The 72,089-nt window shown below is 43.2% G+C and overlaps 3 protein-coding genes, 1 long non-coding RNA gene and 1 pseudogene across 6 annotated transcripts; 1 reads left to right on the top strand and 4 right to left on the bottom strand.

Moving 5' to 3' along the window:
• Window positions 1–3,523: 3,523 nt before the first annotated feature.
• LOC127780603 (uncharacterized) lies at window positions 3,524–18,940 on the bottom strand. Of its 3 annotated transcripts, none has more exons than XM_052307530.1 (3): window positions 18,732–18,909; window positions 5,034–5,106; window positions 3,524–3,786 (listed from the first exon to the last, which is right to left on the bottom strand). In XM_052307530.1, the coding sequence occupies exons 1-3, from the start codon at window positions 18,823–18,825 to the stop codon at window positions 3,720–3,722; spliced, it is 234 nt and encodes a 77-aa protein (XP_052163490.1). In that variant the 5' UTR covers window positions 18,826–18,909; the 3' UTR covers window positions 3,524–3,719. The 3 variants fall into 3 exon arrangements, with proteins under 3 accessions (XP_052163490.1, XP_052163489.1, XP_052163491.1); XM_052307529.1 differs by lacking the exon at window positions 18,732–18,909 and adding an exon at window positions 5,429–5,659; XM_052307531.1 differs by lacking the exons at window positions 3,524–3,786; window positions 5,034–5,106 and adding exons at window positions 17,717–18,022; window positions 18,353–18,425 and having other exon boundaries at window positions 18,732–18,940.
• On the top strand, window positions 15,799–17,318 carry LOC127780602 (hexokinase-1). Its single transcript, XM_052307528.1, has one exon. The coding sequence runs from the start codon at window positions 15,822–15,824 to the stop codon at window positions 17,316–17,318; it is 1,497 nt and encodes a 498-aa protein (XP_052163488.1). The 5' UTR covers window positions 15,799–15,821.
• A 1,259-nt stretch (window positions 18,941–20,199) lies between the features above and the next one.
• Window positions 20,200–42,335, bottom strand: LOC127780203 (uncharacterized). Its single transcript, XM_052307143.1, has 9 exons — window positions 41,976–42,335; window positions 41,619–41,831; window positions 41,108–41,377; window positions 40,860–41,021; window positions 40,178–40,602; window positions 39,930–40,100; window positions 39,567–39,849; window positions 27,807–27,958; window positions 20,200–22,519 (listed from the first exon to the last, which is right to left on the bottom strand). The coding sequence occupies exons 1-9, from the start codon at window positions 42,333–42,335 to the stop codon at window positions 20,458–20,460; spliced, it is 4,098 nt and encodes a 1,365-aa protein (XP_052163103.1). The 3' UTR covers window positions 20,200–20,457.
• A 20,754-nt stretch (window positions 42,336–63,089) lies between these two features.
• LOC127780634 (uncharacterized) lies at window positions 63,090–64,020 on the bottom strand. Its single transcript, XR_008018798.1, has 3 exons — window positions 63,902–64,020; window positions 63,695–63,820; window positions 63,090–63,144 (listed from the first exon to the last, which is right to left on the bottom strand). It is a non-coding gene; the product is annotated as an uncharacterized LOC127780634 (long non-coding RNA).
• An 811-nt stretch (window positions 64,021–64,831) lies between these two features.
• LOC127780205 (uncharacterized) overlaps window positions 64,832–72,089 on the bottom strand; it is an 8,757-nt pseudogene continuing 1,499 nt past the window's right edge.

The raw sequence follows: 72,089 nt of genomic DNA on the forward strand, positions 1-72,089 counted from the left end.
GTTGCTACTAACAGAATTATGGGTGTTGCTCAAAAGGTAATTAGTCCCACTCAAACTGCTTTCATTCCTGGGAGAAACATTATGGAAGGGGTAGTCACTTTACATGAGACAATTGCATGAATTACATCATAAAGATAAAAGTGGGGTAATCTTAAAGATTGATTTTGAAAAGGCTTATGACAAAGTAAAATGTTCTTTTGTACAACAAACATTAAGAATGAAAGGCTTCTCTCCTAAATGGTGTGAGTGGATAGTGTCTTTTATTCAAGGTGGCCATGTTGGTATAAAAGTTAATGATTAAATTGGTAACAATTTTCAAACTTACAAAGGTCTTAGGCAATGTGATCCTTTATCCCCTATTCTTTTTAATATAGTAGCTGATATGCTTGCTTTATTAATTAAGAGGGCTAAAGAGACTGGACTTCTGAATGGGGTAATTCCTCATCTGGTTGATAATGGTTTGTCCATCTTGCAATATGCGGATGATACTATTATCTTTCTAGAGCATGATTTGCAGCAGGCAAAGAATCTAAAAGTGATTCTATCTGTTTTTGAAAAGTTATCTGGCTTGAAAATAAATTTTCACAAAAGTGAATTATTTTGTTTTGGTCAAGCAAAGGAATTTTATGATCAATATTCTAATATCTTTGGTTGCAAGTTGGTTCTTTTCCTGTTAAATACCTAGGAATTCCAATGCATTTTAGGAAGCTTTCTAATAAAGATTGGAAAGGTATTGAAGAAAGAATTAAGAAAAAGCTTAGTAGTTGGAAAGGCAAGCATTTGTCTGTTGGAATTAGATTGGTTTTGATCAATTCTGTACTTTCAAGTTTAGCCATGTTTATGATATCTTTTTTCGAGATAACGAAAGGGGTTCTTCGAAAAATTGATTATTATAGATCACGCTTCTTTTGGCAAGGGGATGATCATAAGAAAATGTACAGGCTTTCTAGGTGGGATATTGTTTGCCAACCTAAGGACCAGGGGGATCTTGGGATTCATAATTTGGAAATTTAGAATAAATGTCTCTTAAGTAAATGGTTGTTTAAGCTAATCAATGAGGAAGGGGTTTGGCAAGACCTATTGACAAGAAACAGGGGGTTCCCATTTTTGGTCTGGTCTTATGAATGTTAAAATTACTTTCCTAAATATGGGATCTTGGATTATCAATGATGGGAAACAAATTAGATTTTGGGAAGATAAATGGTTAGGTAACTTGGCCTTCAAGGATAAATATCCATCTTTATACGCTATTGTCCGAAGGAAATCATCTTCGATTGCCACTGTTATGGGTTCTATTCCGCTTAATGTCTCTTTTAGAAGAGTCTTAGTTGGCTAGAATCTTGTTTTTTTTGCATGAATTGTTTGCTTCCATTGTACATATCTAGTTGAATTCTTCTTCTGACATCTTTAGATAGAATTTTCATCAAAATGGTATGTTTTCAGTAAGGTCAATGTACTTAGCTTTAATTAATAATGTCTATATTGAGAGGAATAAGTGCATTTGGAAGCTTAAGATGCCACTTAAGATTAAGATTTTCACGTGGTATTTGCTTAAAGGGGTTGTGTTAACTAAGGATAATTTGGTGAGGCGGAATTGGAATGGTAGCTTGAGATGTTGTTTTTTGCAGGAAGAATGAGACTATTCAACATCTCTTTATGGACTGCCATTTTTTGAAATTCATATCGAGAGCAGTTCAATTCTCTTTTGGTTTCAATCTTCCTTCTAGTATATGTATCACATATTTTTGATGGGTGGCTTTTGGGAGTTGATAAGAAAAAGAGTAAACTGATACTTGTTGGATCTGCTGCCATTTGTTAGGTGATATGGCTGAGTAGGAATGATATGGTTTTCAATAAATCACCATCAATTTCTTACATGCAGGTCATTTTCAGGGCAACCCACTGGCTCCGAACGTGAGCACAGCTACAAAGGTGTGATGAAGACAAGGAGTGCTTGAAAGTTGCATGTCGCAAGCTGGAGGCTAAGGTTATGCAACTTTTTGCCAATTATGGATGGAGATTCACAAATAGACTACAATAAATGTGTTCTCCATTGTTAGTTTGGTTTATCCGTTTTCTTTTATAGTGTGTTCTATTTTTTTAGATTCACACCTTTTCTCAAATTTTATTATGTAATAATTGTCTGTAGCTTTTTTTAGCAAAAGCCGGGATACTATATTCCATTATAAAAAAAAAACCTGATGATGACATCATGACAATGGCATAGACAGCTCGCTAGCCTCTGTTAATCACCACGGCTTCATATGTGCCAATCAGTATTGCAGATCAAGTTGTGCTTGTGTGCATCATATATAGAGGCAACGTAGCTACCCTAATGAGAGCCTGAAGGGCAGGGCGTCCTTGGGCCCGGCGGGCTATGCGACCGAACAGGGCCCCCAAATTTTAAGTATGTCCTATATATAATAATATTAGAGGCTTTAATTTTGTTAATTTGCAGTCCAAATAGTAGTAAAACAAGGCCCAAAACGCTGCAGAAGGAAAACCGATACATCTTCCATCATACTCCCGTTCACGTGTCCGTGTTGTCGCGTATCGCCAAAGTCCCGACGCCGCAGCCGCTTCGTCTCCTCTCCCCAGTCCCCTCCGGTCTCCGCTTCTACTTCATCGCTGATGATCGGCTGATCGTCACGCCCGTTTTTAATTTTACTATAAAAGATTTACTAGGCTACTAGATGCCTATTTTAATATTTTGCACGGGGACCCGATTTAGCCGGGACGCCCCTACTGAAGGGTATGATTTGTCGAAGATGTTTTCCTGACACCCCTCATTTCCGAGGCCACAACAATTCTTTTATAGAGAAGAGTATTCCATGACTTTATGTATACACGTTGCATTGGCACCGAGTGATTCTTCGTCACTGATGGCTAAACTTTTGATCCCCATAGGAGTGAATCGTATCATATCAAGAGGGCAGGTCCGTGAAGTGAGCAAGTGTGGATACAAACACTGATATATATACACTCACATGTGTAAATGAAAGTGGGGTTATAAGCTGGTGGTTGATATAAATTCAAACAAAAATGCTTCGGTCCATGTCCCGCTGTCCAACTGTCCATTTATATATCCACCTGATCGATAAACATTATACGCATGAAGCTGAACAACTGCTCCACTCCTGCAGTAACTTAACGTTGTTTAGTGCAGAGCTAGTGAAAGGTGAAATAATTTGCAGAAGGTATGACAATACTAGCAATGTTAGTTGTTCAATAATTTGAATGGAGGATCCACCTTCGTGCCTTGTATTGCATTATCAAACCAAGTCGACATGGACTTGACGATGACAGTGAATCTAACAGAACAATAGTATTTAGCAAAATAAACCAGTAACACAAGAACAATGAGAGATAAATAATGATAGGTTGACAACTTTGAGGAATCAGTGCAGATAGAAATGGGTGCGTGGTTTACAAGATCCTGTTCTATGTTTTTAAGTGAATGTTCCGATTGTGATATTGGAGACGAGAGAACTCACTTTGCACAAAAGGGCAGATCACACAGTAATTGATGGGGAAAAGGTGATCATTATGCTCATAAACAAAATTTAACGAAGAATTACACACAATGCAGGAAGAACAAATTAATCATGAGCAGGTTTCATTTTGGAACTATTTCATACACAAAAATACAGTTCTAAGTTATCATAGCCACTTCCATAATTTCATAACCTTCCTCCTTATTTTTACTTGTCAATGCAGACTTAGGTTGATGGCATGCCTACACCCATGCCATAGTTTCCACCGGGCATAATCCGAGCCTTCAGATGACTGAAAGAGGTTCATTCGAAAGTAATTAGGGATCAATATATGACCGAAATAGTTCATTAGAAATATATAACTTAGAATTACAAACAATTTAAATGGGACAATTCAAAGCAGCAACAGAATGATCCAAATCAAATATATTTTTAACTGCTAACCAGCTACTTTTGGTGTAGAGCATGATGTATTATAGTGTACAAACACAACTACGTCTATAGCCAAGGTTGGATGGTCTTGTCACTAGTCAGAACTCAGAACCATCTGATTAAAAGTTTCAAACCCACAAAACCAAAATTTGTCGTTTTCCATTCAGTTTTCTGAAAGTAATTCTATTGTTGATTTTGTGTGTTTTGATATGCATTTGGCAAGATATATTTTTGGAGTTGAAATTTTTTTGAAAATTTCACAGTTATAGCAAATTGGAGTCGCTACCAGTTGCGTTCATGGTGGGGTGGTGTTTCAGACTTCAGACCATGGACATCACAAATAAAAAGGCACAGGGGAAAAATATCAGAGTTTTAGCTGTCCATTCTACGCAAGCCCATTAGCAGAGATCACCGTGAGTTTGAGAACATTTAGCGGTGAACTGCACAGCAGCCACCTCTGATAAGGAAATAGTTGATTTCTGATCCAAAGAGAAATACTGTACTCAACAACCAAAGGTCAAAAAACATGCTAAACTTCTCTTTGCTCTATATCAAATGAAAATACAATCATTGAGTATAATGAATTCATCTTTCAAAAAAAAACATTGTGATACCGTGCCGTTGTTGCATTAATCTCCAAATATATTTTACTCGTTGGTAATCATGTGTCCAAGAGCATATGCAAGGCTTTTGAATTTTATCTTTTAGTTTCCTCCTCTTTTTTCTTTATATAATTCTCATCATTTTCACGGCAGATAATTCCTTATCCCTTTACTTCTAATTCATTTACAACAAGCTCCAGGACATCCACTATTTTTATATTTAGAAGGGTTTCACTTTGCCAGGAACCTACTGTAATTGCGAAAGATGGACTAAAAGCACAAAACAAAATGAGACAGCACATAGCACACCAAGCCATGAGTCCCCACTCCCCAGGTCATGACAGGGTAAAAAATTCAGAGTTTTCATGATTCTGAATGTTTATTAGCTTGTGTTCCTCCATTTTCATACAAAAACATACAGATTGGAAAAGAAACTAATTATGGTCCGGCAGGTCCAAACTGGATTGAAACATTCCACAGTATTTGATGAGAATAGGATGTGTACCTCTCGAAGACGTCACTGGCAAAGCGAGAGCCATTGAAGCAGATGAACCAGAGCAGAATCAGCACCATTATGTCTACTCCAGTTAAAGGGAAACAACTGAACAATAGTAATACAATACAATCGTGCAAGCAAATTTCCCCATGCTGATTATTTTTTCAAGAAAAGAAAAAAAATGATGAAATACGCCTAATCAATGACCACGCGCGACCAATTGGATGGCCGTTTTCCCCCTTGTCCTTCAGTAATTCTGTCATCCCCAACAACGAATTGGACTAAAAATCAACTCCAGCCAAAGCGGATCGAGTCCAACCAAAACCCCGAGGACAAAATTAGCAAGAAAATAGCAATAATAATAATTTGAAGTAAACAGTAAGGAGTAAGGTGGAAAAGGATACTGAAGAGGCAGCGCTCCCACCAATCGAGCATGTAGAGGCCCATGGTGACGTTGTAGAGATGGATCTTCCTGCTCACCCAGTTCATCTCCCCCATCTCCTCCGCTGCTGCCTCTCTTCCTCCCGCGATCGATCTGACTGGGACGGGAAGGAGATCCTCGGGCCTTGGTTGCTGCCTCTGAAATGGAATCTATTTTTTTTTTCCTCCGATGAATGCTGTTGCTTGATTTCTTGGGCTGTTTATATAGGGGAAACCGATATAGGGCGAGGGGGGATTACACGACCAGTTTTTTTTTTTTTTTTAGCACCTCAAGTTTGACGTCAACGCCAGCCGGGTCCATCCTGGCCGTCGCCTACAGCTCGAATCCGCGGACTTGTCTTCGTCTTGTGACTCTTCTACTGGTACATGGGGCCCACATGGAAGCGACTGAAACTTGACCTCGCCCTCTGCCTTTTGAGGTTTTTATTTAAAAAAAAATGGGTGAGGAGGAGTCTGAATATTTGTTGATTGAATCCCGTCAGTTTTGCTCGTCGGAAGAAATTAAGCCATGCCTTTCTGGACCGTACGCGTGCATGCAGAGACTCCTTGATTTGACATGAATTTTCTTCTTGAAATGGCGTCTGTCCGTCCTCGGAACATCCGTCATGTTTATTGTATATAGTATCCTGTATATATTTGACATCAACTAGGTTGAATTGAAGCATTGAACCAATTAGATTTTAGATTTTGTTATTTGATGATGACTATCGAATAATTAACTTTCAGGGTAAATTTACTTATCACTCACTACCACATACTAGAAGATTTTCCCGGATAACCAGACTTGCTTTTCGCGCGCAGGTGGAGCACCCACGTGAAACCAAAATGTCCTTGAAAATCCCCATTTTCACACATGGCTATGTAACAGTATGCGAAAATCGATTTTTTAAGTTTAGTATGCTAAAATGTCCAACTGCAATATACACCTGTATGGGGCACCATGGTATCAAATACACAAATTCACTCAAATTTTTCAAAATTTACGAATTGTGAGTATATACCTAGTTATAAGAATTCGATTCATACCTATACCTATCAACAAAACAACTCAAATTTAACTTTATTTCATAATCCATGATTATATATCTAACTAATTATATATTTAGAGGTTATATACATAGAATCAAAATCTAACAAAAACAAGTTCAAATTCAGTTCAACTTGCTTTGAAGTAAAGAACTTGACGTTAATACCTAAACATTTTAAAAAGTTTCATACTCATTTGAAATGGGTATATACTCAATTTCAAACAAATTTAATATATATATATAGAGAAAAAAGAGAATATTAATAAAAAATTCCATAAATCCTAGTAAACGAGAAGTGAGCTATTTTTCCGGTACCAAACCTACGTGATAGGCTAATAGCTATTCCAAAGAATATTTTCTAGTAGAACCTGCATTGCTAGTTGTCACCAAAGAAAATGATGTCGCTGCTGGTGTGCCATAAAGTGAAAGTCTCGTACGTTATTTTATAGTGGACACACAGTAAACATCGATACAAATCCCTACACTGGAAAGAGAGGACATATCCGAGGCCCGACAGCCCAGCCCAAGGCACGGCGTTTTGAAGGGGTGGGCATTTGGTCTGACCGAAATTTTCGGTCTCGGTATTCGGTCTATCGGTTATCTTGGTCTTTGAAAAGTGAAGGCCGAATTTCAATGCAAAAATGTAAGGACCGACAAATTCGGTCTCGGTCTTGGTCCTGACCGAAATTCAGCAACATTTTCATACATGCAAAGAAATAATGGAAATTTACGAAACAAAAATCACAAAAAAAAATCCGTAAGCACGGATGAGTAATGACTCTTATTAGGTTGCATGCCTAGAAGAAGTAGGGACGTGAAAATTAGAGTTTAATCCTATTAAACTTAGTGGATTTAGGTTGCATTTAGACTTTTTTTTTTGTTAATTCGGTCTTTTCGGTCTATTCGGTTAACCGAGGAGACTAACCGAATTGATCGAACAAAATTCGGTCTTTCACTGCCTAGAACCGAATTGATGACCGAATTTCTTAGTCTCGATTTTTCGATTCGGTCTTTTTCTGCCCACCCCTAGCGTTTTGGCCCGGCCCAAGCACGGCATGGCCCGACTGGGGTTCGTGCCCGTGCCATCCTGGCCCGACTGTCGGGCCGTGCCTGGGCTTCCCCACCGCACGCTGGGCCGGCACGGCACGAGCGGGCCAGCATGGCTAAGCTCGGTATGAAGTTCAAGGATGCATAGCAGACTTATTTCAACCATATATAACACACGACACAAAGAATAGGGAGCAACAATAGACATTATATGGCACGACCAAAAGAATAGGGACATAAAATAGACTTATTTAGCTATATATATGTCACAGCCCAAAGAAGAAGGAGGGGAAATAGACTTATTTCAAATAAGGCACGATGTGCCACCAGTTCCTTCGGGCCGGCATGGACTGACCCGACTGCTGGTGGGCCGTGCCTGGGCCTGAGGCGTGGCACGTGGGCCAGCACAAGCCGGCATGAAGAGCCGACCGTGCCGTACTAGCCAGATTCTTCTTGGGCCGTGCCTAGCCCGTGCCAGGCGGGCCGAATGGCCATCTATACCTACCCCAATCTAAAATTTCTTGGGTTTGCAAAATTTTTCAATTTCTTTTCTATTTCTATTATGATAATTTAAAATAGGTGATTTTCTATTTCCATGTTGTCAAGAAAAATAGGTGATTTTCTCCGTTTCCATTGACAGAACACAGATCCAACAAAGAATATGTTTTACAATTGAACGATGGTTTTATCCTACGTATCATTAAGTCAGCATTAAAAAAATTAAAAGATATGTTGATCTGGTTTGATCTAACATGACGCTTAAATGGCATTACATTAGTAAGAAAGTTTTAAAAACTTGAAAAAATAAATAGCGGGCTCATGCCAAGGAACACCACCCCTCTTTCTCTCTCCCTCATGTCTATTCTCTTTCTCCCGGCGAGCGAGCTCGACTACGACAGAAGCGGCTACACTACACCCCAGCCAACCCCCCCCCCCCCCCCGCCCCTCCCCCCGGTCTCCTCCTTCCCATCACTGCAATGGATGCCAGCTAGATGGCCTCGACGTGGTTAGGCAGCCGGAATAAATGGAAGAGGATTTTTGATATCACATTCATATTGAATTAAAGGGCAATAACGGTGTGGCACAACAATTTACCAAACCTCAACACTTAGACCAAGACGTTCTTAGCCACATACTCCAAGGTACAGGTCACTTTATAGAGGGTCCCACATCTCTCTCCTCTCACTTTTATCTCCCCCCTCTCTCTCCTCTCTTGGTTTCACATCAGCGGAGGAAACAAAGCAGCACAGAGAGGCGTGGCCCCAACAGCACCGAATGGTGCAACGGTCGCTGTCCCAGCCACCGCCGTTGCCCCACGGGTGGCCTTCTCCTACAACAAAACCACGGACGGCGGCGCCACCGAGTTGCTTATCGAGCTCCGGCTTTGAATCGACCTCGGCAGTGCTACCTTGACCTCAAGCTCCTCTCTCTCTCCTCCCTCTCCCACCCCCCCCCCTTCCTTCCACCGCAGTGGGGCACCCCAGGTGGAGAGGCAGCCAAAGAGGCGATGGCGACCAGGCGGAGAGGCGGCTGAAGCGGTGGTGGCGTGGATTGGAGGACGACGATAGGCTCGACGACTTGGAGCGGGCACGACGACAAGCGGCGGCATGGCTCGTGGACGTCAACAAGGCAGGCACTAGATCTGCCATCTCCTCTTCCTCCACCACTGTCTCTTCCTCTTCCTTCACCACTGGCTTGGGGATGGGGAGGGGAACACGCGCGCGGAGGCACAAAGCAGTGAGGCCACGACCTCCACAATGCGGTGCTCCTCGGCCTCAGTGTGTTAGAAGAACACGTGTCCAAATTTGGCTCCGCGGATCTCATTTGGTCACACCCGATGGCTAGTTGGCCGCAAATCTCCGACGAGTCGAGGGTAGGCTGAACGACACATCGGAGCACTGTGAACGCCTAACAGGGAACTGGCCGGGCAGCAGTTCCTTCATCCACTGTGCCCGAAGCATCGATCCAACGTTCCTCTTGATTTTGCTTCATTACAGAGTGAATATTTCTATTCTCAGACCTACGCACAATGAATAGCAGCTGAGGAACGGCGTAATGCGGTCCTCTCGCGTCGCTATCTATCGTTCCCTCATGAACGGAAAATATTTGCGCCACCGCCCACCGCCCACCGCTATCTCGTTCTTTGGCGAAGGGAAAATATTCGCACCGGCCACCATTCGCAGCGCCTCGCTCGCCATTTTGCCGTCCATCGCATCGACAGGTGCTGTTCCTCGTTCGCCGACACCGTCTGGGCACTGCCAAAGGAGTGCTCTCACGAGTCGCATCCGACGACCTGGAAACAACAACCCATCTGCCCATACAAACATGATCGAACAACCTTTCAATCTCTCGCAAAGACGCAAACACATGAGATCGTTTGATCGAGATGCTATGGTGAGGAAGCGGTCACGTTCACCGTCGTCCGATGCCGAGTTCCCGACTACTACTCTAGTAGTGCTGGTAGGCGGTAGCCACCGTTTGCCGGCAGTGACTGTCACCGCGTCGAGTTTCGCAGTGAGCGCACTCCAATTCGTCGTTGTCGGAGTATATCCAAGGAGTAGCAGTACTTGGGAACAACTAAAATCCGTCGGATGTCACCTAAGAAACAGAGTTTCTCACTTTATTGGAATCACGGTGTTAACCTCTTCTTCCATCTCAGTAGCGTATATAGAATTTAACTTGATAGTAGCCGGGAATTTGATCTTCAATTAGTCAACCACTTCTTCTTTGGCGCCTCTGCATCTTCCTGTTCTTGTTTTCCTCTGAAACTGATAGCGAAAAGGATCGGAATACTGTATTTTTCAGGCAACTGATCTGGCAGTACGCAGACGACGGCGGCGAGGAAAGCACCCGTCGGCATGATAGACGGCGGCGAGCGAGGTGCGGCACCCAACAGCGCAAATATTTCCATTCGCGAGCGAAAGAGATAGCTACTGCGAGTCTGCGAGTGAGGACCTCATTGGGCTTGTACCTCGGCTGCTATTCATTAGGCTTAGGCCTAATAATTTCTTTTTATTTTTTTAGATAAGGGTATTGTTTTACCCAGGATTTGCAGTCATTTTATATTAAGAACTTAGAATTCCAAACAGGAACTTAGCCATCGAATAACCTAATTTAAAATTCGCTCCTACGAAAATTTAAACTTAGGACTAATAATGGAAACAGCTTGAAATGAAGCAAAAGCAAGAGGCACATTAGATGCTTTAAGGACGGTGGATGAAGGAACTACCACTATAAAAAAGGCACATTGAGGTTGGCACTATAGGTACCTAAATAGTTAAAACCGGCATGTATCCCACCTCCGTGAACCGAATACATACTATAAGTACCGGTTTTAAATAAAAACCGACAACGTATACTATAAGTATCGGTCTTTTAAAAAAACGAAACCTTTAATATGTTATAGGTGCCGATTTATTAAAAATCAACACCCGTAAAAACTGAGCTGAGCCAGGAGCCTGATAACTAATCTTTTTAGCGCAAAGGGGGCTTATCCACTCGTAGCCCCCTCTCGCCCCCTTAGACTCTCCTCACCTCCTCCCCCCACCCCCTCCCCTCCACCTCCCCTTTTTGCGGCTCCCTCTCCTCCCCTCTTCCTCCCCACTCCACGGGCAAAGACGACAGAGACAGCGGGAGGAACCACATCCGGTGTCGACGGCTCCCGCGGCGGATCCAACATCGGCGGCAACTCCCGCTATGGATCCGGCATTGTTAGTGGGCGAGGCGGTTTCGACGGCGGATCCAACATTGGTGGTGGGCGGGGAGGTGTCAGTGGCTATCAGAGTGGCATCACTTATTTGGTTTTTTTTTTTCTGGATCGATTTGTGCATGTGATTTGTGGATTTTTTTTTATTGATTTGTGCTATATGATTTAGGGATTCACCGATTTAGGGATTTTTTTTTTCTGGATTGATTTGTGCTATGTGATTTGGGGATTTTTGATCAATGCTGGTGTGAGTGTAATCAGGAGCAGCTAGATGCATCGTCTCGACTGTATTTCTTTTATTTCTGGAACTTGAAAGGTACCTGTTCCTAAACCGACACGTTTGAGACCACCGCAAAGGTGCCACCTGCTGGGTGCCAGTTGGGAAATCTAAGGGTTTCCCAACCGGCACCAATGGCTCTTTCTGTAGTAGTGTACTACCCTCTAACGTTGTAAAACCAACGTGAGGATATTGAAGCCGGATTAATGAAAACCTATTATGTAAAAAAAAAAACACTGTAAGAGGATCTGGTTCTGAATTAACCGGGTGTCTCCTAGTATAATATTGAGAGTAAAATGAATGGAGGGTCATTCAACTTATTTAAATATGTTATATAGATCACTCTAATTTTAAAATACACATTTGGATCACTACTGTGGATTAATTTAGTCATATGCCTGGGGTTTGAATCTCCTGAATATGAAGATGAAGATAAAGATTAAGTGTTTCACGCAAAACGAAATGGTAATAACGTCTGATTAATTGTGTTTTAATTATTACAAACTTAAAGAATAGATTAATATGATATTTTAGAGCAACTTTCATATAGAAAGTTTTCACACAAAACACACCATTTAGTAGTTTGAAAAGCGTGCCACAAGTATTAAAATTTAATCCTCCGCTTTCAGAAGAAACGAACAGGCATGTGACATGTGTTACATATGTCATGCCATGTATGATTGAAAAAATTATTATTGGAAATGTGCAAACCTAGCAATGTAACTGCAAGATCCAACAATGTAATCGACTAGAACAGAAACATGGAGAAAATGAAAGCTGCTATGGTTGGATGGCAAGCGAGAGAGAACTGAGACTACAACTCATCAAAACAGGCACCTGTGAAATGATTTGGTTCCACTAATTTTGTGTATTGCCAATTAGAGTAGTGTTGTGAGAAAGGGGAAAATACACTATGGATTTTTTTCATATTTCTATATGCTACTTTTTTCAATCCTAGTATACACGATACTTGTGTGGATAGTTAGATAGGAAAATGACTTGCTTAATTCCCATTAGTGATCCAAATATGCATTTTCCATGTAGAGTGATATATATGACACACCTAGATAAGTTAGGGCATGTTTAGTTCGCGAAAAGGGAATTTTTGGATGTCACGTCGGACGTTTGATCGGATGTCGGAAGGGGTTTTCGGACACGAATGAAAAAACTAATTTCATAACTCGCCTGGAAACCGCGAGATGAATCTTTTGAGCCTAATTAATCCATCATTAGCACATGTGGGTTACTGTAGCACTTATGGCTAATCATGGACTAACTAGGCTCAAAAGATTCATCTCGCAATTTCGCCCCTAACTGTGCAATTAGTTTTTTAATTTATCTCTATTTAATACTTCATACATGTGTCTAAAGATTCGATGTGATATTTTTTAGAAAAAGTTTTTGGGAACTAAACTGGGCCTTAGATAAGTTAGAGTAAAAAAACCAAAGAACCTTAGAGGGCATTAGAGAAGAAAATGAAGTGCCAAATACACTGCGCTACATAGAAAGAGCACAAGAAATGGAGCGAGGGTACTCTATTGTACTGCATGTACAGTACTACTCATTAACACGTGGCTCCATAAACCCTCAGACCCACATATCAGGGTCTAGACTGCAAGAAATGTGCTATTTTTGCACGCACCAAACCTACGTGATAGCTAGAGAATTTTTTCTAGTGTAAGCTTGCATCATGACCAAGGAAAATGATGTTGGTGTGCACACAGTAGAAGTCTCATGTGCTATTTTATAGTGCACCCATAGTATAACACGCTCGCCTGGCCATTTGTGGCTTGTAGGTGGATCCAATTCCCTTGCTGATCTGGGCCTTGGACAAACCTAGGTGCGGTAATGGACCACGGACCTTTTACACCTCAACCCTAGCTCATACCCTACTGGTAAAAGTCCATTTCCTCCATCGAGTTTGATTTGCATTCTCCAACTGTAAAATTGGGTGGGTGTAGAAGCTCCCTCAATTATTAAAAAGTCTGATATACCTTCCTGTGAAGTTTTGATGGTGGTTTTATTTTAAGTGGCATCTACCTAGCACCTTGACCTGATCTAACGTGGCATCTATATGGCATATACATGGTATTCCTATGATTGAGTATAAGCACCTTTTCATGCAATGTGCAGAGGCACACCGCAAAGTCCACCGATGATGGAGGTGGTAGGCGTGATGACAAAACCCATGAGGAACATGATTGCCATGGTCGTCCTCGTTGACCTCCACCTCTACCTTCGGCTTCGTATCGCTGTTGCCCCTGCCATTGAAACGAGCCACTAGGGGAGACACCACCAAAACGACAATGACAAGCGTCCATTACTGACACTGCCCCCTCTCTCTTTCTCTCCATAGCATTTATGTGCCTTGAGGTCGGCTCGCTAGGGAGGATGAGGATATCTAGATGAGAGGGAGAGAGGAAGGGGTGCCCTCACAAATATGTAGGCCACTTTTTTTTGGTGGAATTGCCACATAAATGCTATATCAACACATGTGTACCAAGTTAATGTACCACGTCAGATAAAACCACTTACTGTAATGCCACATAATTATCATGTAGAACAAAACCATCGAATGCGAATTAGACTCGTCCCATAGTTGAGGGAGGTAAAATGATGGTTCAGTCATATTTTTAGCTTACAAATAGGTGTACAAAATTGACTCCACCACTTTTTAGGCTAAGAGAAAAGTGGATCCATGACCAGGCCTACCTAAACCAGGTTCTACCCTAAGTACACATGATATATACCAATACGAGGGTTACTTTGAAATATTATAATTCTTACAGGATTTTTATATTAGAACAATTTGGTATAAACATGTAAAAATACAAGAACATTTACTGATAAAACAAGTCAGGTTTGTGATATGATATATAGAATCAAAACATTTGAACGAGCGCAAAATATCGGACGCCTCCTTCTTATCCACAACTCTCAGCTATCTTCCTCCACCACACGTTCCCTTTCATTTCTTTCTCTTCTCATACTCTCTCTCCTCAAAGTCTCTCTCTTCTCAAAGTCTCTACAACAGGGGAGTCGCGAGAGATGGCGAGACATCATCGCCGACGGCCACACGACGGCATTGGTGACTGGGGCAAGGCTGCACGTGGTAGGGAGGAGGTGTTCGATCTCACCGGCGGCGCATGGTAGGGAGGAGTCGCTGGACCTCGCCGGCGGCCACACGACAGCGGCTAAGGCGGCATGGCAGGGGTGTAGGGTGATGTGGGATAGGGTGGAGGCGTTGAACATCGCCGGCAGCGACGGTGGCTAGGCACGGCGACGCGGGATGGGGAGGAGGTGTCTGATCTGGGCGCTGACACGGCTAGCCTTGGCCATGGCCGGAGGCCGCTTACCTCGCGGTGCATCTTTGCTACGTTGTCACCTTCCTCCGCCGCATTGGTGGTTGTGGTGGCCGGAGTAGAAGAAAAGGATGGAGGTGGGTTTATTTTGTCATAGTTTTTAGCGATGTTGCACCCTATTATTTTTCTGTTGCAGTTTTTTCGCATAATGTTTCATTCTATTTTGATTCGATGTTGCATGTGTTGATTCTTCTTGTTGTCATTGGTATGTGTTTAAATGTTGTATTTGCACTCGTTCTTGTCTAACATCACCACCTCATGTCTCTCTCCTGTGTCGGTTGCTTGTTTCTGGTGGCCGGAATAGAAGAAGATAGAGGTCGGTTTTGTTGGGAATTTTTAGTTATGTTATAGCTTATTTGTATTTTTTGTTGCACTTTATTGTATTAATATATTTCATTCCATTTTGACTTGATGTTGCATGAATTAATTTCTTGGTGTTGTAATCAGTATTTTTGAATATTGCATTTTAATTGAAATAAATTTGCTCAAAGCGCTGAAACATTTTTCTCTCATAGTGGAACATCTGGAAAATTTTCATTGAAACAATTTTTACCGAGAGGTGAAACATGTGAAATATTTCTCGATAATACGGTGCAACAATGTCCGACGATTTACATCAAATTGAATGTCCGACCTGTAGCAGTCTCCTGTTGCCTTATCCTTGGGCTTTCAAAATGTCAACGTACAGTACGCTCCATCGGACTGGAGCGCGCGCGCGCGCGTCTTCCGACTCGGAATTCGAAGTTTGGATCCGACTCGGAAATCCGAATCCATGGCTGATCCCACCACCGCCGCCATAAATATGGCGCGTCGCGCATCTCCTCCTCCGGCATCGATCGAGCACCGCGCGCGCCTTCTTGACATCTTGTTCCCGGTGCGGATCGCCAAGAAACCTTCGTGCGGTCCAAAGCTTGTTCGATTCGTTCGCGCGGGACCATGGCGGCGGCGGCGGTGGCGGCAGATCAGAAGGTGGTGACGATGACGAGCCTCCGGGAGGGCTGCGCTTGCGCGGCGCCTCCTGCTGCAGCTGCGCCGCCGATGCCGAAGATGGCGGCGGCGCAGAGGGTGGTGGCGGAGCTGAGAGAGGCGTGCGCGACGCCGGCGGCGAGGCTGGCGGAGGTGGCCGCGGCGATGGCCGGCGAGATGGAGGCCGGGCTGGCGGTGGAGGGCGGAAGCAGCGAGATGAAGATGATCGTGTCATACGTCGACACCCTCCCCACCGGCGGCGTGGAGGGGTCGTTCTACGCGCTCGACCTCGGCGGCACCAACTTCCGCGTCCTCCGCGTGCGGCTTGCCGGCGGCGGCGTCGCCGAGCGCGTGGCGAGGGAGGTCCCGATCCCTCCCGGCCTCATGTCCGGCGGCGGCGCCACCTCGGAGTGCCTCTTCGGCTTCATCGCCTCCGCGCTAGCCGAGTTCGTCGGCGAGGAGGAAGAAGAAGGCGGCCTCGACGGCGGCGAGAGGGAGCTTGGGTTCACCTTCTCCTTCCCAGTGCACCAAACCTCCATCGCGTCGGGGACGCTCATCCGGTGGACGAAGGCGTTCGCCGTCGACGACGCGATCGGCGAGGACGTCGTGGCGGCGCTGCAGGCGGCCATGTCGGAGCGGGGGCTCGACATGCGCGTGTCGGCGCTCATCAACGACACCGTCGGGACGCTCGCCGCGGGCAGCTACTACGACGAGGACGTCGTGGCCGCCGTCATCCTCGGCACCGGCACGAACGCCGCCTACGTCGAGGACGCCACCGCCATCGCCAAGCTACACCCATCGCAGCTTCCAGCATCGAACACCATGGTGATCAACACCGAGTGGGGCAGCTTCGCCTCGCCGTGCCTCCCATTGACGGAGTTCGACGAAGCACTCGATCAGGAGAGCCTCAACCCCGGCGAGCAGACCTACGAGAAGCTCATCTCCGGGATGTACCTCGGCGAGATCGTCAGGAGGGTCCTCCTCAAGATCTCCTCCCGGTGCCCCTCCCTCCTCGGCGGCGCCGGCGAGCTCGCGACGCCGTTCGTCCTCAGGACACCCGACGTGTCCGCGATGCACCACGACGAGACGCCCGACCTGAGCATCGTCGGCGAGAAGCTGGAACGCACGCTGGGCATCCGCGGCACGTCGCCGGAGGCGAGGAGGATGGTCGTCGAGGTGTGCGACATCGTCGCCACGAGGGCCGCCCGGCTGGCCGCTGCGGGGATCGTCGGGATCCTGAAGAAGATCGGGAGGGTCGACGGCGGCGAGGGGCGGAGGAGGAGGTCGGTGGTCGCCGTGGACGGCGGGCTGTTCGAGCACTACGGCAAGTTCCGGCGGTGCATGGAGAGCGCGGTGAGGGAGCTGCTCGGAGAGGCGGCGGCGGAGAGGGTGGTCGTCAAGCTCGCCAGCGACGGCTCCGGGCTCGGCGCCGCCCTGGTTGCAGCTGCTCACTCGCAGAGAGCATAATATTGAATTGTGGTGAAATATGCGTGTGCTTGAAACAAGCTTGAATGATTTGAATATTTGATGCGATTTGCAAAACTACATATGAAATAGAAGCATTATGTATATTCTGAAACCAGGGCTCAATTTTTAGTTTTTGCTATTTCCATCGGGGGTACCGATATGCCCGGAATTTCTGAAATGTTAGTCCGAAAATAATTTGATTTCTTGAAATTTCGTCCGGAATTTGGTCAAATTCGAACAATTTTTACCAAATTCGAAAAATAAATCCAAAAAATTCAGCCGAGACCATTTCGTATCGAGGGGTCCGATAGACCTGGAATTTTCGAAATTAAATTTCAGCCCGAAATTTTCGACCAATTCAGAAACTGAACTCCGAATCTGCAGAAAAAAGAAGGTACTTTTGTACGTACATCTTTGGAGACATGAACCATCCCTCTGAGTGCAATATTTAAAAAATCAGGCTCGATCAATTGAAGATCAGAACGAAAAATCTTACAATTCAATTTATGATTCTATAACTGCACATAATATCGGTATAAAAATAATCATAAACAGATTTCATTTTGGAACTATTTCGTACACCAAAATACAGTCCGATGTTATTTGAGCCGCTTCCATAATTTCATAACCTGCTTCCTCCTTACTTTTACTTCTCAATGCCCAAGCCATAGTTTCCACCAGGTATAATCCGAGCCTTTAGATGGCTGAAAGAGGTTTGATGGAAAATAATTAAGGATCAATATGACCGAAATAGTTTTAGAAAAATAGAAAATAGAATTAATACATATGAACAATTAAGTGAAACAATTCAAAGCAGCAACAGATCGAATGATCCAAATCAAATACTAGTAGATCTTTAATTAAGACTTCAAATGGTCCAAATGGTATAAATTAAATTCCTCCATTTTAGTGCAGGAACTTGTAGGTTTGCAATGAAATTAATCATGGTCCGGTATAGGCCTAAACTGGATTGACTCATAGTACTAAGATGATAGTAGGAAATTAGTAGGAGTATTAGGGAGCGGGATGTGTACCTGTCGAAGACGTCGCTGGCAAAGCGAGAGCCATTGAAGCAGACGAACCAAAGCAGAATCAGTACCATCATGTCTTCTCCAGTTAAAGAGGAACGACTGAATAATAATGCCAATACAATCATGCAAGCAGATTCCTCATATTAAAAATTGCAAAGTGAAATTGATGAGATGTGCCTAATCAATGGCCATGCGCGACCAGTTTTCCATTGTTCACATTGATCTTCTATCCCCCAAAACAAAATCCAACTCCAACCAAAACCAGAGATAATGAAGATGGTAATCCCCCCCCCCCCCCCCCCCCCCCCAAAAAAAAAGCACGAACGAAATCAGCAAGAAAAGAGCAATAATTTCTAGTAAATAAATAGATGGAGAAGGATACTGAAGAGGCAGCGCTCCCACCAATCGAGCATGTAGAGACCCATGGTGACGTTGTAGAGGTGGATCTTCCTGCTCACCCAGTTCATCTCCCCCATCTCCTCCTTCTCGTCCTCCTCTGCTGCTGCTGCTGCTCTTTTCTTCCTCTAGCGATTGATCTGATGAGGGCTCGTCGGCTCGGCTCCACGCGTCTTGGTTGTGGTGCTCTTCGTCGTCACGGATGGCTGTTTATATAGTACTGTAGGTTTAAACCGGAAAAGGGTGTTGCAATTTCTTTGTTCGTCCGGGAGCAGGCTTTACCCGACCGGCTTAATTGTTTACTTGAATTTTAGCCCCTCGAGTTTGACGTCAACGGTTGCCGTACCGTACGTGGCTGGCCTGATCCATGTTGGCCGTCGCCTCGCCTGCAGCTCAGATCAACTAACTGCCTCAAATCCGCGGACGGACTTGTCTTCGTCTCGTGCTTGCGTTGCTTCTTCCGTCGCGCGTCGCGAGCCCACAGCATGCAACTCGAGACCGCGGTCAAGCACTACGCCAAGCTCAACTGCTCAGTTGCAGAGAGCAAGCCTAAGGCTCTGTTTCTTTCACCTTGAGATTATTATAATCCAGATTATTAGAAGTAAGTTGAAAAAAACAAATAACTTATTGAAGTAGCTTATTATAATCTGGAGCACAGCTTATTATAATCTAATAAGCTCATTTAGGTGAGCTTTTTCTAGATTATTGGGTGAAAAATTACCCACCATGCCACCCCACCTCCTCTTTAGACTTGCAAACCCAATAATCTAGGATCTAATAATATAGGAAAAAAACAACTAACCGCTTATTCTACCACATATTATAACATCTGACTCAATAATCTAGATTATAATAATTCCAAGCTAAAAGAAACAGGGCCTAAACTGATAGTACGCGGAATTTGTGTGTATTTCAAACAAGCTCGAATGATTTGATTTTATTTACAAGAAAATTTTCAAACGCAAGCCGGCCTTGTGTTATTATTCTGCTAGCTGCTGCTGCAATATAGTTTAACGTCGTTTTTTTCGAAAACTGAACCCGCAATCTGCATGCTGCACTAAAAATATTTCGGGGACATGAACAACCAAGTGAACCAACAACGCGACTGCTGCCACAGTGCCACTGTACTTTGTTTGTCGATTTGCTTCTTCTCCGATTAAGATCAGAATAATAACCCCCCTCCCTTTTCCACATAGCCCTCAAAGAAATATATATGCCTGTCTCACCAATTGATCTATTTAGACTATTTACATAGATATTAGCCATTTCGAATATAGATTACCATCTATTCATAACATTGAAAGTAATGCCCACACAATATAATCCAATAAATATGTTGTAGTAATTTTATCGAAACATATTTCTATGAAAAAATTGAAAAAAAAGAGAGGAGAAAATGCCATAAGTCTATGGAACATTATGCTCTTAATGCACCCAGCAAATCAAAACTTTAATTTACAGATAAAGACAAACAAATAGGTTGGTTACAAGGTGTTTCAGCTCACAGCCTCATACTCCCTATGTACAAATACAATTTAATTGATCCCCAAAAATTATGATACAGGAAGAAGTATTTCATAGTTCATTGCAAGAAAACAGCCTAGAAGTACTGTAGCTGCCAACACATAACCGAAAACTTAACACCACAAACCAAACAAACGAAGCTTGTTGGATCAAGCTGAAGAAAGGAAAACTGAAAAGTTTCCAGCACCTTATGAATAGAGGTTCCCAGCCCTGTAGAACAACGGTTCCTTCACATCCCTCAGAAAAGGCACCCCGAGCATAAACAGGAGCATCTTGACATGCGTGACGAACTCCCCACCTGTCGTCAGCTGCTTGGCGTGGAACCCAGCCCCGCAGTTGTATGAAATGTGGCAAAGCATCTCCATCCACACCGCAGCAATGAGCTCCCATCGATCGCCGGGTTCTTCAAGCACAAGCAAGTCCGACGATACCCGGCGAGCTCGATCGAGCACAGGGTAATAGTTATCAGCGAAGAAGGAGCTGTCCTCATTGCGAATATCCTCAATCACCTTCCTCCGGTCACCTCCAGATTCACCCTTCTCCCGCAGCCAGCTTAACACCTCATGGCAGCCCTTCCTGAGCACGAAATGTCCTTCGCTGCCAGCCATGACGCCGCAATCTGCAATTAGGTACATGGTGTACTCCGACAGGTTTCTGGTAGGGCCTCTCAGCTCAGCACCGCCGTCTTCATCCTCATCGACAAGCAAACATATATCTGTGATGATGTGCCAAAGAAGGACGCTCGACACAAATTCCAGGCCTTGGATGTTACTAACCTGAAGCACTTGCTGAGCTGCGCTACAGAGATGGTCTTCCTTCGCATCAACCACCCACTGAGCCCATTGGCCACGAAACCTGCCGACACCAAGGTCCCATTCCAGAACGCGCGAAGTGGATGCTATCTCCAACAGTTTGTCAAGGACCAGCTTCTTGACCTCAGGAGAGACACCAATACGCTTGATGGCCTTGTTGTCATCGATGCCGATGTAGCGCCTTGCCCGTCGTAGCAAGCCAGCGCCTGCCTGTTTCTCCCGGATGCATCCCTCAATCATGTTGTTCTGAGCCAGCTTTCCTGACCACTCTCCTCGGCTGTCAGGGTGGAGATGCCTGACCAAGCTGAGCAATGCTGCAATTACACCAGGGAACTTTTGGCACAGTGGGCATGTTAGGGGAAGAGTGATGATCGTCTTGTATGCCCAGCATGATGAGATGAATGACATGAAGACCGAGCATATCTCCAGAACAATGGCACCAACAAGCAGTATGTAAGATATGATAACATCAACTACATCATGTGCCTTTTGTCCAGCTCTGGCCCTCATGAACAACGCGAGCGCCACAGAGATTAGAGCAATTTTGATGATCAAGTGGAAGATATTACAAACTGGGACGATGTGGAAATGGCGCGTCCCAAACTTGGTGTACAAGTAGTCATAAATCAGGGAGAGATTGATCTCGGCCAGCTTGTATGCCATGTGGACAATATCCTCTGAAGATTTAAAAACCTCCACACTATTTTTTATCTCACTGATATCCTGCGGAAGCAGAGAAATTGAAGGTGTCATATCCATGAAAAAGCTAAGGCTTAGTCTGAAGCCCTCATTTGCTACAGCCAGGATGAACTCGAAATTTCTCTCCAGCTTCCTTTCAATAACATAGCACAGCTGACTATAATACCCCTGTGTGTCCCAGACGGCGTTGCTGGAGGCACGAGAAACAAGATTTGCAGTAGAGCTACTTGTTCCAGGTGCCACAGAGCCAGCTCTCCTGAGCACCCAAATTCTCTCGGCGTACTTAGCTGTCCCGAAGACAAACACAAGCACCATGGGAGCCACAAGCCGGCTGTTTCCTTGCAGTTGTTTGCTGACAACGTAGATAGCCGTCACCATCTGGGTGGTGAGGCTCAGCAGGTGGCGCTTCCAGAGCATGTTGTCCTCCATGGAGAAGGCCGTCATGGTCTCTTGCCCACCGAGGTGGAGCAGAAGGAAGGGTGCCCAGAAGAGGACTAGCTGCTGCTGGTTCCGTGGGTCAGAGGAGCCACTGGCACGTAGTGAGAGGCGGCCGAGGACATAAACCGCGACAGGGTCAGCTGAGAGGTAGGCAAGCCACAACAGCACACTGAGCACACAGGAGCTGTGGCGCTTGCGGAAGCCAGAGGAGAACAAGAGGAAGATTTGCAAGGAGAAGCTCGCCAGCAGCATGCACTGCAGCTCCCACTTGTTGATGAATTGTTGGGCCCGTGATAGTGAGCTGATGTAGTGTACCGGTAATTTAAAGGATTGAAAGAAAAATGAGAGTGAGAATGATTGGATATATGTTGTGTCCGATTTGATACTTCCTCCGTCCTATATGTAAGGGATTCTGGTTATGAATATGGACGATTCATAGTTAGAATCTCTTAGGGATGGGGGGAGTATGTTCCACAAGAAAGACAAGGGTGAATTTTTTTACATAAGTAAGGCATTCTATTCCAGAACATAGGAAAATTTTATTTTAATCATGTTCAACATATTGAATCAAGTCACCATATTTAGAAATGTTTTCCAACCAAACCAAACCTAACACTTAAATTTATGTCTCGTAGCAAATTCTTTCCCTATCTTTATATACTATCTTAAGTCGAATCCCAAAATATATTGCACACTAGTTACAATAAAGAAGTATTTTTAAATAAATTATCCATTGCATGAATATAAAGATTAAAGAACATAGATAAATACACAAGCATATGCTTTTTTTTATAAGCATAGTAGCCTTATAGCACTATACAGAATGAAGAAAGCCAAAAACACTATCTCGTTTGACTATAAAGTGTTAATAAGTGGAAGCCTCTAGTTTTGCTTTTAAGAAAAGACAAGTTCATATATTGAAAAAGAAAAAAAAACAGGACACAAATATCAGCCATGTAGCAGTGCTCATTTTGCGTTCCATTTACTATCTGGTTTAATAAATAAACTCAGCGGACGCCCTCCTATTTAATCAGGATATTAATTTTCAATTAAAATCCTTGATTATGGAATGTAATCCTTGCCATGTACAGATGTACTTAGCCAGTCAAACTGCTCGGTACTGATGCATGATGTTTCAGAGTACACGAGAGAGTAATCCCCCTGCAGAAAACTTAGAATGCCAATCGTTTCCTCTACGAATGTGGCTAAATCAACAAATTAGGGTGTGGGAGTATGAAATCCAGCAACCACCGATCATCAGGTGGTAATTTTACCCAAGCGGGGGATGAATTTGGGGGAGAAAGGGAGCAGGGCTCACCGATTGAGGATGGATCCATCGCAGGGTGTGATGCGACGTAGTGGAGGATAAGGAGTAGGAGGTAGGAGGAGATCCCCATGGTGGAAGAAGATAGCCTAGGCGCGCTTGTCATCGGCCCCCGTACCCGCCGGCGGCGGCGGCGGCGGCAGTGGCGGCGAGGGGTGAACTTGATCGACGGAGAATTTAACTATTTGTCACTTTTACGTTTTTCAGTTAGTTAAATACCTTTTTTAGTTTTAAATTTAAGAATTTGTCTTTAAAAGGAGAAGTTTTTGTGTTTTTTTTGTCACTTTTTTACTGTGGAGCGCCACATGTGCATGCCAGCGTGGACATGGTGCCCGAAATGACCAATCTAACCTTGCTAGCAATTGACTGAAATGTAGTAACAAAATCAATTGCTGTTCATTGCCACTTTGTTTATATGGACTCTTGGCTACAATATGTATAAAGCTCCAGTTCATCATCAAACTTCTCTTTAGGAAAATGTTTTTTAAAGCAACCCATATAAGAAAGTGCAAAGTTTCGTATTGATATAGTAGGAAAAAATTACAAGATTACAACCCTGAAAAATTATAACAAGTAAAAACAAAAACAAACACACCACTACCAGTCCATCACAAGATGGCAACTCCTCGCGCAACCCTGGAGAGAGTAATAGCACCAAACCAATCGTTGCTATTTGTGGCCCATTGCCACTAGACCAATAGTGGGGTTCCAAATGTCCCGCCAAACACAGACTCCGCACATAAGAAAGTCTACGAACTCCCAGATATCCTCATGTAGAGAGGTTGAGGAGAGTGAGAGGGCGAGAGACTAGGAGATCCACTCGTCCCTCACTCCAACCTGATGACAATAACCAAGAGGAAGCCGACGATTAAACTGAGTAAAGACAATCAAGGTGAGAAACGAAAAATCTCCTAAGCAACACCTCTAAGGAGAGGACATGATGGCAGATACACCATCTGCGCCCACCCAATGGATTAGGTTTTCACTTGGAGAGTCCTACCAAGGGTGGCATGGTGGCCGCTCAACAATGTCCTAAAGGGGCCAGGGGCGAAGCTTCAGTTATATCATTGGGGTCAGATGACCCCGATGGCATTCAATTGATCAAGTGTATTGTTCTGTATTTTGCAGCTAATGACCCCATGACCCCGGCTAGCCCACGCTGGAGCTCATGAAAACTGAAACAATACCGCTTCTTTCTTTGGAAGCACAATTTGTTAGCTGTGTTATGCTACTTTCAATCCACTATTAATGCTGCAATTAAACGTATTTGATATATTAATTAACTATTTATTTTAGCTATGTGCCATGTATATCAATGCATTAGGCCTATAGTTTTGCTAATCAACTACTAGATGTTACCTGTGTGTTTTATGCTACTCACTCCATCTCAAAATATGTTACGTCTAAATTCAATTTTATCTTAAAATACAGCTAAATTCCTATATATCATCTCATCTCAACCAATCATAATATTCCCCAATTTAATTTGTTCACCTACTTTCTTTTTTCAACCAATCATAACTATTTGATACCCTAGCATTAATCTCTTGAAAAAAGAGACGTAGATAGTTGTATTTTGAGACTGAGGGAGTAATAAACAACTTTTGGAACATACATGTCTCAGAAAACACATGGTTGTTATGCCCGGTTTTATATAGTCTTACCTTTCAAATTTTTGGATCTTAAAAACCTCATAAATTCTTATAGAATTTAGACTTTAAACATTTATTTTTTGCAAAGTGAAACAATCCAACTTACTCATAGCTCTATCTCTAATAGAGTTTTGAGCTAAAGATATCTAGCTACGAGAATAATTAGAGTTTCAAATACTACATTGTTACAAATAAAAGCCATGACCCCAGTGGCTCAAAATCCTGCGCCCCTACAAAGGGGGGTCACAGTGGCAGAAGGCATCGCCGCTGCCGATGGAGATCCCAAGCTAGGTTTTCATTTGCAGCACCCTTTCCCATATCTATCGTCGCCACCCCAAGCTCCATCACCCAGTCAAACCTCTGCCAAGTCATATCTCCGCCACAGTGGCGCCCCACCGGCAGCCAACTCCTGTCGTCGCCACCACGACCACTAGTCTCTTCACTCGCACCGGTCGCCTGCTGGCACCGGACACGTCGGCCTCTTGCTATGCCCATGCTAGCCTCCCTGCCCTGCCATCGCCAGCCCCGTAGGCCTTCCCGACGTAGCGCGTGTCGCCCACCCGCGCTCCACGCTGGATCCCTCCATGCGGACACCAGGTCTGCCTGGTCTGGTCATGGCGACGCCCCTCGCCGCGCCACCGCCCCACACCACGCCTCCACTAGGGCCCATGTCGGGAACCCCATATCCTGTCACGGTAGCGCCAGATCCAATGCCTCTCGCCGCACACGCGCCACAATGCCACCCTTTCTTCCCGCTGCACACCACGCCATCTTTGCTCGCGCCATGGTGCCGCCTTCTCTGCTCGCACACTGCTACATTGTCTTTCCCGTGCCAAAGGCAGGCTTTGCTAGGGTTTGGCCCCACCACCGCCATCCTGGCTCGCTGCAAGGCTTTCCGATGGTGAGCTCCGGCAGCAGCGAGGTGGAGTAGAGGGGGGAGGGGGCGGTGGCGGCAGCAGCTAGGGTTTTCCCCTAAGCCGCCTGCGTGCGGGAGACGCAGTGGACGTGAGAATTACTATCTGGATCTCGAAATTTAATTATTTTTCTTCAGAAAAATCATGCTGTGATTGGAGACTGCTTCCATTGCATTCACAAAATCAGTTGCAATGGTATGGTTGATGTTTATTGTTATGAGGTGGCCATTGATGATTCGAGAGACAACCTACTCAGTTGATGGTCCTTCATATTCAACACAATAAATTCTCTGAGAATATGAAATTGTAACAATAGCAGCAAGCAAGCACAAACCAACAAGAGCACTATCAATAGCAAAGATGGTGATGAGAATACTAGCCGCAGTACACTTGCCACCAATCAATTTCTCTCTTCCTTTTCTATTTCTTGAAGTTTATGTTGAGGCTATTTGACGAGGACATCACTAGCTCGGATATGACCATGTCTATCTTATGTATCCATCATGCAAAAGTGTATGTCTTATATGTGATATTTACATGTTATATATTTGAATACACGTTATTGCACTACGAATTTTGTGTGTTATCATTTGCAAAGGTACTGGCTTGGGTAAAGGGAAAGAGACTGAATGCAAGGAATACATGGATGATCAGATAAGTTGATTAGGGACAAAAGCAATACCTTCCACAAGTCTACTCCAAGAAGACAAGATATGAAGTTATACACGTTTCGGATTCAGTTTCAAGCTTTCTAACAGCATCAACTTCAAAAGGACCTAGACGTTGATCTCGAAGGAATCTCAAGGCATCAACTTCAAATAAGTTGATTCGGTTTTGACCATATAGTTTGTGTTGCGGCCAATATTGCTAGCACTTTCTCGGAATTTAGTTTTTGCTCACAAAATATTTTGCGTGAATTATATTTTTGATGTTTTAAAGCAATTCCTTGGTGTTTTTTTTTCAAACGAATGATACCTGATTACCAGTTTACTATGCATATGAAAGGAATTAAGGAAACATACGTGTACTTTGGAAGAAAGCATTTTAGAATGAAGTTGAAAATTGTTCTTTTTTGTTTTGAGGAAAGAAGGTGAAATTTTCACTAAATCATGTTGTCAGCTAATTGATTACTCAAGTTTATTTGATCAACCAGCAGGAGGACGACGGGCTGACAGCTTGACTTTGGTCGGTCTTCGCTTTGACGCTTTCCCCTCCTCGAATTCATGACTCTTATTCATTTCTCCCTGCCCCTTTCATCTCCAAATTTTATCCAAAACTCAAATTTTGAAAATTTGTGTCAGATTTGAAAGGCCTGAGCTAAAATTTTCGAACTTTTGAGTTTAAATGCTTCGGGATCTTTCTTTCTCACTGTGTTAAAGCACCTGATTCCCAGCCAGAGTTTGAAATTGTTTCTGTTCAGCTAGAAATCCCTGTAACCCTAGCTGTAAAAGTTTTGGACTTCAGAGTTCAGAAACTATGAACCGACGTCCAACCACCCTTCTACATTGCGCGAAAACCTGTTCACAACATCTAACCGACAAATGTTTTCAAATGAAAGATGACAACCATGGGCAACTTAAAAATTTGGCAAAGCTGGCAGTAACTCCAAATTAAATTAACCCATCTTCTTCACAATAAACTACCACTTGAACAACAGGATTAATAGATTAATTGCTTCGGTTTGTGTGGATTAGTTACCTGTTCTCAGCTGTAGGAGGCGGTTGGTAGCTTCCAAGGACGCCATCTTCTGCAAGCTCTCTGAACAGCCTCATCAATCTCACGTCTTCGGAGCAGAGACCTCTCGTAGAGAGCAAGGGATCAAGGAGAAGGGGGTTACCAGCATTCAGCAGCTGATGTGGTTTTCATTAAAGGTTGGAATGTCAGGTCGCTTGGCCGCTGGGTTATTCCTATTTCCTTGACTAACGTATTGCCAGTAAGTCGATGAGAAGTTTTAAAAAGCAAAGTCTTAGGCCGGGTTTAGCTCTCAACTTTTTCTTTAAACTTTCAACTTTTCTATATCACATCAAAACTTTCCAACACACATAAACTTCCAACTTTTTTCTTCAAACTTCCAATTTTAGTCAAACTTCTAATTTTTGCGTGGAACTAAACACACCCTTAATCTTTTTTAAGACTCATGTATTCATTTAATATAAAGTTTAGATACATGGTACATGAGTATGGATGAAAACGGAGCGGATACGAATGGATAATGCTCATACCATATTCATTTTCATATTTTTTGCCGGATACGGAAATGAATATGGATAGCTCGAATATGGAAATAAATACAAACTATCTCGATTACGAATAAGAGTCGAATATGATCGGACACGAATACGGAAACAATTTTTTCTCATAACACGAAAACCAACTCAACTTCTAATAGAAACAAATATCAACATATATAATTAACTCATTTTATATAAAATGTAGTATAATTTATAAATATTTTTAAAATTTTAAATGATATTAATAGTGTGGACCAATGTTAAGAGGTGAACTACTATTAAAAATATAGAAAGGTATATTGAAGGTCATAGAGTTATAAAGAAATAGGGTATGTCTTATGGCTTCTGCGGATATCCGAATAGCACTGTTCACCGGATATCCGAATTATTATCCGTATCCGCTGAAAACCCTGATACCATATTCGTATCTGTATCCGAGAGAAAATATCCGTATTTGTATCCATATCCGAACTATCCGAGAATTATCTGAGCCGAAAGGTATCTGTATTCGTTTTTATCTGGAGCAGACGGAAACTATCCGCTCCGCTTTCATCCCTACACATGAGCATAAACGGCCAAATTGAGCATACATTGGAAATTTTGGATGAAAGGACTTAAAAAGAACGAAAAATAAGCAATAGGTGTTTACACCCAAATTTGGCACCTAGACTCAAAATAAGGAAAATTGCCAACATTTGGGAAAGTCTCTGGTTTCTTCCACGGGGCCGGTCTGACCGGCGGCATGTGGCCGATCAGACCGCGGCCTGAGGGCCCGAGTCTGTTTTCATCGGGTCTCAGGATTTCTTACTCGGGAGGTTATGTTTCGGTTTCCTTTGGTTTCTACCCCGAATTGGACGTGGAGGAGGGCCTGTAGGAGGCAAGACCAATCCCTATAAGGGACAAGGCCGGTTCAATTGTAACATACAACACACAATCTACATACAAGCCTATTGAATCGCTTTTTCAATATTTTCAATCTATTTCTAGTTTAGTTCATCCATATTTGTCGATTTCTGCCGTAAATCGTTCGCGTTCGTTGCGAGAGTGCGAGATCCTTTGTAGGTTTATCCAGTCTTCCGTTTGCCTACGAGACAGGTAGTTATCCATCGTTCTATCTAAATCGGCCCCGCTAGCCTGTTTAATATATCAAAACCCATCTTGATCTAGCTTTTTGCTAGATTGGGGTGGTTGGCGACTTCATATCACCGCAAGGCATTTAGGTATTCGATCGTGATTATCTTCTTGCCAAAAAAGTTGCCAACACGATTTTTAGCGATTCCATATCACCGCAAGGTGTTTAGGTGTCCGATCATGATTATTGTCTTCTTGTCAAAAAAAAAAGTTGCCAACAATAAGCTCCTTCGTCTGCTTGTTTCACACGACCGGCGATCCTGTTTGTGTCAACGATGATGGTGAAGATGATAGTATGGCAAGCTTCAAAAGATAGAGCCGAGGAGCGATCCCAGTCGGGGCCTCCGCTATGGAGGTTGAAGCTACCATGGCCAAACCAACAAATCAAAGCTGCCCTTTGCAGATCCGACAGCGACTCTGAAGAAAAAGAATGCCGCTCTTGTGGAGTGGTTGCTGCGAGAAAGTTGAACAACCAACACAACCTCTTTGCAAGAGAAACTATTGAACTTCGAGCTGTATACGCAGAAAAGTAGTAGGGCGTCTAGAGCTCACTGGTGGTCGCCAGCAGCCAGAGAACATATGCCAAAGCAAGCTTCAGTAGGTCCATTCATGGCCAAAGAACTTCGGGACGAAGGAGGTAGACGCCACCATCTGCTTCGATCTGCAGAAGAAAAGGAAAAAAGCAAGACCCACAACAGGATTTACCCGACTACGAGACAAGCTCGACATGCCACCGGAACCCTCCCCCCCCCCTTTCCCGGCGACCAACGGCCACCGGAGATGGAGAGGAGAGGGGATCCGGCAAGGCGAGAAGTAGCGCTGGAGAGAGCCCTTCAGGGGAAGCACCGAGAGAGAGACTTCGAGAGAAAGGTTAGTCTTAATCCATTTTTATTAGTTTCTTTCAAACGTAAGCAGAGACAAATATCACAGTAACTTTCAAATAAGCCTAGAATATGAAGGATATGATGGCATGATCTTGCATACCTATTATAAATACAATGTAACGGCAGTGTGAGTGTAGCTCAAGTAGTTAGGTTTCTTGCGGTGGAAACTGCCTGCCTAGATTTAAGTCCTAGACTTGACATGGGTGCTCGCATTTATCGTTATTTATTCTTTCGGTGTAGGTGTTCAGTGGTAGGCGACGTACTTATTGGCAGCGAGACACCCGTGATGATTTTATCAATCTCAAGATATGCCGACCCAGTTTTTTGAAAGTACCCATAAGGGTAGGGTGCATATGCATGTGTGTGTTTATAGAGTTGAGTGCGTGTTGTAAGCGCATGTGTTTGTACTGTGATCTAAAACAAATGTAAGGAAAAATATTCCCCAAAAGGCTTTAAATTTGTGCCATTTGATTTTAGGCTTCCATAAGACAATCTAATTTTAAGGTTATTGGACAAAAGACACTCCGGCCATTATATTAATGTATTCTTTTCCAAGGATAAAACTTTGTAAAAGACAATTTAACACTTGATCGACCTTCTAAATGGAGAGATAAAGTGCCCTGAAGTAAATGCCAAAAATGTAAAGTTTCATGTAGCATATCTTGCCTAAATGTAACTATGGCGCAAAGTAGTAAAGATTTTCCACTTCGGCCAAATCGTGACCCTGATCAACGAGATACAGATTTTCCACTTCGGTCACACCGGCCTCACATAGGGTTATAAAATTTGTCATAGTAAACGCATGTGTGTACACACTTAGGAGTAGCAATTTATTAGATAGAGAATAGACATAAATCCATGGTGCTCTTCCTATTGAATCTCATCCACTTTCACACTATATATCCGGATTGCACAACAGGGAGTAGCACTAGTACAAATGACAGCATTTTGAAACTAGTCAAAATGCAAAACAAGTATATAAACAACTGATCGGTCGATTACCATACAGTACATTTCTTATATCCCTCCGTTTCTAAATATTTGATGCCGTTGACTTTTTTAAACATGTTTGATCATTTGTCTTATTAAAAAATTTAAGTAATTATTAATCTTTTTTCTATCATTTGATTCATTGTTAAATATACTTTAATGTATACATATAGTTTTACATATTTCACAAAAGTTTTTAATAAGACGAACGGTTAAATATGTTTACAAAAGTTAATGGCGTTAAATATTTAAAGACAGAGGGAGTATATCCTTGTTCTTTATATTTGTAGTTTACACAGTATATTATAGCTTAGGATTTTGCCACCATGGAATAGTTTCCGCTGCCAGGACCCGCTCTTGAGATGGCTGGAGAAGTTTCGAGATTGAAAGTGGAAAGGAGTTTAATTTCGTCAGCATATATCGCTTGCTCAAGCCAAAGAAAATAAATTTGCTTGTTACTAATAGTAATTAACAGTGTATAAGGGTTAAGGAGAATGAAATTTTACTTGACAAGTGCCAGCCACATAGATCGTGTAGCGCCGTAGAAGATGAACGACAGGAGAGTCAGAACTATACTGTCTATTGCCAGTAGTTAAAGGTCAACCAGGTTTTAATTATAGCTAAATTACCAGCTTACAGTTTTTTCATGTAAAAAGAAAAAGAAAGCACACAATTCATAATGACCATATTTTGAGCGAAGGACAACACAAGTGAGTGTTTTCCACTTTAAATAAGAAATTAAATTAGTTGCATGTGTTATGATAAAAGGGATCCCCAGCTGGCTCAGTTGGCGTTTTGCATCTTTGAACCACCGTTAAATTGATCCATATCAAGTAAAATTGAAACAGAGAAAATCATTACGTGCCATCAACAAAGTCCACATTATCTACTCTAGGGAACTCTCTCGTTTCTGCTCTATGCACGACGTTCGGATTGCTTGTTTTCTTCCCTTTATACCATTGACTTTACTGGTTGCAGTGACCTAAATAGTACTATAAGATCCTAAGTTTAAATCTCTAAAGAAATGAATTTCAGATTTGGTTATTTGAAAGACTAAGTTCTCATTTTAAATTCAAATCTTAATAGGATTGAATTTCAGATTTGATTAGTTGAGAGCCTATAAGTTCCCTAATTAATAAGATTAGATATATCCGGTTGGAGCTGCTGTTAGAAAAAAATCATGGGGGAGGAGAGAAGTGGCTTAAGAGTCACGTTTAAATCCTCGGGATGAATAAGTTACTAAAATGAATTTTTGAATGGAATTTGACAAGAAACAACACATGGATAAAGAAAATGATTAATTGGATTAAGAGAGAGAGAGAGAGGGGGGGGGGGTTTGTTAATTAAGGATACTGAAAAGGTAGCGCTCCCACCAGTCCATGACGTACAGCCCAACGGTGACGTTGTACAGGAACAGCTTCCTGCCCATTCAACTCATCTCCTTCGTAGTATTGTACTCGATAGCTGTTCTCTCTCACTCTGTGTAGAAATTGAAGAGGCATGTTGGTGTGTTGGTATTTATAACTGGAGGAGGCAGCAGCAAAGACCTTGCCATTTGCCAAGCTAGCCATAACCAACATTTTTTGAAACACCCATAGCCAACTGAATCTCGGCAGGTTTTTCTTCTTCTCACACTTGGGACACCAACTGAATGCAGCCTTGCTGCAATATTTTTATTATTAAAATCTGATCTCTACATCCAAACCGGTCTACATCCAAACCGGAGGTATACGCCGTATATGTAATCTTTGCTGCAATATGATATGCTAAGGAGAATCGGCTATGGAGTTATGGATCGAAGTCGTCGCAAGAGAGGATAAGTGACTGTTCAGTACTCCCTCCGTTTCACAATGTAAGTCATTCTAGCATGTAAGTATTTATATTGATGCTAATGAATCTAGATATATAAATATGAATGTGAAAAATGTTAGAATGACTTACACGAAACGGAGGAATTACGTACCTACTCGAATCTGAACTCGCCTAACTAGCACGACTTTTTCCTGTTTGACATGCTATTAGAAATTTTCATGGTTACAACTAATTACCATGGGGCAACCGGGGTACGTTAGAAATTTAATGAAGGGACCAAATAAACTAATTCATGTATGGAGGGGAAGACTATACTTTGTTAATCACTTGACTTTTCTCCCCCTAAAAATCTCAGTCCACACCGGGTATAAACCTAAATCACACTTACGGTTACGGCTAGAGCAACCGAAATCTTCCGAAAAGCTAATTGCAGTTAATTGACTTATCCATGAATTCAATTGCTTTCAAGGATTAAGCCACTCGCAACTGATGCTTGTGAGTTCGGATGGGGTGTTGAGACGACATGCGGAACTAGACAAACCGTTAGCACATAATTAATCGAGTATTAATTACTATGTAATTAGAAATTAGATTTGTTTATTTTTTTAAGAAGCTTCTATATAGAAAAAAAGAGTAAATTGCATTGGTGGTACACAAACTTATTAGGTGGGTGCAAGTTAGTATATAAACCTGTAAAATGCTTGTTTCGGTGCACGAACTTGTCTAGTTTATGCAAATGAGACCAAAATAGCTTGTCAATGTTAATTTTATAAAGCTGATCTTAATTAGGATGTGACGTATAGTGAGTATGCATAAGACATACAATATTTATAAGGAAAAAGTACGAATTACACCCTCGAACTATCGTGGTCGACCGAATTACTCCCCTGAACCACAAAACCGGACATTGCTCACCCTGAACTTTCAATACCGGACGAATTACCTCCCTCGACCTAATCTAGAGCGGTTTTATCCTACGTGGCGTACGCGCGGCAATCCAGTCAGCATTTTTTTAGAAAAATGGTGGGGTCCACTTGTCATGCCTCCACCTCATCTCTTCCTAGTTTCTCTCTCACGTAATCTCTCTCTTGTGCGTGCGGGCGGCGGACAGCGGTGCGCGGGGTCAGGGGGCGGACGGTGGACGACGGCAGCGGGCACGAGGCGAGGAGGTCGGGGTGGACGGCTGCGCGGCCGCGAGGCGAGGAGGTCGGGGTGGACCGCTACGGCGGCGACGGCGGAGGGGGACGGCGAGGAGGAGGCTTGATGATGGACCTCAGGAGAAGGATGGAAGGGAGACGCGCGATAGCATCCGTCCGGTCCGTCGTGACCTCAATCCGCCGACTCCCGTCGCCGGTGCCACTTGATCCGCCGTCACCATGATTGCCACCTCCCTGCCGCCAGCCGATTCCCTCTCCCACCCTCGTCTGCCGCTGGCTTGATCTACCTAGACACGCGGGCGCGCCCGCCGCCGCTCCATGTAGCGCCCCGCTCCACGTGCACGCGCGCCGTGGCTCATCGGCAGCTCACCAGGGCAAGCGACGGCGGAGGCGGAGTGGGCAGCCGGCGTTGGAGGCGGAGTGGGCAGCCGGCGGTGGCGAGCGGCTAAAGCGGAGGCAGAGCTCGCCGGGGCCGGGGGAACCGATGGCGGAGGCGGAGTGAGCGGCTGGTGGCGGAGGCAGAGTGGGTAGCCGGCGGCGGAGGCGGGTGCTGGCGAGTAGGGCAGCAATGTCTCTCCGACCTCTTGGTCCTCCTCATCGACAAACGCCACGGCCGCCGCGGGTGGGACGGCGACACCTCCTTCCTCTCCTCCCACCGCAACCGGGCGTCACCGTCCTACTCGTCATCGTCGTCCATGGCCAGACCACGCCGCCGCGCTCCAGGCCTAGCAGCGTCGCGTGCGCACAAGCGGGCACTCGGCAGCGGCGACACTGTGTTGCTCCTCCCTCCATCAGCGCCGCCACCCTCTGCCGTCGACCACGCCAAGGACACCGCCAACGCCGCCCTCTCCCTCGGCGCCAAGCCCGCCTCCTGCGCCCACGTGCCGTCTTCCCGCGCCCCCTCCCGACCGCTGCCACGCGCTGCTATGCGCGTCGAGAGAGAGGGAGAGAGATTGAGAGGAAGAGGGGAGATGGGAGATGAGAGAGTTATATGACAGGTGGGCCCCACCATTAAAAAAAGAGAAAATGCTGTCTGGATGACAAAACCGCTCTCATTGGGTCGAGGGGGGTAATTTGTCCGGTATTGAAAGTTTAGGGTGAGCGATGTCTGGTATTTAGGTCTAGGGGGGTAATTCGGTCGATCGCGATAGTTCAGGTGTGTAATTCGTAATTTTTCCTATTTTTTATAAATTTGGTCTCTACTTTATCCTTCATCATGAAAATAATGAATTTCATATATTTTTAACCCTTATATCATTGCTCGGGCTTTTTTTCTTTTACTACCATCACTATATCCATTCTATTTTTACTGAAGAGGGTGTATGTCTAATACAAACCTTCTCGGATATATGTTTACGTAGTATCCTAATCGGCCCCTAAATCAATAAGATTAGTGTTTTTTTCGCCTTTCTCTGCACGCACCAGACAAGTTCATGCACCAAAACAAGCATATAACAAGTTTGTGCACTAGATTGCACCCACCTGACAAGTTCGTGTACTAGTGACGCAATTTACTCTAGAAAAAAATTACACGAAATATGCCATTCACCAGTTTCCGAAACACGCTAACGGAGAGTGCCGTCACGTGTATATACTACTTCCTCCGTTTCTAAATATTTGACGCCGTTGACTTTTCTAAATATGTCTGACCGTTTGCCTTATTTAAAAAATTTAAGTAATTATTAATTCTTTTCCTATCATTTGATTCATTATTAAATATACTTATATGTATACATATAGTTTTACATATTTCACAAAAGTTTTTAATAAGACGAATAATTAAATATGTGCTAAAAAGTCAACCGTGTTAAATATTTAGAAATATATTTAGAAATGGAGGGAGTATATGCCTAAGCAAGCTTTATTTACCTTTGTTTTGTTTCAGAAACAAACTGTATACGGAGTCAGACTTGACGTGCATCAGTATAGCGTAATCAAGTGAAAGGTAGAGTTTGGACTAACCAATACTCCCTTCGTCCCGTTGATTTTTTTTAGCAAATGTTTGATCGTACGTCTTATTTAAAAAAAATTTATGAAATATGTAGAACTATATATATACATATACATAAAAGTATATTTAACAAATGAATCAAATGATAGGAAAAAATTAATAATTAATTAAAATTTTTGAATAAGACGAACGATCAAACATGTTTAAAAAAATTAACAACGTTAAATATTTAGAGACGGAGGAAGTAGTATATTGTCAACTCATGATTTGGACTGATAAATAAATGAATTAGATTTTGTGAACGATAGAAACTGATCGATCGAGTTCATCCTACAGTTCCCTACAGGTTATGCAGATTGTCAGCACTCGTTCTTTGACGGGATCGTGCACGTCCAATTAATGAACTATATCTCTTTATATCTTCCCGATCGAGCATGCACGTACGAAGTCCATGGCTCCATGCACCGGAGTTGCCGAATCCATCCCTAGTCATGAACAGATGAACACAGCAATATAAGTATAATATCCCTCCGTCGACGCCGTTGCCTTCTTAATTAACGATTGACCATTTATTTTATTCAAATAAAAAATATTTATGTCATGCTTGAAAAACATTTGATGATATATCAGGTCACGATAAAATAAACGATAATAATATAAATTTTTTGAATAAGACGAATGGTCAAACGTTGATAAAAAGTCAATGGCGTCATACATTAAAATAAAAATAATGAGAGAGTATGTATTATACATTGAGTCAAACTTCTTGATCCCACAAGTCATCAAGCCCTACCTATCAACGGTGGTCAACACACCGGTCAATGCTCCAGATATCATAACAGTTAAGAGCAAGGTCAATAGAATAGCCAATAGTTAGCTATAAAAATTATCACATCATTTATAATCAACTTTTGTAATTACATTGTATAGACATGCAATATACGATACATAACTCCGTAGACAAGCATGGTGAAAAGCTATTGGCATGAAACGCGTGTGCAAAAAGCCAGTCTAATAATAGAACTAATTAACTACGTGCAATAAATCTATATTAGATCTAACATATATAACATATAATAGGTTACCTTATTTTTTTTCCTCCTCTCTCTCACCATTGCGAGGGACTGACGATGTCGGTTTTCTCTTTTCGTAAGAAGCTCTAATAGCTAGTAATGGTTTCAAAAGTCATTTCTTACTCTTCAGTGTTTTTTTAGGGAGAGTTCTTTTCAGCCCATAGGTTTTGGCTGATTAGCTATACGCAAAATGAGAAACCCAATTAGCATATGATTAATTGATTATTTATTTATTTTTTAATGCATCATTTATATAAAAAGTTTTCTCATGAAATATATCGTTCAACAGTTTGAAAATCTTACTTAAAAAAATGATGAGCTGCTAAGCTTAATTAGCTCTCTATGACAGGCCTTAGTACCAGAACTTTCCTAAGATTTGTTGGATGGATTTAGTGCTCTAGCTTGATTGCTTGGTGGAACTTGGAGTTGAAATGGGATGGAATTTTATTTCTCCAGATCTTTGCGACTTTCAAATCTTTTTTCTTTGTATTCTATAAAGCTTGTTGTAATCGCATCAGTTTCTCCGATAGAAATGGGAGGGGGCAGCCTCTCTAGTTAAAAGAAATATAAAATCTCTCTATATCCTCTGCTAGTGAGAAGATGTCATGTCTTCCCTTGTGTGAGGACAACACTAGCTTGGATATATCTATGGCTACCTTATATATGCATTAATCAAATAAGCATTCTTTTTTGTAAGATTTGTGTTTTATCTATTTGAACAATGTTACTACACCAAGAGTTGTGTGTTCTCACATTTGCAGAGATACTTGCTTGGGTGAAGGGAAAGAGACCGAACACAAGAAATACATAGAAGATCAAGGAAATTGATTGGGGACCAAACCAAAATCAGTCTACTCCTATATTACCACATCACTTTTGGTCCATAGAAGATAAGAGATGAAGTTTTGCATGTTTTGAATTCAGATTCGAGCATCCTGATAGCATAACTTCAAACGAACCTAGCTGCTAGCTAGCTCGTTATCCACGCTGGAAAGCAGTTTGGGCAGGGCAAGTGGCTTGTCCCATTATGAAGAACAGAGCCCTGGGATCACCCTTAATCCAATTCATATATTGAGGTTGAACGACATGTTAAGGTTGGACTTTGGTCCCCTACTCTCCCCCTTCATGAATGATGAGACTGTTATCTACCTGGGGTAGACAACTAGCACTAGAACGGGATCGCTTATCTCTAACGGGCTGAAAGCCTCATCACTATCGGGTAAGGCCCCCATCAGTGGGCAAAGGTCACTGATGTGAGAAAGTATTTCAATCGGGCTAAAGCCTGTCACGGATGGATGCTATCTCAATCGGGCCGACAACCAAGCCCGTCACAGATCAGTATGACCAGTCAAACCACCGTAGTTAGGAGCCCGTCACGGATGAGTAGTCATCTCCATCGGGCATTTAGCCAGAGCCCGTCACCGATAGGTTTGACCCCACTTGTTGAGTCAAACTAGTCCCGGTTCGGATGACTTATCTCTATCCGGTGTATTCTAAAAGCCCGTCATGGATGACTAATCTCTAACGAGCTTGACTCTATAGCCCGTCACGGATGAGTTATCTCTTTCGGGCATTAGCTAAATGCCCGTCAGGGATGAGTTTAGAACAAAAAAAATAAAATTTGTCTTTTTGGCTAGCCTCAGGCCTTTGCTAGCCATGCCCGCTGCAAAAATGACAGAAGCATATATATACATAGTCCCATTCCCAGCAACCCCATTCCCAGCATCAATTCACATATACCATCACAGCCAATTCATATAGACCCATTCCCAACATCACATCAGCCAATTCACATTTATATTCCATCACAGCATAGCCAATTCACAAAATCAAACACATATACATTCACATCCACAACCCATTCACATATATATGTCATTCACATCCTTTTTTCTCTCCAAAACCGCCGACATGCATCAAAACCTGCAAAACTAAGTTACTCTGAAGAATATAAATGTATTACAAAGAATATTTACAAAAATCAAATGTTTGTCGCATATGCATTGCAAATGTTCTGCCATTCCGAGATGAGCTAACTAGGACTTCACTCTAAACATCCCTTTCGGTGACACAATATCATCTAGTATGAATTGTGCTATCTCCTCTCTGATGATTTCGAAGTTGATTTCCGGAATCCTTGAAATAAATTCCTGCATGTTCGGCGCCAAGTTAGTGTACATACTTGTAAATTTATCGTCCTATGTGTGTATAAACAATTGAATTACACACCTTAGGGTCGAGCAATGTCACCTTTTCTGCAAAGCTCCTCATGTTATGGCAGACATGGAACCCGCACTGGTCGCCAACTTGTTGACGTATTGGGAATTCTTTCTTGTGACCAAGTTTGGGATGCCCATCCTTATGCCTCCCGCCTCTTGCCACGTATTGGTCCCATGCCTCGTTCAAGGCAGATTCGATGGCCGACCAATCGTATATTTCTAGCTTGATATTGGAGTTAAGGTAGTGTGCCCGGCTCCACTTCGGCGTTATTACTAGAAGAATCCAATGTCGCCTGCAAAATTATTAAATTGCCAGTTACATACTACAGTTGTACGCGTCTAGTATTTGAGTATAAGTACGATACACGCTTACTGTTGATTGTAGGCACACATAATGAAGTCCTTGTCTTGACGGGCAAATAAGCAGTCCTTGATATAGCCCACCATGTTTGCTTGATCGTTTTTCAGCGTTGTCTCGTTGACGACAGCTGGATCGAGTAAGGCAACATGGGGTGCTTTACAATGGACATGCTTCCAGGTTAACCTACGAGCAAGACAAGAGTCAGGGTAAGCTTAATTTGTGGACAGTCACTACCATATCGCGTACCAAGAAATACTTACAAGGAGTAGCACTTAAGGAGGTTGGAGTCGATCGCTCGCACCCTGTAGAGGTCCCATAGATCTTTGAAGTCTACGGCGATGAAGGCAGTAGGCCCGAGGAACGGCTGACCATCGTGTTGGCCCAACATGGAGGTCTCTCTATTCTTCCTCCTTGCGTTGGATTTCTCCATGTAGTACCCGTGCAACTCCTTGCATCCAGGGCCCATCTTGAATAAGGCATCGTCTCCGACCAATGGCATGCCCAATGTGAATTCGGCTGGAGGCTTTGGAGGAGCTACTGGCGCCTTGCCAAGATCAAGCTTCTTTGGGGCTAATAGCACCTTTATTTTTCCTCTCCCTGTTCCAGCAGCTTTTCTGCGTATATCAAGCTTGGGTGGAGAAGATTTCATCCTCTTGCTCCTTTTGGCAGGAGGGGGAGGTGTGGCCTGCTGTCAACCTCCATACCGTCGTCCCCAAAATCAGTATCATACTGTAATTGGAGATCTTCATCTCTTTTTTCAACGGCAGGAGGGAGAGATACAACAGTTTGATGGGGACGCGTCGGCGGCGGACGAGAACTTGGCGCTGGCCTTGGAGTTATATTGATCTCAATGCTGTGCTTGGGCCATTGAATAAAGGTCCCACGTGCAGCTCCAAGGGTCAGAATCTCGTCATTAGGTGGGTGTGGGATAGTGTAACCAACCCAATTGGGCTTCACTAAGTCCACCTGAACTTTGGCATTGCCGGCTAGCAGATGCGCCCCATGCACTCGGGTCTCTGGTGTAGGCTTGAAAGCTTGACCCTCTGCAACAGGAATTGCAAATCCTGGTGTCACCCTAACGACTAGGGTACACGATGTGGGTTCCTGCGATAGATTCATTAGTGTCCTTAGTATATGTTGCAATGTATTGTGGTGCTAATACAATATATGCGTTATTAAGTTGTTTTTACCGTTATGTGGTCCATCGCGGCGGGGCCTTCAGGCTGTTCTGCCGGAGCCTTAGTTGATGCGCAGCTGCTACGCCTCTGCGTGGGGCTCACTTGTACTATGGGATCAGGAGTGGCATCGGTCGACCTATCCCTGATGCGTGCCTCCATCTGAGCCTCCATACCTAACAACTCGGCAGTGAGCTCTTCTCTAAGCTCTTCTTTAAGCTCCTCCTGAAGTTGGGCCTTAATGCGTGCAGCTTTTTGCGCCTTGGAAAGCTTGTGCTTCTTGTACTGCCACGCATATTGGGGAAACCCAAACTTCCATGGAACATTGGAGCCAATGCCCCTTGTTCATCCATGGTGTTCTTCGTTTCCCAACGCTTTCTTGAGGATGTCATCCTCGCGTTTTTGTGAGCAGACCACTTGGGAGGCCTGTCTCTCAGCATTCAGTTTGACCTGGGGTACAGTTAGGACGCGTTAGACGAAGAATACGATACAACATAATGAAACTTATTCTATGTGTTCAACTTACGATTTTCTGGTACACCGCTTGATCTTCGGGATTTGGGAACGAAAGAGTTCCGTCACTATTCTTCTTCACCCTTGCCCTTGCCCGCTGGACCGGGATATCAGCAAGCACTTGCGGGGTGTTAGATTCCGCTGTAGCTTCATCCTCCTTGTCCCATTCTGCCTGTTTCCCCGCGTAGCCTCCGGTGCCAAGCCGGTGCGGGTGAAGGTTCCTTGCCTGCAGATCATGGTAGGCCTGGCTTTTTGCCCGAGACTCTTTCGTTGATTTGGCGATATGGAACTCATCCCACACGGGTCGGGTGATGAATGGGTATTTCCCAAATGGTTCTGGCTAGGCGGGGTTGAGGACGTACTCTGTGACCAGCGTTGTCTTGAAATTTTTCCAACAATTCCCCATCTTGTGGATAGCCTGCCGCTTGAGTTCTGCCTCGGCCTCTGTAGGGTATCGGAACCTTTCCTTGAACTGCCTCCAGGCCTCTTCTTTTTCTTCATGAGGGACCAGATCGATGTGGTCCTTGAGAATAGTGAAGTTCCTCCTCCCTAGGACTCCGCATATCGTAGGGAACTTTTTAACAGCTTTCATCGGAGCCGTCGGATATCCAACATTGTCCACCTTTGTTATGGTGTAGACTTCCTTAGGAATCTTATTCTGGGTCCTAAAATTCCGGCTCGAAGTAGTCCCAGTAGTGGTCGTCGACATCGGTTCACCTTGCTGCGACATGTCCTATGTCACTGTTGTACGGGGAGAAAATACTTTTTAAACACAAAATTGCATCTACACACATTCTCTGATGGTTTGATATACCTCTATCTCCTACCTGCGTTCGCCTCGTCGACAGAACCATAGCATCCATGCTCAATAGGGCCAGAGCACCTGGGAACTCGACCTCGACATTAGTATCCCACTCGAACTTGCAATCAATGTCAAGTGGGATATGGATGTCGAGGTCGAGATCCCGTCTGCTTTGGCCCTAAGGAACATGGATGCAACATATCTGCTGACGAGGCGGACGCAGATAGAACACACAGGCAACCAAAACCCTTCCTATCCAGGATCCCTAACGTTATCATCAGCAAACTCCTAGATTGCGTCCAAGATCATTTCGTTAGGGAACCCTTATTCCCATAGATACAACAACCATCTTTGGATACTGAATTTATGAGAATGGGGTTCCATAATGAAATGACCTTGAAAGCAATCTAGGATATTGGTAACGATAACAGATTTCTAGACATGTTGTATTTGAATGAAATGTTTTGTTTACCAATTTGTCTTGGTCGGTACCGTGCAGGCAGTAACTTGACCAAACCAGATTTAGCAACCGGGACACTTCATATTCTCCTAAATGTCATAATTTCAGTAACTTCATTTAATAACAGATTTCTATGCATATCTGTCGGAGATATGGGCCCGGGGGTATGCAAAGTGAGGGGAATCTACCTTTCCATCCTGCCGCGTGTCCCTACAGCCTGGTCCTACTCCCACATTCCGCGAATCGCAAGAGCGGCCGGGGGGGCCTCGGGGTGCTACGTCATGCCCCTCGGGCCCTTGCACCGCTTTGCCCCGAGGCCCTCGCCCAGCCGCCATTTGGCGGGGGGAACAAGCGAGGAGGGGCATTGTCATAATTTCAGTAACTGCCCCCTGCCGCATTTGATGCAGTGGGGCAGACGTGCGGCGTGCCCGACTGACGCGCGACGGTCAGGAATGACCGATCTGTGACCGGCCTGACGCCGGTCACGTCTAACTAGACAGACAGGCGTGCTCCCACGTCGCATCTGCTTTCGGCGGAGTGGAGGTAAGTATGACCCGTCCCATCGGAGGGTCATTTAGAGTTCTCCCCACGAGAGGGCGGCCACCACAAGTCTTCACTCATTAATGAGGGAATGACAGGACTGTCCCCCGTGTCAGGCGAGGGACGGCGCTGGGCCCCGCTCAAGGACAAGCTGCGGTTTAGCTTCCAGGCGAAGGCACGGGTCGAGATCCGGTCAAGGTAAGGTAGGCCCCCACCCGAGAGAAGAGTAGGTAGAGGCGGTGCATGTGGTATCCCCTTGAGGTATAAAAGGAGGACCTTGCCCACCGAGGAAGGGGACGACTCTTAGAAAATCAAAGCTCTAGGAGAAGGGAAGAGCGTTCTCCGGAGTTTAGGAACCCTTGTAACTCTCAGTCTAAATCCCATACACAGGAGTAGGGTATTACGCTTCGTAGCAGCCCGAACCTGTATAATCTTGTTGTGTGTGCACTAGCTAGCAGCCTTGGGGGCGGATACGTGATTTCCAGAGGCGAGCTTTTTCCCCCGGCCGAACTCACGAAAGGGGGGTCTCACGATCTCCCGCTAGAGAGGATCACTCCTCGACAATATCCATCCCAATTCCCTCAAAATGACCCAAAATAGCCCATACTACACAAGTCATATATATATTATTTTTGTACCTAAAAAAACACAAGTCATGACATATAATAAGTTTGCCCTCAGTTTTGCTCAGAAATTATGCATCAATTACCATCATTTGCAACTGCCCCCACCCCCAAAAGAAAGTATTTCAGTACAAGTGTAGAGGGTCTCTCCTCATTGGACCTAAAATATCCCAAAATTTTTGCAAACAACCATATAAGAACAAGTGTAGAGGGTCTGCCCTTATGCCAAAAAAACAAACAGCCATAGAAAAACATACCAAAACTCACATTTCCCCCAAAATAATTCAACCATCACATTGGACCCAAAATATCCCAAAAAATTTGCAAACAACTATATAAGAACAAGTGTAGAGGGTATGTCCTTATGAAGTAAAAAAATAGCCATAGAAAAATTGCCCACAACAATTCAGGGCAAAAATGGTATGTTCTTGAGCAATCATCACTGGCCATTCATCCATCATAGCCCACAATATTTCATCATCACAGCCCGCATCTAAACAATTTTCCCAACATCCCATTCTCCCCCAAATTCACAAATTCATCCATCACAGCCATATAAAAATTCATCAGTATCTAACACATATAGAAATGCACAAGTCATCACAGCCATATAAAAATTCACCACTAGGTAACACATATAAAAATGCACAAGTCATCACAGCCATATAAAAATTCATCACTAGCTAACACATATAAAAATGCACAAGTCATCACAACCATATAAAAATTCATCACTAGCTAACACATATAAAAATGCACAAGTCATCACAGCCATATAAAAATTCATCACTAGCTAACACATATAAAAATGCACAAGCCATCACAGACATTAGCATCTAAACATTGAATCAACAAATAATCGCACTATCACATTATCGAATTTAAACATTATCATCGAATCATCAAATCATCAAATCATCACATATAACATGTACACAGCAAATCATCACATATAGTTTCATCGGTGAGGAGTACCTACCTTGCACGGTGGCGGGCTCGGTGAGGAGGTTGACGTGGGCTCGGGGACGGCGGTCTTAGGCGGCACCAGGCTTGGGGACGGCGTGGAGGGAGGCGCCGGGCTCGGGGACGGCGTGGAGGGAGGCGGTGGCCGTCGGGGAGGCCGGATCTTGAGCGGCCCCGGCCTCAGGGACGGCGGTCTTGCGCAACGGCGGCGGTCGGCAATCGGTAGAGGGAGGCAGCGGCGTGGAGGAGGTCGACGCGGCGGCTAGGACGAGGTCGACGGCCACCGTGGTCGGTGAGGTCGGATCTTCGAGGGAGGAGGAGGCGACAGCGTTAAGGACGAGGAGGCGGCAGCGGTCGGTGAAACGGCCGCGGCGTTGGTCTTGAGGACTAGGCGGAGAGGAAGCCGGCGGTGGCGGTCTTAGGCGTGGAAGACACGGACTTGGAGAGGAGGCCAGCGGTGGCGGCGGTCTTGGGTGCGGAGGAGGCACTGGCGACGGTGGATCTGAGAGAGTGAGAGTGTGAGAGAGTGAGAGGTGGTGTCGGCGGTGGATAAGGACCCATGGATGAGGATTGACTAAGTAAACCCTAGTCAATCCTCACGTCTATCGGGCAGACTACTATGCCCGATGCGGATGACACTCATCCGTGACGGGCGTTAGTACTCTGCCTAATACGGATGATACCTATCCGTGACGGGCATTAGAACTAAGCCCGTTAGTACTCTATCGGGCATAGTACTAAAGCCCGTCACAGATGACTTATTAAAATATTTTTAAGTTATAAAAATCATTTATAATTAAGTTCTACCTGATTTAAAATTGCTATTACATTTGATTTATCACATATAATTAACAAATGTCTTAATTACATAGTTTAAAATTCCTATTAATTTTTTAAAATCATATAATTGACAATTGCCTTTCTCACATATAGTTTAAAATTCCTATTAATTTTTTTAAAATCATCTAATTGACAAATGCATTTTTCACATATAGTTCAAAATTCATATTACTTTTTTCAATTCTTATAATTAACAATTGGCTATCTCACATATAGTTTAAAATAACAAGTATAATTTTTTAAAACCACATAATTAATAAATCCATTTCTTCAAAGAGTTTTAACTGGAATGGCATGAAACATATGCTATTCATTCATTAAGGCTCCAATACAAATTAAATACATCATTCACAGTGATATGCCTTCCGAATGGTCTGAACGAACGTATGCCACTTCGTCTTCGGGATCATCGTCAAGGTCGATCTGAGGTCTGACATGAAGATTCTTGTTGTATTCTTCTTCATCGATGACGTTGTCCAACCCCACAATTCTTCGCTTGCCATCCCTAACGACGTGCATCTTCTTGTTTGCGGGGTTTTTTATGTAGAAAATCTGTTCGACCTGCTTCGCTAGTACGAATGGTTCGTCTGCGTATCCAACCTTGGCCAGATCCACTAATGTGAAGCCTTCCTTGTCGACCTTGACACCTGTGCGGATATTCACCCAACTGCAACGAAACAAAGGGACTTTGAAGTTCAGATAGTTCAGCTCCCATATCTGCTCTATGCGGCCATAGTATGTGCTCGATCCAGCCTGATACTGATATGCATCTATACGGACTCCACTGTTTTGCACTGTGCTTTTCTCATCTTGTGTGACGGTGTAAAATGTGTATCCATTGATATCGTACCCTTGCCATGTGTCAACATCCCAAGATGGACCCCTTGCCAACCTTTGTAATATCTCACTTGGGCCATCAGTCGACCGTGCTACACGATCCTTGAACCATTCGTTGAATGTCACACCCTAAAAATCCTAAGTATATAAATTGTTGTTTAATTGGAATTATTAGAAATGATTTTAAAAGCCTAGAAGAGAAGATCTAATTTTAAATAATAAATTCCAATATAAAATGGGGTCAGATAAAATTTCATTAAATACTTTGCTTGATTCTATAGTTCCTAGAGTTTTCTGGGATTTATTTGAGCCAAGGAAGTATTTTTAATAAATGGAATTGCATTTCATGAATAATTTAAATTGGAAAAGGTTTTAAAAGTCCTCTTTTGGCTTTGGGCAGAAAGTCGGCCCAAAACCTTCCCTCTCTCTCCTCTTCGGCCCAGTCAGCCCGCAGCCGCCCGCGCGCGCACGCTCGGCCGCTGACAGGTGGGTCCCACCTGTCAGACTCGTCGTCCTCCTCGCGCCGAAACCCTAGCCGCGCCGCGCCGCCGCTGCCTTTCCAATTCGGCCGGTGAAATCATTTGAGGGGAAATGCTCCCCGGGATCTTCTCTACCTTTTTCCTTTTGGAATCGATCGCCAATTCGGTTTGGAAATCCGTGGATTCGAGTTCGATTCGGATCGATCTCTCTCCTCCGAACCCTAAACCTTCCATCGCGTCGCCGGTCGCCGTGGGCCTTCGTAGTCGCCTCCTTGCCCCTATAAAAGGACCCCCGGTGTCTCCGCTATCCGTCGCCACCCTCGCCTTTGCCCGCCGCCGTCTGTAGCGCCCTAGCACCGTGCAGCCGTGCGCCGCCGTCGCCGCCGCAGCTCCAGCCGTGCGCCGCCGTCGCTCCGGTCGTCGTCGCTGCTCGGGGAGGTCACCGTCGTGGTCACCAAGCCGTCGCCGATCTCGTCCACCCCTCCGTCGTCGCCGTAGGTTGCCGGAGCATCGCCGTCGTCGTCAAGCAGAAGGTCGCCGCCGCTTCTTCCTCGACGCCGTAGCCGTCCGTTGATCTTCTGCCGTTGTTTTGGTCACCGGTGAGTTCGCCACGTCGCCCTCTATGTGTTGGTGTCCTCCGTTCGCGTCGTCGCGCCGTCGTTCGCCGGCGAGCTTGTGCGCCCGAGCCGCTACCGGTGATGACGTCATCGCCGACGTCATCGTTGCCGTCCGTCGTAGACCGGTTGTAGACTGTTAGATCTTGGCCGTTCGTTGTGGATAGGATCGATCTCGGCCGTTCGTTTCCGTGAGCCGCCGCCGTGCACCCGGTCCACCGCGAACCCTAGCCACTGACGCAGTAATTCCCTTTTCCTTTTCAAAAATAATTCATTATTGGATCATAATTCAATTAAAACCCATATAAGTGTTTTAATCCGATTTAATCTTTAAAAATTCATAACTACTTCATCTTAGCTCGGATTTAGTTGGTTCAAGTCTCTAATTTTTTCTAAAATTGAGATCTACATGTTAAAAATATCCACATGTACTGTTCATGCTTGTTTATGTGCTGTTTTGGTGATTTTGCTCTTTTCTCTTTAGATTCCGACGTTTCCGGAGAGTCTGAGTTTGCAGGAGAAGATTTTGAAGAATTCCAAGGCTAGCAAGGCAAGTCACACAGATCCCAAACAACCTTTTGAGCATGTTGATCCCGTTTAAAGCTATTGTTTCTATTCAACTATTGCATTTATTTTCGAATGTCATTGGGTGGAATTAACCTATTGTTTGTTATAGCCCTTTTGTTCTTGATTACTTTATTCCTTGATACCTTGGGTTATTATAACTTGACTAGTTGGGCTTTATATATTGGTTCAGCTAGATATTAGATATGATTGCTTAGCCATGCTTAGAAACATTAGCACACTATGGGGATAACTTATGACTCACTATTATTTAATGATGGCTTAATGATAGCTCATGATGGTTAATCATGATTGGTTAATTAATTAAATTGCCAACTAAAACCTGATAATGGTGGGTTGTGAGCACATGGTTTTGATGGTCGTGCTCATGACAATTAAGGACCGGTTCATGAGTTTCGGTTGTGAAACATTAACCGTGCCAACCACAAGCCAGCGTGGGCAACGGCTTTACCTTTTGTATAGCATGGTTCATTGCGGGGCACCGGACTGAGAAGTGGCGGAGATAAGCCCACGGGGGTCGCTAGGGAGTCCATGCCTTGTTTATAAGGGGGTGATTATGATCCAGGAATGGTGCGCTGTGGTGGATTGTGTTGTGCGAGGGGTACTGTCACTGCTCCTTTCTGAGGTACCGTGGTGGTATTGAGACGCATGGTGACATGTTGTGGGGCTGTGTCTTGTGGGTACAGTGGTACACCTCTGGCCAGAGTAAAACTGTTCGAATAGCCGTGCCCGCGGTTATGGGCGGGTCTAACAATGTCTTTCGTGATTAGTTTCACACTTCTCACCATAATAAAAGATGCTATAACTGGTAATAATTTGATTAGCTCCTGGTTTGGAATGGTATATTCCTAGTTTGGAGATAGAACTGTGCAGCCGGGATGGTTGTTCAGAATGGTTGGGCCTATGTAACAGGGTATGTTGTATAGCGTTGGATTAATATTGTTTAATTACTACTTAACTATTTTATTAAATTCTGAAATGTTTATTAAATGCTGTTTATGCAAATGAAACCCAACTATGCCATCCTTTGTTATCCTGTGCACTTGCATATTTGCTGCGTGGCTTGCTGAGTATGTCATATACTCACCTTGCAATCATTCCTCAGAGGAGGAGTTCTACAGTGATGCTGATGGTGTGGAGGATTAGGTGTAGCCCTGTTCAAGCTGCCTATGGAGTGGAGTCGTCTGCGCCGTTTATCTTATTTTTTCCGCTGCTTAGATCTTTATTGATTGAGAGGAACCATCTACCCCTGTAATGACATTTTATTCGCTTATTAATTAGAGTAATAATTGTACTCTATTATCAATTTGTTATTGTGTGCCTCGGCTGATTCCTGGACGAGGGTTCACACACATGTAAGCGTTTGGAATTTTGGATAGAAATTCCGGGCGTGACATTGAAGCAAGCACCATGTTCTCTGTTGATCCAAATATCTGATCGACCAATATTGTCCTGAAGGTCCTGCACTAAATGCTCCTCAAAGTATGGGGTTACTTCAGCCATATGTTGCAGCACTGCGAAATGAGCCTGCGCATAGGAAGCTTGATCGGGAACAATTCTTTTTCTGCCAGTTGTGCCGACACCTACCAACCTTCCTTCGTGGCGAGACGTAGGAACTCCGATAGGATCAGTCTCGGCCATGTAATCGATACAAAACTCAATGGCTTCCTCGGTCGTGTAACCTTCAATGATGCTCCCCTCTGGTTTTGCTCTGTTTCAAACGTAGGACTTCAAAATTCCCATGTACCTCTCGAATGGCCACATTTCTCTCATAAAAGCTGGTCCACATATTTTTGTTTGCTTCACTAGGTGAACAGTGAGATGAACCATGATATCGAAGAAAGCCAGTGGAAAATACATCTCCAAGTGACACAGGGTACTGACAATATCGGCCTGCAACCCATCTAGGTCTTCTGGATCTATAATCTTCTGACCGATTGCATTGAAGAAGGCACAAAGCCGTTGGATCATGTGACGGACTTGTGGTGGTAGAATGCCTCTTATAGCAACTGGCAAGATCTGTGTGATTAGCACGTGGCAATCGTGAGACTTCATTCCAACCAGCTTTAGATCCTCCAATTTAACGTACTTACTTATTCTCGCACAATAGCCCGAAGGAACTTTAATATCTGCCAGACATGATAGCATTGCGATCTTCTCATCCTTCGACAATGTGTGGCAAGCTGGTGGGAGGTACACTCTTCCTGTCTTCTCATCTGTAATAGGCTGAAGTTCACTGCGAATGTTCATCTCCTGTAGATCGACACGCGCATTCAACCCGTCCTTTGTCTTGCCAGGCATATTCAACAATAGCCCAAGCAAGCTATCGCACACATTCTTCTCTACGTGCATCAGATCAATGCAATGACGGACCTCAAGATCTTCCTAGTAAGGTAGCCGCCAAAATATGGATTTTTTCTAAAGGCGTGCCGTAGGGGGAGCCATCTCCTATGACCCATGTAAACCATCTTTCTTGATTTCTTCAGCCACCTACTGCGTGTATGTTCCATACAGTCAGAGCATGCCTTCTTTCCTTTCACGGTTTGTCCAGAAAGATTACCGAGCGCGGGATAATCATTAATGGTGTAGAACAATAGAACTCGTAGTGTGAATTTCTCCTGACCATATGCATCCCAAGTTTCCACACCCTCTTTCCATAGAATCTCAAGGTCATTGATAACAGGCTCCAAGAACACATCGATGTCATTGCCGGGTTGTCTCGGACCTTGGATTAACAAGCACAACATAATATATTTCCTTTTGAAGCACAACCATGGGGGGAGGTTATAGTTTGCAATAAGAACTGGCCAAGTGCTGTGAGAACTGCTCATGTCTCCGAAAGGATTCATGCTATCTGTACACAAACATATCCTCATATTTCTGGGGTCGGCAGCAAAGTCTTTGTGCTTTCGATCGATATTCCTCAATTGAATCGAATCCGTAGGGTGTCTTAGCAAACCGTCATTCCTTCTCTCTGTGGCATGCCAACATACTATCTTTGCTTCATTGGGGTTGGCAAATATTCTCTTGAAACGATCAATGATTGGTAGATACCACACAACCTTCGCCGGACCACCCCGCTTTGACTTCTTTCCCTCCCCCGCGATCTTCTTTCACTTGTATCGAGAAGCCTTGCAGACAGGACAAGCATCTAAGTCTGCATATTGCTTATAGTACAATATGCAATCGTTTGGACACGCGTGAATTCTCCGGACCTCTAACCCTAAGGGACACATAACCTGTTTTGCTTCATATGTTGTCTCGGGCAATGTGTTCTCCTGAGGAAGCATGTCCTTCAGTATTCCCAAAAGTTCTGTAAAACTCTTGTCTGACCATCCACTACTAGCCTTCAACTTCATTAGGTCTAATGTTGCTGATAATTTGGTGTGCTTTGGCTTGCATCCTGCATATAGAGGAGTTTCCGAGTTACTGACCAACCTGCTGAACTTCATTGAATCTCTTTCGTTCATAGCTGGGTCATCAACGTCACTTAACATGTCTTGCAGCATATCAGGGTCCACATCAACCATTTCACCACCCAATGGAGATGGGACAAAAATGTCATGCTCTTCTTCATCTCCTTCATGATTGTCTGCACCACTTCCATCTGCAGCTGCACCATCAGTACCCAGATCTTGCTCTCCATGCTTCACCCAGCATGTGTATTTCTTCATGAATCCCCGGCGTATCAAGTGAGCGTGTACTTCCTGTTCATCGTCCAACCAAATCTCATTCCTGCAATCACTACATGGACAACACATGTACTTGTCATTTCTTCTTATCCTATCCTCCACTGCGGCTTTCATAAAACTTAATACGCCATCTCTATACTCCTTGTACTGACGCCTCAAGCCAGTCGTGTACATCCAACTTCGATCCATCGCTGAACAATGAACAAAATATTAGTTAACTTCTCATCACATAAGTATTACTAAATTAATAGGAAATGATTAGTACCCTTTTACTTACTTTTATGATTTTCCAGTTTTTGTTTGCAAAAAAATTACAAAAATTCGCCCTCTTCAACCTCCCACCAAAATAGTGAATAGTGGGATAACTACAGACAACGGACTACTGGAGTATATATAGTATGCAAAGTATATCTCAATCGGGACAAAAAAAGTCATCTCTAACGGGCGCACACTAATCTCTAACGGGCAGAAATAGAAGCCCGACACCGATAAGAGTCATCGGTGACGGGCATTCAGGCCATCTCAATCGGGCCTTCTTTGGAGCCCGTCACCGATGACACTCATCTGTGACGGGCTCAGTATTTGGGCCCGATTAAGATAGTGGAGGTCATCTCAATCGGGCCTAACTTCGAGCCCGTCACAGATGAGTGTCATCGGTGACGGGCTATAGGAATATGCACCCCGACGAGTACATCTACAACGGCAAAAATTTAGGCCCGATTGAGATGACTTCATTCTGACGACCCAAGTTGCCCAGGCATGTGATGGGCCGTCACAGATGAGAGGATCTGTACTAGTGTAGACACAATGGAAGATAGGGCTACAACTGCAGCGGCTGTCCCCCTGTTGAAGAACTTCAGTAGTGTTGGCCTTAACATTGGCTAGGGAAATAGAAGGGAGTGGCTGACTACCATGCCCTCACACTAGGCAATGATAGGCCGCCTCACGTCTTGGGGGCAGTGATCCCTATTCACCGCGCGCCCATGTGGATTAAGCAGGGATGCGTGGCAAGCTATTGTCTTGCCCTACATGGAGTGGGTCCTACTCGAAGCAGCCCCGAGGCACCGGTGGATTGGATGGGATAATATGACGAGCTCACACTATGCCTAGCTCACGGTGGTTCCTGCTAGGGCCTATCCCTAGGTTGAGCAAGCAGGCGAGAAGATGAGTTAGTGAAATGAGGTAACATACCTAATGCTAATACGAATAAAATCTCTCCTCGAAATTTAGTCCCGTGGTGTTCCCTAGAGAAAGTATAAGGGGAGAGTGGGAAGGTACCAAGGGTGAGGAGATCGGAACCAGGGTGGCTTAGGAGAGACTTCAACACATTTAATCAAGTTCTTAGTAAACCTAGAAGAGAATAGAAGCGAAACTACTCTGTGTAGCTGATATACTTGTAAGATCCTTTAAGGACAACAGCAGAAGTAGGGTATTAAACCTTCGGGTTGTACGAACTTGTACACGTATTTGTGTTCATCTATTCCTCGTTCTCTAGAGGGGCCTAAGCCCCTCACTCTCACGTTACTAGCTCCCCAACAGAATTCACAAAGAGGGTGGTGATGTCGAATCACTCCGTGACACCTTGAGCACGTTGTCTGCAATCCGCAGCATCACCCAGAGATGCGTTGCTCAGAGGAGGTAGATGTCGTCGTATGAGCACCCAGAGAGACCCCTCTGGGTGAATGCGCGCCAGTTTGTCCTAGTCTCGGTAGGCAAGCTAGGATATCCTTTAACACTATAGAGACTAGAAACAACGATAAATTGAAAGATTGAGGGGTGAATAGACTTGGGGCGTAGATAGCAAGGAGGGAGATGTAGAATATAGAGGGTATGTGTAATGGATTGATTTTATGATTGATTAGTGTTTATTAAAGTCGGACTTGGTCTCCTATTTATAGGAGGGGTGGTCTTGTGTCCCTAGAGTTTTTTTCATGTCATATTAGGCTTAGTAATCAATTATGACTTGAGAAATCCTTGTTTCAAATAAAGAAACACGACAAATATATACTTAAATTGGACTTGAGATCTAGAGTCTGCCAATTGGTCTGACCCTATACCTGAGGTTGGTTCGACCAAAGGCCGTAGGTCAGTCCGGCCTTGCACGGAGGGTCTGGCTTGTTCTCAAATTTTGCCACACTTTTCTAAACTTTGACCCTAGTGCCAAATTTGGCAATCAATAGGTGGCTCTGTCAGATCCCCACTATAAGGTCTATACTCCGACACCCTCCCAAACAACCTTTAAATTTATGTAAGTTAACCCAAGGCATGTATACACACTTAACATTTAGTTCCTCTGTTTTACATTCCAAGACGTTTTGGGTTTTCATAAACTCATGCATGGATTTATGTATGTACTTTATATTTGTGTTCAAATTAATATCGATGTTAGTGAATGTAGAGGAGGGATGAAGAGGCTAGAACGTCTTATGATATGATGGAATGGAGGGAGTAATAGACAGAGATTTGAAAAAGAGAGAGAATTATAAAACTACACCAAATGTCACGCTGAATTTAAGGGAAATAAAACCAATGAAGAAACACACAAAATTCCTATTGAATCCCATCCACTTTCACTATACATATCCGGATAGCACAACAGACAGCCCCATCTTTTCGTTTATGCTTATACTTATCAGCCAAAATTTAAATTTTTAACCTTAAATTTGAAGTTGATTTTGAGGTTTTTTTTATCGAAGTTTATTTTTCAGCCTTTGCTTTTAGGGCGCTAAGAACATGTATGTAAAAGTTTTATTCACAAATTACTTATCGTTTGCAAATATGCCGTTTGGCTTATTCCAAGCCAAACAATGGGGAAAGCATTAGTACAAATGACATTATTTTGAAACCAGTCAACAAGCAGGACAAGTATATAAACAAACGATCGGCCAAAAGCTAGCCATACACATTTGTTCATATTATTTGTAGTACACACCATCGTATTCGTATAATATAGTTTAGGACAGCGCCACGTACCATGGAATGGCTTCCGGCTTTCCGTTGCCAGGAAGCAGCACTCTGCTCTTGAGGGGGGCTGAGATGGCTGGAATAGATTTGAAATTGAAAGTGAAAAGGAGTTTTGTCAGTAGACAGTACATATCACTTGCTCTAGGCAAATAAAATAAATTTGCTTTATTGTTATTTCTAGTAAATACACAGAGCAAGAGTAAGGACTGAGAAAGCCGGAATTTATATTCCATTATCTGAAAAAGAATATGTTCGGAGAAAGAAATTTACTTGTCAAAATGCCAGCCACAGAGATCGTGTTACGCCGTAGATGATGAACGACAGGAGAGCCAGAACTATACCGTCTATTGTTGTTAAGGCCAACCAAGTAGTATAAAGAAAAACAAAAGAAAGCACACACCTCGCCTCACATCATTTACCTTTTGCTTATCACCGTACTTTAAATTTAAATTAAAGTTTGTTTTGAGTTTTTTTAGTATAGATTATTTTTTATATTAGCTTTTTAAATCGATAAAAACATATATAAAAGTTTTAACAATAAAGTAGTTTAGTTTCTTTGTTTATGTTTTTGGTGGCCTGCTGTAAATTGGTAATGAGCCGCAACATAATTGGTGCTGCTTATTGTAACAAGCTAGCAAGCCCCACGTAAGACCAAAAGTTTAATGGTACTTCCTCCGTTTCAAAATATAAGTCATTCTAGCATTTTTTATATTTATATTGATGTTAATGAATTTATACATATATATATATATCTATCTAAATTTATTAACATTGAATGACTTACATTGTGAAACGGAGGGAGTAGTAGACAGTAGATGTTCACTTCTTTCTCCACACGCTTTCTCTCATTTATGCATTTAATATTTTTATTTTGGAGTATGTTTAAAGCAAGCTTTTGCATCAGAACTAACCCTTCTCGTTTTTATGTAAGCTCATTAAACACTATTAGTGTCTTTTTTATTTTTCTGTGAAATTATGTTTTTTATGTTTTCTTGGAAATTAATTTACTGCTACTATGTTTCTGTTTTTGAGAAATTTGGAAAGACATAAAATCCTAATAACAATATTACACAAACATATGTATTTCTTGAGGCTATCCAAGACGTTTCGTAATTTTTTGGAGCCGTAGTGTCAAATAGCTATGTCTAAAAATTTAGATGAATTATTTGAATTATTACCAAACCTGAAGGCAAATCAAACCACTCATAAAGTTGGTTTTATCTCGATACTAGAAATCAATCCAAAGACAAAATGCTAGCTGGAGACAAATACACAGAGACCTGAAAATAGACAAATACACAGAAACCTGAAAATAAACGCAGAATCTAAAAGATATGACGGCATGCTGGAACAATAAAATGTAACTATGGCGCAAAATAAGCTTTTTCAACTTCGATCACAGCGTTACACGGATCCTGATCAACGCAAGCAACGAAAAGAGCTTGGCTACCATTAATTACCACCTCCGTACACAAATAAATATGGCTCTAACGTTTAAGATTTCTTCATAAATAAGTATAAGTATTTCTAAACCACCGTATTTATAGCTTACTTATAGTTATATCATTGGACGTGATATTTCTCAATCAAGTAAATTACTAGGCTCTCTACAGCAAGTAAATCATGTATTAGGTGCGTACGGCAGCAAGAGTGTAATCCTATTACTTAATCGATAAATCTCTTTGTTCCAAAAAAAAAAGTAAATTACTAGGGCATCAAAATAATTTCATATCACCTTTAGGTTTTTTTTGAAAAAAAATCCTTTAGAAATGTTTGTATTGAAAGGACACAAGCAAGAAAAAAGTTCAACAGAGTAACCACAAAAGCAATTTTGTCACTAGCTCACTGCCTACCGGACATTGAAACAGGGAAAAACAGATATACTTCTTAATGACTTAAGACATCGTCATATTGAGCTTAAGGCCTTTCATAGTGCAATTAAAGCACGCATAGGAGGAACCTCACAGTGAGATGAGATGGGTGGTCCAAACCTCCTCTCTTCCCTCTGTAGGGTTCTCTTCCCTATACAGGCTTTTCATGTGAGGAACTCCCTTATTCACTAGGTCCCGAGAGACCTAACAAAACCATGGTCCCGCACCTTCTCTCTTCCACGATGGGACCAGTCCTACGTGGCGCAACGAATCCAGGCGACACGGTGACGCACTATGAATGGTCTATGGGCATAGCTATTTCCGTGGTTTTAGTAGAGCATACTTAACGGGATGCTAAACTATGTTTTTCATAAAGTTTTCTTAAAGAATTATGAAAAACTATTTTTCAAACTTATAACAGTCATTATTCAATTAATGTTGTGCTAATTACTAATCTCGTTTTCTTATTCGCGTGAGCATGCTAGAGCTAACTCAAATCCGTTATTAAAACTGCTCTAATAGACACACGTTTGAATCCTTGGGACTTACTTCATAAGTTACTAAATGAACTATTGAACTGAATTTGAGCAGTAAAATGAAAAGGAAAAAGTGATAAAAATGGATTAAGATCGAGAGAGAGATGATAAGGATACTGAAGAGGTCGTAGCGCTCCTACCAATCCAAGCCGTACAGCCCCAAGGTGACGTTGTACATGAACAGCTTCCTGCCCATCCAGCTCATCACCTCCTCCTCCTCGAGATCATCCCTAACCCTAACCTTATCAATCTCCATCTCCCCTCCCAGCTGCTGCTTAATCTTTCCCGCCATGTGTATTGTAGCTATTCTATATCTCACTCTATGTGCGCGTCGCTGCAGGGGAGAAGATGCCTGTTGGTAGCTGGTATTTGTAGCCGCTGCATCCCGGCCGGTTTTTCTTCTTCTCACACATGCGAGTTGCGACACCAATTCAGTGCAGCAGCTTTGCTGCAACCATGTGACACGAAGTACCAAAGATCTGGCCATTGATTTGATGATGGTGCTATCACGGCCGTTGATTTAAGGGATTTTTAACTATTTGCCACTCTCCCGGATAGCCACTCTTCAAATGCTACTCTTCCGGTTCTTCCGAATCTTTTGCCACTATAGCAATGTGAAATGTCCCTTTTGCCCCCTTTCCCTTCCATCTCTCTTCTCCCTCCCTCCCGGCGGCGAGACGAGATGGGTGATGATGGAGCTAAGGGCCAACGGTAGCGCAGAGCTCGGCAGTGGCCCCTAAACCCTAAACCCTAACCCTAGAGCTCGGGGCCCGCAGCAGCGACGAAGCACATTGATGGAGGCTAGGCGGCACTGTGCTTGTGCAAGAGCTCGAGTTCTATCTTCGCCACCGGGAACGGAAGGAAAAGGGTTCGAGCTCCCCGTCGCCACCACCGGATTTGAGCTCTGCCGCTGCCGCTACGGACTTCGAGCTCCACCATCGTCGTCCCCGAGCTTCGTCGCTGCCGCTGCTATAGCGGGGGGCGGGGGGGTGAAAACGGTATGGAAATTTCCCGATCGTACCGATAACGTTTCCGCAAAACTAATATAATAATAATATTTTTACCGATGGTTACCGTTTTCAAAATTAAGTTTTTTTAATTTCTATCTGCGTGGCATTGAAGTTGACACTAAATAGATGAATTCATAAATATGGAAATTTTCCGACCTTTCCGTTTGTTTAAAAAAATAATAAAATAATAATACCGTTTCCGACCATTTCCGACCGTTTTCATCCCATGTAGCCCATCTTATCTTGTTGTTGAGAGAGAGAGAGGGAGAAGAGAAATGGAAGAGCAGCTCTAGGATGCCTGGAGGAGGCGTTGCGGGCTTTGAGCTCCACCACCGTCGGCCCCGAGCTTCATCGCCGCCGCTGCCGGCGCCCATCTCATCTCGCCGCCGGGAGAGAGGAAGAAGAGAGATGGAAGGGGAAAGGGACAAAAGGGACATTTCACGTCGCTACAGCGGCAAAAGATTCGGAAGAACTGGAAGAGTGTCATTTGAAGAGTAGCTATCCGGGAGTGTGGCAAATAGTTAAAAATCGGGTCATTTCAAAGGCCATCTGCTCTAAGTATGCTACTACTCTTTGCGTTTGTATTAGCTTATAATTAATTTGCCAAGTTTTTTTTCAAGTACAGCGCTTCACATTCGTAATTTAAAGCCGTCTCTATATATCCGAGTTAATTGATATCCCTAAATTAAAATAATCCTCTCCGTCCATGCGATTATTGTTAAAAACCTGTTCTTTTCTGATTAAGGTTGTGTTTAGTTCACGCTAAAATTAAAAGTTTGGTTGAAATTGAAATAATGTGACGGAAAAGTTGGAAGTTTATGTATGTAGGAAAGTTTTGATATAATAGAAAAGTTGAAATTTTGAAGAAATATTTTGGAACTAAGCATAGCGTAAGATACAAATTATAACTTAACATGTTTTTCAAACTGCAAGCGGTAATGCACTCGTGTAAAAACTTTATATATATATAGAAGTTGTTTTAAATAAAAATAAATTTGCTTTTTATGTTTGAAATAATTAAAGCTTAATTAACCATATGCTAATAACTTTCTCGTTTTACGTGCCCAACACTTAATCTTTAAACATAGTCAAACGCGGCCTAATGAGGACAGTCTCAACCCTCCACTTAGGATAGTGTCTATGACATGAACTATATTGCCTTGTAGAACTTTTATTTTAGTTTAGGTGGCACTATATTAATTAAGAGAGAGAGTGAAGAGAGGAAGGAACTAGGTCTCATGCAAGACATAGCTTCAACACGAGAACCTATACAATAGACACTACCAAGTTTTGCATTGGGAGATAATAGTGTCTTCATAATAGATGAAGAATAAATTAAAACAACTCATAACAAAATAAATTATAATTACGTAAATTTTTTGAATAAGACGAATAATCAAACATGTGAGAAAAAGTCAACGGCGTCATCTATTAAAAAACGGAGAGAGTATATAGAAAACCTTTTTAGAAAAAGAGTATCATTCACTACTACAAAACCTCTAATAGGGGACACCTTATATGAAACGATTCATTTAGAACCAGCTTATATGAAGCTTTTTCCGTCCATCCAACACCACACATAAGGCTAAAAAAAACTAGACCAATAAGTATCATATGTGATGGTTCTTATTAAAAGCCGGTACATATAAGGTTGCCACGTTACGTGTGTCAATTTTTTTTAAGAAAACTGGCATGTATGTATGAACTTATAGATGACATTTTTTTTTTAAAAGAAAGAGAACATTAAATTGCTGAGCTGAGCCGAGCATCGATTCGTCCGCTTGACTTATCTCTCCTCCATCCCTTTTTTGGGGTTCTCGTCTCGTTTTTCTCCCCGCACTCTTTCGATCTCCTCCTACGCTCTCTCTTCTTTCTTTTCTCCTCAGCTTCTTCTCACATTTCTCTACCGTCTCATTAGCGGCGCATGTTGGCAGGCGCCCTCCCCACGATGGCATGGATCAATTTCTGGATACAGGTCTTGGCTTGAAGCAATCGTCTCAATGAATTGAGCCATTATCGATGTTTTTTTTAAGTCGTGCACTCCCCATCTGTGTCGGTTCTCAATCTAGCACCAATGAGTCCCCTCATTAGTCCCCATGGTACCAGTTGAGGAATCCGAAACCTATTTGAGGTTCCTAACAGGCAACTATTAAGCTTTCTATAGTAATGGTTTAATAGCCGTGAAGCATGCTGCTAAAAAAATGGTTTCATTCCTTAGGAAAGAAGAGAACATAGGCATGTACAGCGGTGTTCAATAACGAGTTCTCTCCATTGCCATGAAAGTAATTTTAATGACATGGAAAAGAGACAGGGGAGGAAAGGGGAAGCATTGTTGCATAACAACAACTTAGAGTCGACTCTTAGCATTTATTAAAGGAAATTTTGTTGCATGAGGGTGAAAAAAAAGGAAAGAATAATAATAAAATAATGATTTTGGTGCATTACAGTTAAGAGCTTTTGGTGCCTCAACTATTGTAGGAAGATAATCTCTAAGTGAAATATAATTAACTATAATAGCAAATATCAGACTCTATCTCTGTATATGCCGTAAGATTATTCTAAAAACGTTAGACTGTACGTTAGAAAGTTGGAAACTCATCCTCCCAACACGGAAAAGGAAACGGCTCATTATTACATGATTAATTAATTATTAGTTAATGCAAACTTAAAAAATAAATTAATATGGTTTTAAAGCAACTTTCTTATAGATTTTTCAAAAAAAACATATCGTTTAGTTGTTTGGGAAATATGTGTGCGAAAAATAAGGGAATATAAGTTGGGAAAAGAGGAGGAATAAACACAGCCTGTTATAGCTTCACACCCGCCTCTATACTGATAAAACTAGAACCGTTCGCCCATCATTTATTAATTGTGAGATAGAAATACAACGATTCACACTAAAAGGAGAATGGAATATGTATTTAAAATATAATATTGTTAAAAATCGAATAAGATTGTAACTGTTAAATCGAATAAGATTGTAACTGTTTGTTAAATATTTTTCAGCGAAAATATGAAAATGATGTTTTAGGATTTTTAACAACTTAATTAGATTTGTATATTTTTACAGTTTAACTAATTATAGTTTACGATGACTATAATGTAATACATAATTCATGCACACATTACATTCATGTTGAATAAATTTTTAATTGAGCAACACATTGACCTAACTATTATGCTTTTTTATTAAACTTTTATATATCAATAGCAATAGCATGGGAGGTTTGGATGATGCTTTTTTATGATTACTGATGGTAGGCATATCAAGCAATACACTAAATTAAACCTAGTATGGGAGTTGTTGATTTTAAGTAGGTGGATAGAGTTGGTGAGGTATTTTGACATACGAAAATGCTATACACACGGCAGATTTGTACGACTATCATACGACTAGTCGACGGCGTCATCTGTGAGCGTGAGCTGGGCTGTGATTGTTGGGCCTTTTAAAAGCCCAACTCCAGCCAAAGCTCCATATTCCGGCGCCGATTCCTCTTTTCGATATTACTCTATACACAGCCGTGACTTTTCATCTTCTACATTTGCTTTCTCACCCTAAACCCTCATTCTAATCCCCTTTATCTCCTATCCATACCAATCAGTTAAGATTAATCAGAAAAATTTTTTTGCGGCAACTACAACAGAGTATTCAGGTTGAAGCTAACATAAGGTATTTTAGGCTCTGATTTTCTAGGCCCCATGAACAATTCTATTAATCTTTTATCTCAACTAGACATTTAACGTGCTTTGCGCGCCCTATTGGTGAGGCTATAATACATTAAAAGAAAAAGTATATATATGGATAATTGTTTTCAAATATATCCCTGCTAAAGCCAGAGGTATATCCACTGTATATTGTAACACCCCAGGTAACCACATACCTAGAATGGCACACCAAAATACACTAAAAAACTAAGTCCCAAAATTATTAGAAAATTCGGCAGTCTCCCCTAAAAATACAAACATCCACGACAGGTATTTATAAGAAAAGTCAATACCGATATAATCTACACAATCCAAACCATCCTAGCTCCACAAATCCCACGTGAAAAATAAGAATCAGAACCTTAAATACCTTTACAAGTTCTATGCAAAACTTATGCTGAGCAAAAATATAGTCTAAAACTAAATTTCAGTTGTGTGCAATAATAATGTGTAGTCCAAGGGTGCTACTCCCGCCCCATGCCGATCAATATCATTAGGTACCTAAAAACCAAATTAAACACAAGAGTGAGTAAAAAATACTCAGCAAGTACAATATTGAACTAATAAAACATACACAGGATTTAAGCAATAAGAAACCTTGGATTTACTTTATTTTAAACCAAAGAAGTCAAAAGATAGTAGTTCCCTCCCGGGCAAGTATGAATATCCTTTTAGCATTACCGGTAAGCCGAGCAAGCGTGATCAGCGCTTCTCAAGGATCATGAATAAATACCCAAATTGCACTCCCATGACTACGCATGGTTCATGAATAATGTAAACAGAACATCCAGAATAATGAAACATGAATAACGTCATGAATTTGAATATGGATTGAAACACGAATAAGTAGCATAACATCAGAGCCATACGATCAGTAATATCAAGCAATTGAATAGTAATCATGCAAGTAAAACCAAACAAAACAACTCAGTTTGTCCATCACATAAGTCCGTCTTGTACTTGCCTTAACTTCTTCGATAATCTGACTCAACTCCTCCAACGTTGGAACCCTCTACACCTGTGGAGCAAAACTACGCATAAACCACTATACTCAACTAATGACAGTTACAAGGGATATTTACTAAAATCGATAACCTAGAACATATAGACTTTTTTATCGATTTGTATTAAATAACCTATAGTAGTTCTGTTACTGTTTTATGCGTAACTCGCAAACCATCTAACGGAATCTAGAAAATAATATAACTTTGGACATCTAGACAAAATTCTCTACAACTTTTATGTTGGGAGGAAAATCAGATTATGCCTCTATTGGTCTCAAATTAAATAAAACTAATTACTGTCCTGTTAAAACAGACCGGGCAGCAGTACTATTTTTGCTGTTTCTCCTAAACCGTTTATCGGAATTGGGCAAAACCAGTGGCGTTAGAAAGACATCGACGATTACTGCAAAATTTATTTAGAACAACTAACCTGAATCCTGACGGTCTAATACCAGATTTAAAAATACTATTGCCAGCCCATAAACAACAATTAAAAAACACCCGACTGGCAAACCAATCGATTCCCACGTGAAAATTGAACTACCATGGACCAAGAGGAGTTACCCTGACTCAGGAGGAAAATAAATTCGAGATCAATTCGTGAAATCCCATAAAGTCCCCAACTTTGCCTCTTTTTTTTTTGTCCTTTTCCCCTCTTGCTTTCCTGTGCCTTCAGAACCTCCTCCTCCTCTGTTCGTTTAAGGGACAACAGAAGCAGATCAGTAGCCGCAGCAACGCGAGACAAAAATCAGATCGGCAGCAGCAACTCACCAAGGAGACGATGGCTGTGGCGACCGGCGTCGGACGCACAGCAGCGGCGGCGCAGAGGTGCAGACGCCGACCGCGGCGGCTAGGGCTAGCTGCTAGCGATGCCTCCTTGTTTTTTTCCTTTTTTTTTCTTTTATTGGTTAAATAGGGAGAGGCTAATGAAGATCAAACGGCCCACATTAAATCGATCACCGAAAATAACTCAGGACTCCGATTACTACAAACTTATATTCTATTTCGTACTTCTCGACGAGCTCTACGCATCCACGGTTCCTGATTGCCTATTCGAACAACGGTTTAAAAAATTGAACTTTTGCGCGTTTGTGCTAATATTCCCTGGGGCATTACATATATGTAATGTATCGTGTAAAATAAAATCATGCTAGTTATACCGAGCAGCCAAATTCAACCACACATGTAACACAGGTTAACCAAACAGAGTGTGTTGAGCAAGATCCAAAGGACATAAATATATTCATTGAAAGCTAATAGCACCAAGATCAGTTTATGCAGGGAGATGGCACATAAGTAGAAACCACAACGTCACATAACACGATAGCTAAAGAACAAGTGCCAGATAGCAGAAAACAAAACAATGAGCAGTCTTAACAACCATTTCACTGAGAAAGTAGCATGCGGCCACCAATTGTTCAGGGTCCATTGCTATGCTAAGTAAGCTGCAACTGTAGGACCGTGAGCATGAGGCTATAGAATACCTAACATAACCATGACGATACATATATGGATGGTTCCAAAAGGCTTAGAGCAATAAATAGGTAGGCATAGTTTGTAGCATAAGGTTCACACACATGGCATCGCTTAACACATAGAAGTTTCAGGGACACCACTGTTCCTTGTATAGTTCGGACCAGGTCAACGAAAATGCTACAACTTGCATGGCCAAAATGCTTGACTGGAGACATGTGCACCGAATCAGGCGTCAGCTGGCGCACTGGAGAAACAGAGAAAGTGTTGTTAGGCACTACATTGACAAATATATATCAGCAGAGCTGATAACTGCTATAGGTTAGAAAATACACATATCATGCACCATTGCTCACAAATATATATTGGAAGATCTAATAACTGCTATAGGTTAGAAAATATACCTATCGGTGGCATCCTTTTCATTGGTGCTATCTTCACTGAATAGCCTTTTAACGGTTGGTGATGCTTGCTGGGATGGACAACCTCTGTTGAAGATATTGTTTGAGTATAACTGGACATAGAAAATACAGGTAAAATGAAACCAAGATAAGCTACAGTATACCTCTTCTTTGGGGTGCTCATAGAGGTAGATGAAGGAGCAATAGGTACCATAGCATCCAAAGGAACAACAACAACCTTTGCCTTCTACAGAAATGTGACAAATAAGTTGCAGTAGTCAGTAAACAATGATATAATTTGTTTGAAAGTTAGAGGAATGATGAAACATGTACCATGGTAGTCTTATCAGCTGAACTTCCTTGTTCTGTAGCAGCACAGGAGTACTTGCTGGTTGGTGTCTAAGGTGCTGGGGATTGGAAACGCTTCTTCTCTGGTGTACCAACAGATTGCACAGCTATTGGAGATGCTGTTGTGATCGATGGAGGAGAAGCACAACCAACTTCAACTGCTTTAGTTGGTGATAAGAGCAGATTGCTAGGTCCAGGTGATATCATAACTGATGAAGCCTGAGAACCTGTTGGGGACATAAGCATAGGAGGCCGTCCAGTGGCACTAACTGAAATGACATTGTTAACCTGGAACGATACGTTTCCAGATTTAAGTGTATTTTCTGTAATGCCGACGTTCCAGACAACTTCTTTCTCAATCAAGTTTGTTATCTCATTTGGAATGAAATTACTGCCCTCTAGAACCACCTCTATCAGATTTTCAACTGGCCTTCGCAAAAGGCGCTGGGCTGTTCTTCCAAAGAGAACAAACTCACCATCCTCAGTATCATCTCCTGCTGTGACTGTTAGCTTGTACCTACAAGTGATGTTGCCATATATTGGAATTAATGGATGGGCTAAGGCCACTCGAAAATTAATTCTTTGGAAAATCAGAAAAGCCCACCTCATAGGATGGCATGCATGTGGAGTTTAGTATCACCTTGCTTATTATAGTACAGGGGGACCTCCTTAAAAGGGAGGATGCCCTCCTAGCCACTTGAAGCATGTGTGGTGGAGAGAAGAGGGGGAACACACGCGCGCGCTCGCTCTCTTGGCCTGGCAGGCGGCGCGCGTGCACGATGTACGCATCGAATGGTCCGCAAAATTGGCTCCTCACCCTTGCACAGATGAAGTCTCCTTTTGTAGTTTTGTTTTGCTGCGGGAAATTCGGATTTGTCGGAAAACGGCGTGGAGTCCGGATAAGTTACGCGCGACTTATCCGGTTCGGTTACGCGGAGTGGAGATCGTGCGGGTGCCCTGATTAAGCGACCTATCTCTATATAAACCGAGCCGCTGCCTACACGCAACACACGCGAAATCAATCTAGGGTTTGCCTCCTGCTCTGTACTGCGCCGTCGCTTGTAGACTACTCCATCCCGCTCGACGGCGTGCACCTGCGATTGGGAGAGCAGGTCTCCGGAACCTCAGCCTACGATGTCCTGCACCGGGAGAAGGCGGCAATAAGGCTTTTGGGAAGCGCTTCGCGCGACTGCTCCCTGTTCGTCCGCGACGGCTCGCCTTCCTCTCCGCTCGCGTGCTGCGCGCCTTCGTCGACGCCCGCAACCGCGAGTAGTTCCTACCGAGCAACTGGTCTTTCCACCACCTCGATACGTGTTCGACATGTTGCGCATATTTGATCTGTTCATGTTTTACTGCTTAGTTTACATGTGTAGATCTAATGATGCGTTCAATCTAGTTTACATCTGCAATGTCATGATTTATTTATGGAATAAATTAAATCATTATGTGCTTATAATTTTAACAATCCAAAAACCTTATTATAGGCGTTGTGATTTTACTATGGCTGGTTTTGCCGATGCACCGAGGCCGGATAAATTCATCGGTGTGCACTTTAAGAGATGGCAGATCAGGGTCACTCTGTGGCTGACAGCTATGAAATGCTTCTGGGTGAGTACTGGCAAACCTGAAGGAATTCTTACTGCTGAACAGCAGAAGCAATTCGAGGAAGCCACTACTCTCTTTGTGGGATGCATTCTTAGCGTTCTTGGCGATCGTCTAGTCGAGGTGTAAATGCACATGACCGACGCTAAGGAGTTGTGGGATGCACTGAATACTAAATTCGGTGCTACTGATGCTAGCAATGATCTGTACATCATGGAGCAGTTTCATGACTACAGGATGGCTGACAACCGTTCTGTAGTCGAACAGGCTCATGAGATGCAAACCATGGCTAAGGAACTCGAACTCCTTAAGTGTGTCTTACCCGACAACTTTGTGGCCGGGTGCATTATTGCGAAGCTACCTCCATATTGGAGAAGTTTCGGTACTGCACTCAAACACAAGAGACAGGAATATTCCGTTGAGGGGTTGATAGCGTCTCTTGATGTTGAGGAGAAAGCTCGGGAAAAAGATGCTGCATCTAAGGGCGATGGTGGGCAGTCCAGTGCCAATGTTGTGCACAAGGCCCATAACAAGAGCAAAGGGAAATACAAAGCTCAACAAACCACTAACTTCAAGAAGCAGAAGAAGAACAACAACAATCCTAATCAGGATGAGATAACTTGCTTTGTGTGTGGCCAACCTGGTCATCTGGCCAGGAAGTGTCCACAACACAAGGGGATGAAGGCACCTGCAGTGCAGACTTCTAAGTCTGCTAATGTGACCATTGGCAACACTGGAGATGGAAGCGGGTATGGTAATTTACCTACTGTTTTTTCAGTTAATCAGTCTACTAATTGGTGGGTTGATAATATGGCCAATGTACATGTTTGTGCTGACATCTCATTGTTTTCTTCTTATCAGGTCGCACGGGGTTCCACCGTCCTAATGGGGAATGGGTCACATGCTTCTGTTCATGGTGTTGGCATGGTAGATCTGAAGTTTACTTCGGGAAAGATCGTACAGCTGAAGAACGTGCAGAATGTCCCTTCTATCGACAGGAATCTTGTTAGTGGTTCCCGTCTGACTAGAGACGGATTTAAGTTAGTTTTTTAGTCTAATAAAGTAGTCGTGTCTAAACATGGATATTTTATTGGTAAAGGTTATGAGTGCGGAGGCCTATTCCGCTTTTCCCTTTCTGATTTCTGCAATAAGTCTGTGAACCATATTTGTGGCAGTATGGATGATGAGGCTAATGTTTGGCACTCACGTTTATGTCATATTAATTTTGGCTTGATGTCTCAGCTTTCCAGCATGTGTTTAATTCCTAAGTTTTCCATTGTCAAAGTTCTAAGTGCTATAGTTGTGTGCAATCAAAGCAACCTCGCAAGCCTCACAAGGATGCCGAGGAGAGAAACTTGGCACCACTAGAACTCCTACATTTAGATCTTTGTGAAATGAATGGGGTGTTGACGAAGGGTGGAAAACGATATTTCATGACGTTGATTGATGATGCTACTAGATTTTGCTATGTGTACTTGTTGAAAACAAAAGACGAGGCTCTAGACTATTTTAAAATTTATAAGGCAGAAGATGAAAATCAACTTGACAGGAAAATTAAAAGACTTAGGTCTGATCGTGGTGGAGAGTTTTTCTCAAACGAGTTTGACTTATTCTGTGAGGAACATGGCATCATATATGAGAGGACGCATCCCTATTCTCCTGAGTCTAATGGGATTGCTGAAAGGAAGAACCGCACACTAACTGACTTGGTGAATGCCATGTTGGACACCGCGGGACTACCTAAGGCATGGTGGGGGGAGGCATTGTTGACCTCGAATCATGTGTTAAACAGAGTTCCTAACAGAAATAAGGACAAAACACCATATGAGATATGGATTGGGAGAAAACCATCACTTTCTTATTTGCGTACATGGGGGTGTTTGGCAAAAGTCAATGTACCAATAATGAAGAAGCGCAAACTTGGACCTAAGACTGTGGACTGTTTCTTTCTAGGATATGCTCATCACAACATTACCTATAGATTTTTAATAGTTAAATCTGAGGTACCTGACATGCATGTTGGTACAATTATGGAGTCTCGTGATGCTACCTTCTTTGAGAGCTTTTTCCCAATGAAGGATACACATAGTGGTTCGAGCCAACCCTCTGAAATAATTCCCAGTTCAATCAAACCATCAAAACAAACTGAACATACACATGAACTTGTCATTGAGAAGGATGTCAGTGAAGCTCCTCGAAGGAGTAAGAGACAAAGGACAGCTAAGTCATTTGGTGATGATTTCATTGTGTACCTCGTGGATGACACCCCTAAGTCAATTTCAGAAGCATATGCATCTCCTGATGCAGACTACTGGAAGGAGGCTGTCCGTAGTGAAATAGATTCCATTATCGCTAACAGGACTTGGGAGGTGACAGAGCGACCCTATAGGTGTAAACCTGTGGGGTGCAAGGGGGTGTTCAAAAAGAAGCTTAGGCCTGACGGTACTATTGAAAAGTACAAGGCTTGGCTTGTTGGTAAGGGCTACACTCAGAAAGAAGGCGAATATTTCTTTGATACTTACTCACCTGTTGCTAGATTGACCACAATTCGTGTGTTACTTTCCTTAGCAGCCTCACATGGTCTTCTCGTTCATCAAGTGGACGTTAAGACAAATTTTCTTAATGGAGAGCTGGATGAGGAGATCTATATGGATCAACCTGATGGATTTGTAGTTGAAGGTCAAGAAGGCAAAGTGTGCAAGTTGATGGAGTCTTTGTATGGTCTGGAACAAGCTCCTAAGCAATGGCATGAGAAATTTGACAAAACATTGACATCTGCAGGCTTTGCAGTCAATGAGGCAGATAAATGTGTGTACTATCGCCATGGTGGGGGTGAGAGAGTTATTCTGTGCTTGTATGTTGATGACATACTGATATTTGGGACAAACCTTGAGGTAATAAATGAGGTTAAATCATTCTTGTCTCAAAATTTTGATATGAAGGATTTGGGAGTAGCTGATGTTATCTTAAACATTAAGCTAATTAGATGTGAGAATGGGATCACACTCTTGCAGTCCCATTATGTGGAGAAGATCTTGAATCGCTTTGGCTACATTGATAGTAAGCCTTCTCCAACACCTTATGATCCTAACTTGTTGCTTCGCAAGAACAAGAGAATTGCTAGGAATCAACTGAAATACTCCCAAATCATTGGTTCGCTGATGTACATGGCTAGTGCAACTAGGCCTGATATCTCCTTTACTGTGAGCAAGTTGAGCCGGTTTACCTCTAATCTGGGAGATGATCACTGGCGTGCGCTTGAGCGAGTAATGCGCTATCTGAAAGGTACTATGGAATTGGGGCTTCACTATTTTGGTTATCCTGCGGTACTGGAGGGATATAGTGATTCTAACTGGATCTCTGATGTGGATGAGATCAAAGCCACTAGTGGATATGTCTTCACACTGGGTGGTGGTGCTGTTTTGTGGAGGTCTTGCAAACAGACCATTTTGACGAGGTCAACCATGAAAGCAGAGCTGACGGCACTGGATACTGCTATTGTGGAGGAAGAATGACTGCGTGATCTATTAATGGATCTTCCTATTGTTGAAAAACCGGTGCCAGCTATCCATATGAACTGTGACATTCAAACGGTAATTGTCAAAGTGAGTAGTTCTAAGGATAATATGAAATCGTCTAGACATGTGAAAAGACGATTGAAATCTGTCAGGAAATTGAGAAACTCCGGAGTTATAACGTTGGATTACATCCAAACAGCTAGAAACCTGGCAGATCCCTTCACGAAGGGACTATCATGAAATGTGATAGACAATGCATCGAACGAGATGGGTTTGAGACCCATGTGAGTTATACTATGGTGGTAACCCAGTCTATGTGATCGGAGATCCCGTGAATTAGAACCTGGGAAGAAAAAACCATTAGTAAACTAGAGGAGAGTACCAATCTATACCCTTTCTAAGTGAAGATGCATGTACTCTCGTGAGCTGCAAGGCAGGTTGGCTATGCCTTAATGAGTTCTGTTGGCTTTAATTAGCGAAGATGCTGTCCTGCAGAGCATTCCTGAAAGAACTTACATTTGTGAGCTTGACTGTTGGTCGCAATCTATAGAGATTTTGGGTGAATCTTCTAGGAAGCTTACTAAAGACCTAGGAGTATGACTTATACGCTCCACCCGAGGGGTAGTCTACAGACGATCTAGTACCAGATAAGACTTTGAGTGAAACTTGCTTGCACAAGACTTGCAATTCAAGGCGTAGTCCATTGTTCAAGTTGTGAGTAAGTGTAGCTTGGAGTTCTACATGGATGTTCAACCTTAATCGGTCTCCATCGAACCGCTGGTATATAAACAGTACATTAGAAAAGGCAAATCTCAGTGGGATTTTGAGATTTGGTGGGGGATTATTGGAATTAATGGATGGGCTAAGGCCCACTCGAAGATTAATTCTTTGGAAAATCACAAAAGCCCACCTCATGGGATAGCATGCATGTGGAAGCCCACCTCATGGGATGGCATGCATGTGGAGTTTAGTACCACCTTGCTTATTCTAGGAGAGGGGGACCTCCTTAAAGGGAGGATGTCCTCCTAGCCACTTGAAGCATGTGTGGTGGAGAGAAGAGGGGGAACACACGCGCGCTCGCTCGCCTGGCCTGGCAGGTGGCGCGTGTGCACGACATACGCGTCGAATGGTCCGCAAAATTGGCTCCTTACCCTTGCGCAGATGCAGCCTTCTTTTGCAGATTTATTTTGCTGCGGGAAATTCGGATTTGTTTTGTTTTGGAAACGTTCCGAAAAATCCGGTGCGTGAAAACGGCGTGGAGTCCGGATAAGTTACGTGCGACTTATCCAGTTCGGTACACGGAGTGGAGATCGTGCGGGTGCCCTAATCAAGCGACCTATCTCTATATAAACCGAGCCGCCGCCTACACGCAACACACGCGAAATCAATCTAGGGTTTGCCTCGAATCTGTACTGCGCCGTCGTTCGTAGACTACTCCATCCCGCTCGCCGCCGTGCACCTGCGATCGGGAGAGCAGGTCTCCGGAACCTTTGCCTTCGACGTCCTGCACCGGGAGAAGGCGGCAATAAAGTTTTTGGGAAGCGCTTCGCGCGACTGCTCCTGTTCGTCCGTGACGGCTCGCCTTCCTCTCTGCTCGCGTGCTGCGCGCCTTCGTCG

The sequence above is a fragment of the Oryza glaberrima genome, chromosome 7, assembly GCF_000147395.1.
Source record: "Oryza glaberrima chromosome 7, OglaRS2, whole genome shotgun sequence".
Classification (NCBI taxonomy): Eukaryota; Viridiplantae; Streptophyta; class Magnoliopsida; order Poales; family Poaceae; genus Oryza; species Oryza glaberrima.

Bases quoted from the DNA above. Each gene is read 5' to 3' on its own strand.
- LOC127780602 (XM_052307528.1), top strand. From the start codon at position 15,822: ATGGCGGCGGCGGCGGTGGCGGCAGATCAGAAGGTGGTGACGATGACG.
- LOC127780603 (XM_052307530.1), bottom strand. From the start codon at position 18,825: ATGGGGGAGATGAACTGGGTGAGCAGGAAGATCCACCTCTACAACGTC. The intron at 5,107-18,731 runs GTATCCTTCTCC...TAACTGGAGTAG, and splicing joins GTGGGAGCGCTGCCTCTTCA to ACATAATGGTGCTGATTCTG. The intron at 3,787-5,033 runs GTACACATCCTA...AACCTCTTTCAG, and splicing joins GCCAGTGACGTCTTCGAGAG to TCATCTGAAGGCTCGGATTA.
- LOC127780203 (XM_052307143.1), bottom strand. From the start codon at position 42,335: ATGTCGCAGCAAGGTGAACCGATGTCGACGACCACTACTGGGACTACT. The intron at 41,378-41,618 runs GTAAGTTGAACA...TATGCGTGGCAG, and splicing joins AAGCGGTGTACCAGAAAATC to TACAAGAAGCACAAGCTTTC. The intron at 39,850-39,929 runs GTAAGCGTGTAT...ATAATTTTGCAG, and splicing joins ATGTGTGCCTACAATCAACA to GCGACATTGGATTCTTCTAG.